Source organism: Schistocerca nitens, chromosome 7 (assembly GCF_023898315.1).
Source record: "Schistocerca nitens isolate TAMUIC-IGC-003100 chromosome 7, iqSchNite1.1, whole genome shotgun sequence".
NCBI lineage: Eukaryota > Metazoa > Arthropoda > Insecta > Orthoptera > Acrididae > Schistocerca > Schistocerca nitens.
The window spans coordinates 183,076,158-183,148,246 of record NC_064620.1 but is presented as its reverse complement, the minus strand read 5'-3'; positions in this window follow the sequence as shown (position 1 = coordinate 183,148,246).

Here is a 72,089-nt window from a genome sequence, read left to right as displayed (position 1 = left end):
CATAAGGGTTTCATACAATATGTATTTAAGGGAGAATTAGAATTTCGGTGTACGTAATCTCATATAATGCTTAAACCCATGTCAATTACTTTATTTATCCTTCCATTCCTTATTCTGAGTACATTTTCCTAAAGCTAGCAAGCTGATAACAGGCAATTATGTCAGTAACACTGACTTCTGAGGACGACGTCTTTTTCCATAGTGTTGGTTCGAAACCTCCTGAATGTGATAGAAGTAGTATACCCTACCAAATGCAGAGGAAACCGTGTCACAGACAACATATCACAGCCACAAAACTCTATAAGTTATTCCGTGAAGTTCCATCAAAAGTCTACCACGATATATTGTGTTCAAATACAGGACGCACCCACTCGTTTGTCTGTAAGAAGTTGATGTATCAGTGCACTTCATACTCAAATAAAGTGATAATATAACTAGGCCACCACTTAAAACATTTCTAGTGTCAGAAACTACTTCCGAAAGTAGATTCCACGATACGATTCATTCCCCTAAGAGAACTCTTCTAAGTGCAGTCGGAAGCCTGTCTTCCGAGGTCTCTTCCAGTATTCCGGAACAGGCTGCGTGTGTGTGGCAGCATCTGAGGCTGACAACGATCAGCTTGGTGTCCCATATCTCTCATCCTCTACAGGATGATTCCGTGAGGGATGCTTGAGAAGGGTAAATGTATCAGTTAGAGGTATGGGACCCTGGTTCGAAAACGGCCGAATCTTAAGTTATAACCGAGGACGGTGGCATACACGTTGTCGCTAAGATTGTGGGGTAGTCAACTTTCAGAGGTGATAGTATGGACCAAAACAAGAAAAACATGTGTAGTAACCGTGGGCTCCAAAGCGCGTACCTTAACTGCTGTGACCACTTGTTCATCTTCGCTACTGTGAAACACATTTCTTCTACTGAACAAATACTCATAGTTCTTAAGGTATACATTTTAGAGCCCATTTAGGAAACATTTTGTTCCATATTGCCACCTCTGATAGTTGGCTACTCAACAATCCTAGCAACAACAATAGCGGTACTTGTATCCCACTGCCAGAGCTATCAGAGCGATTTTCTCTTATAGCATCAGACTCGGGCATTTCTGGGCCAGGATTCCTTACCGCAAACTGATACAGTTACCCTGTCCCATCGTCCCTTAAAGTTCGTAACACCAACACGGAATCACCCAATATAAACAGCGTGTTTCCGGAGGATCGATAAAGAGTTCAGGAGGTGGTAGTATGGACTCATTCAAGTAAATCCTTCCATATAACATGTGTTATTGCTTACAGACATACAGCTGTAATTAAGTAATACGAGGAAATATTCGCACAACGTGCTAAGTTCGAATCAGCTCTTCATAAATACCACCACCATCTATAATGAACTTTCGATTTTCTTTGACAACTGCGAGTGTAACTCCTCAGAGGTCGTTCTGGTGTTCTTTTCTGAGGACAGTGCTATTATTTAAGCTGATCAATTAATCCCTACCTATACTTTCTTTATACTTTCTTTACACTTTCTTTATTTTTTTGTCCGCAGCTCGTGGTCGTGCGGTAGCGTTCTCGCTTCCCACGCCCGGGTTTCCGGGTTCGATTCCCGGCGGGGTCAGGGATTTTCTCTGCCTCGTGATGACTGGGTGATGTGTGATGTCCTTAGGTTAGTGAGGTTTAAGTAGTTCTAAGTTCTAGGGGACTGATGACCATAGATGTTAAGTCCCATTGTGCTCAGAGCCATTTTTTTCCATTTACTTTGCCTTTCACTCAAACCAACAAGCAAATATGTAAAGGTGTAAGAACCGAGGACACTGGTGGCCAAGGATCGTGATCATATCTGCCGACCTTTCTTTCAGAGAATGTTAGGTGATGTGTCACCTGACGACTGGAATATGTAGGGGTCCCAGAAATTCTGGAAGAACACATCTATCCCTCTTACAGAAATGCTGGAAGCTCAAGAAATTCTAGACAACGGGACCCTCTGGCACGATGCGGTAACACGACAGGCCTAATCAACTCATTGTCTGCCAAATATGTATTACACATTTCCTCGAAAGCGTTCTTCGAAATATGCCTCATAAAGACATTACAACCTTATAATATCTAGTTCATTTACACGTTCAAATAAAATATGAGTACCGGGGACTGCAGCAGTCTCTCTCAGTTTAGTGAAAACAGGGTAAATAGTCTAGAATCCTGTACCTTGCAGCTTCAATATACTCTTCCTTATTCGCTACAACCAAAAGCACCGTCTGTACCACAAAACTGTACAGAAATACCATAACGGCATAGTCACCAATAGCATAAACGCTCTGCATGAGTAAACATTGCAGTACAATTGGCCAACCAATCGGGATCACTGTCACAGTTGGGACATTCAAGTATTTAAATTCGAACACAAGTTCACAAATTCAATTTCGAAACAAAAATGACGACCAGTAAGAAGAAGTAAGAAATTAATTAATCACTAGCAATTGGCGCACGGACACGCGAAACAAAATATTAACACTATAACTGCTTACACTAAACTTGGTGCTGTCCTGCAATAATACTGCCTCCAACTTTCTTTTCTTCTGGCCTCTCTGTGGCAGGTCCCGCGGCTGTAGACAGCTAGGCTGGACAGATCGGAAACATGCCTGGCATGGCATTTGAATCAAGTCGTTTTTTTGAAAGTGGAGCAGCCATGATTCTTCCGTCTGTAACAAATACTTCCCACATAATTTCACTAGCTTCGTAATGATTGTCACACCTGAAAAATGATCAGTGGAGAACGTTAATCGTAATGTATTCAAGCCACGTAATCCGGTAAACAGTAATACACCTTAATCTGAAACATACATTACTAAATTACAGTAAGAACAAAATCTGGCGCTGAATAAATAATAACAGCGGAATTCTCAATTGGAATTCAGTGGAGCAATTTCTGTCTCATTACTCAAATCTGGCCTTTAGGAAACCTGAACACATGAACCTCGTTTAGTGCTGTACAGATTCCATAATTTTTTGGTACGAAATACTTCATATCCGTAATGAAGATGAAAATGTATAATCGTATTTCGTGTTGTGATAAACTCAAACAAATACAACTTAGTACAACACAATATGATTTCTTTTTTGAATAACAGTCTCGTAATGATCACATAGCACAACAAGTTTTGCTTCCCAACACGTTGTTGCTACAACACAAGACAGTTGTTGACTTGTTCGACCTTTCCATCAATATGGTGCTGACTGCTCGGCGTTACACAAAACGTTTCTATCGGGGCTTATGTACAAATTAATTCTTCCATAGAACACCGTAGTCTAGGTGAAGCGCTTTTGATTCGTAATCAATATGTTGTGAATCCGAGGTTCGATCTCATCCACATCTTAAATTCTGAATAAAAACCATAGGTAACGGCAGCGGCCGATTTGCAGCACAAGAATTCACCCTCATTCTGCCAGTGGCCTTATCAAAGAAGGCAGAGGACTGGAAATTGTTTCAGGGACTCTCTTGATCTCGGGTTGAGTTACTGCCCCTAAAATCACCAACAGAATGAGGATGCAGAAGGCACTGGAATCCTCTGCATTACAGAAACAGGACATTTGATCTGTAATTGAATGTGTTATCATGATCTCCACTGTCAAAAGATTCCGATCTAGTCATTCAGTCGAATCTCCCGGCGAGGACTGACAGTGGGGAGGTGATCATGAGAAGAAGACTGACAGGCAACGAACAAGTAACAGTCTACGAGAAGCGGCATGCAGTGTCAGAAGTTTGAAATTTGCACCAAAACTAGAAAACCTGAAAATGGAATAGTAAATGATTAATGTGGAGACAGTGGGATCAGTGAAGTGAAGTCGAAAGACGAAAGGAAGAATAACTACAGCAGCTGAAAACTCTATGAACAGTAGAGTAGGGCTGAGAATGAGTTAATGTGAACAGTTCAGTAATAGGATAACTCAGCGGTAGAAAATATATTTCAGATCTTAATAGCGGATATTATGTTCAAGAACCACAAGAGGATACTTGAAAGACCAGGAGGCACGAGAAGATTCTATTTGGATGATAAGACAGGAATTTAGAAATCAGATATCGCGTTGTACGGCGTACATAGAAATAGAAATAAACTCGATTCGCAGTTTAATACTGATGAAAAGTGGACTCAAGTTTAACAGAATCGTCCTAAAGAATCAGTGTGGAAAGAATGGGGATTCTGAAGTACTGAGGAACGATGAGATGCATTTGATGTTCGCTAAAGATGTGGATACTGCAATAATGAAAGTTAGATTGCGCGGTTCAGATGACGACGAGTGGAAATATGCAAAAAGGACAGTAACAGATGTTGGAGAGACAATTTCATGTACAAGGAAGGTAACGGTAGAGAAAGCATGGGTAACAGAAAAGATTTTCAGTTCATCGGCGATACAAAAATGAACTAAAATATTCAGAGAAAGATATAAACAAAGAAATATAAGTCACATAAAATGAAACAAACAGCAAGTGCAGGGAAGCCAAGGCAAAATGGTTGTAGGAACCATCTGAAGTAATAGGAGAAAAGGTTGACTTGCCATAAGAAAACTCAAATCAATCTTTTGTGAAATTAAAAGCATGGTGATAACTAAAAGTGCAAGGATCATTTCGCTATTAAAGCAGAGGAGAGAGCGGATAGGTGTAATTGTCTAATGAGGCGATAGAAGAAGAAACTGATATCTAAATGGAAGAAATAGCGGTGCAGTACTAGAGTCGGAATTTAAGTGAGCTAAGGAAGACCCGAGATCAAACAAGACATAAGGGATGGATAACATTACACCGGAATTTCTAAAATCATATGGCAAAGTGGCAACCAAACAGTTATTTAAGTGAGTGTGTAAAATCTATGAGACTAGCACCAACGAAGTTCTGCAAGAGTATCATTCACACAATTCTGAAGATTGCACGAACGGAAAAGTGCAAGATCTATCGCAGTTGCTGGCAAGATTAAAATATAGAAGAATGGAAAAGCAATTTGGGGATTTGTTACATGATGATCAGTTTGGGTTCAGGGAAGGTAGAGTCACCACAAGGATTCTGCGTTTGGTAATGAAAGCAAAACTGAAGAAAAATCAAAATAAAAATCATAGTTTTCGTCGATCTAGGAAAAGCTTTCGGTATTGTAAATGATGTAAGATTTTCAAAATTAGGAAAAAGAGCAAGAAAAAGTTTCAAGGAAAGAGGGGTTATATTTATACGTACAAGAATCAAAAGGGATCAGTAGACTGAAATTCCAAGGAAGAAGCGCTGCGATTAATTCTGGCAACCACGTGCGTAGCTAATTACCTGTTCTTTTTCCTAAGTGACATACCCGAATAACCTCTTCACTTTCTGACGAACGCTTCATTTTACTTTTCGAAGCCCTGCACTGGAAATACCTCGTTAAATTCAAATTTCACGGTCGGCCATTTTCTGGGATACATTTAGAAAAGAAACGTAATTTCCACAGATACTACCTTTGTTATTCCTTATTTTCATAATCGCAATTAATTCTCATTTTGTGAAGCTTCAGTAGTACTTATCATTTAAAACGAAGATGATATTTGTCGTAAATCGTGTTATAACGCCGTTAGGTGCTATTAAATCCTTTATCGTAGGTAACAATTTTGATTGTTACTAACGGTCATCAGACACAACAAGTTTTTCATTTGTACTGCCTTTGTGGATACATAAAAAAGGCGCCACCTCCATTCTCTGTAACGTCATAAATACTAACTGGACTACTGGTTTCACTATATAGGTGTAAACATTGTTCAAAAGATCTGATGGGATAAAAATGTAATTGTAGGTTGCATCCTACCTATGAAAACCTATAGCCGGTTGGAGCATAATCAGTTCCCGGAAAGTAAACAGAATACTGTTGTTGTTGAGACTATTATTTATTGGCAGTCGGACAAACAACTAGATTACCTTCATAGGGGAGATTTGAAACATTTCTATAGACCTGTTACGTTGCCATTAAGTCGCTGACACAACGGATAATTATTTCGCAGCAGAGCTGTCATTGATCCGATACACAAGGGTGAGAATTAATACTCGATGACGTCGGCTGTAAACAGTGTTAAGGGGCAAGTTAGTTGATTTGACAAATTGTGCAGTAAAGTTTCAACGCAGTATCAAAATAAATAATAAAACAATTACGAAAAACTTAAATTGGAACTATAACTTAAATAATATTGCGGGAAAACTGAATCAAAGACATCGAATTTTTGGCAGAACACTTAGTAGATGCATCAGACCTACTGCAGTAAAGAGACTGTCTACCCTACGCTTGTCCCTCGTCTTCCGGAGCATAGGTGAGCGGTATGGGATCCGCATCCGATAGGAACGATGGACATGGAAAAATTCCAAAGGACGGCAGATTTCAATCTCAAGTAACTACAGGGGAACGCTTTGGCAGCCGGCGGCACTGCGCCTGTTAGCAACGGATTAACGCCAGTAACTGTTTCTGGAGACCTTTGAGAAAGGGCGATGGCGTTCTGCGCCAAGAGCCTTGCCGCAGTGGTAACACTGGTTCCCGTCAGATCACCCATGTTAAGCGCTGTCGGGCTGGCCTATCACTTGGATGGGTGACCATCCGGTCTGCTGAGCGCTGTTGCCAAGCGAGGTGCACTCAGCCCTTGTGAGGCAAACTGAGGAGCTACTTGATTGAGAAGAAGCGGCTCCAATCTCGGAAAATGACATACGGCCGGGAGAGCGGTGTGGTGACCACATACCCCTCCATATCCGCATCCAGTGACGCCTGTGGTATGAGGATGACGCGGCGGCCGGTCAGTACCTTTGGGCCTTCATGGCCTGTTCGTGAGGAGTTTGGTTAAGTTTAGATAGCCTTCTGCTTACAAAGTGTTACACCGCCGTGCACCCAAGACTCACTTCTCCCTTTTTGCGATAAGCCGAATAACTTTCGACACCCAGAAAAAGTATCAAACTCCCAAACTAAACTACGAAGTAAATTTAACAGAGCTCGAAAGAAATCGTTAAGTGATATATGACACTCCTTTTAGAATTGTTGAAGATTAATTTTAGCGCACCAAAGGTTTGAAGATTTTGAAAAATTACTTATAGAATATGTAATTAAGTGGCTCTGAGCACTATGGGACTTAGCTTCTAAGGTCATCAGTCCCCTATAACTTAGAACTACGTAAATCTAACTATCCTAAGGACATCACGCACATCCGTGCCCGAGGCAGGATTCGAACCTGCGACCGTAGCGATCGCGCGGTTCCAAACTGTAGCGCCTAGAACCGCTCGGCCATCCAGGCCGGCGATGTATTTAAAGCCTATAGCTTGTTCTACGTCGTTCGCTCAGAGGTCACCCAAGAAAGTGGCAAATGTCAGCATCACCACGGCCCACTTTAAGCGCTAAGACGCCCACCGACGGCTACGCCGATCTCTAGTATACAAAACGCCTTTCACTCACTTGCTAGAAGACCATTCCGGCAGCTGGTACATTTGGTCTCTATGAAATGACAACAGATTCTGAATTTCATTTATGACTTTTTGCTGCAGATGTGACACAATCGTTTTTAGTAGAGCAATATCCGGAACTCTCCTAACGTGTCTTTGTTAAAGCATCTGGTAGTGGACTCCCATTATGATTTCAGACTGAGAGCTACATTCACATAGTTTCAAAACAGGCGGTCTCCTTATGTTTAACAACTAATATTTACAATATAGGTTCTGATTAGTATATTTACCAACGGAGGGTGGGGAGGGGTACCAATTTACTAGGGGCGTTCAATGCGTAAAGCATCATTTTTTCTGCAGCCAGGTTTGTTTTAGTCAGAATTCCAATACATCTTACTATTCTCCACCCGTTTTTGCTAAAAACCTTATTTTTCAACCTGCTCTCCCTTCAACGCGACGGCCTTCGACACTTTAGTGGTTGGGTCTGTATGCTCGCGTGGTACCACTCCAGTAATCGATGTCTGAGCCAACGTCTTAAACGTCTTACTGCATCAATAAACTCCCCATTATCCACGTACTGCTTCCCTTGGAAGACAGCCTTCTTTGCTCCAAACACATGGAAATATGATAGCTCGATGTTCGAGCTGTGGAGTGGACATGGGAGAACAGTCGTTTGAAGTTTTGTGAGATCCTCTCGGGATCGCATAACTCTGTGAGGCGTTTCACGGAGAAGGAGAAGTTCGTTTGCATTTTTGTGGTGACAGACACGCTGAAGTAGTGTTTTAAATTTTCTGATAGTGTGTACGGCCCACCTGCACTTGAGAGATCGGACACGTTTGCGTGTCCTTGTAGCGCTGATGGCAGACGCCTAGCCCAACGACTCACCTTACTTTTGTTCACTACCAGATCTCTGTAGACATTCAGCAAGCACCTATGGATATCTGTGATGCTCTATTCTCTGGTTTTCCACCAAAAAACTCAACGACATCTTGCGAGGTGCCGGGGCTAGTAGTGTATTTATCACTAAATTCTACTAGAATCCACATGTGTAAATCATGCTCTAAGCCCCCCCTATTCTAACTCCGACTTTTGCTGTTGCACAAGGATAAAACAAATACGCGAACTGACTCTAATCAACCCTGCTAGTGGAGTAGAAGAGAGTTTGGCACCTGCAATAATTTAATTTGATAAATAAGTTAAATAAACAAAGGTTTCATTAGCATAGTGAGGAATGATAGGGTTGCTCTATTGATTAACAGAAAGAAAGTTCTGTCCAAAATAACAATATGATTTATTAAGATTAAACGCAGAATAGTAAAAGAGACACAGGAAATATAAAACATCAAATTGGCTAAAATTGGAGATTCATACAAACACAGTAAAGGTGAAGTTGTCCCTAACTTAGATCGTGAGGTTTAAGACGAAGTGGTATGTGGAGCCAATTCCTTTCCACTCAAATCTCAAGAGAGACACACAGCTAACCCAATAGTAATTGCTGCTACTCGAAACTGAACAAAGTTAGAAAAGGATGAACAGGCGCGCTCTGCTGAGCTCTGATTATCACCTAGGAAAATCCCTATCTGCCGGTGCTGCGGACGTACATTACCAACAGTCTTCTTATCTCCCAGAACACGATCTGGCGTACCGCAGGCGAGGGCTGGTTGCTCCGACGTCCTCGACCGAAAGGCGACTGCCGACTACTCAGAGCACCCGTACAGGCCGAACACCGAACATTCCCGCCCCCACGACAGTGGCCGTGGTTACGTTCCAATCAGCAACTCGAAAACCGGCGGAAATTCCACTCCATTGCCGGAGCACTACCATTCCACCAATGGAGATTCTTGGCGCCAATTTCTGTGCTGATTTTGCAGAAAGTGCGGGAATTTTCCCGCCACAACTGCGTGGGTACACAAGTCATTCCCACGCCTCGCTGGTAGCCCGCCAGAAAGTGTTTTCGCAAAGTTTCTCTGAAGTAACGGAACCTCTAGCCCAGCCGCTACTTCACACCCCAGCGGGCGTGTCTCTTGACAATGTCGGCGTCTGAAAAGCATTCACTCGACTGCCTCACACACGTCGGCTTAACTCTCTCCAGTTCCACAGAGCCCGCCTGTCACCGGCCCACCCGGGTGACGAGAGACGCTGCGTGGGAAGTACGCGTGTTAAGGAAAAGCAACCCTCCACCGCATGCAACTAGAGAGGAGAATCGTAAGATAGAAATATGAGAGGGGGCTCATGCCACCTCTCAATCTTTCTATTTGGAACGCTCTTCCGTTACAGACGCCGTTTTCAATACTACCTAAAGTGCTGCCATCTATCGGAAATTCATAGAACTGTAGATGATGAAGAGGGAATGTTCCACGGTATCCCACAACACATTCCAAATTTTTTCAGCCGAAACTGGTTGAGAAAAAATGTGTTGCATTACTTATTGAATGCCGATTGAAAATTCTAAGTTATCTTTATATGTTTGAAGCATGTCTAATATCCTGAACATTAACAGTGCGCCATATCAGGTTCCAAAGCAACAATGTTGAACGTGGCGTCTATGGCATTTACAATCTTTTAACAATAAAACCTTCGTAGTACTTACCTTGTACATAATTAAACATCGATTCACTTGATATGACAACGAATTTTCTGCTTTCATAAAGTCATCAGTTTTTACTGCGAGCAGAGTATCTTATTGTGTAAGTAAGAGGTAATTATTTCCAGCCATAATGCCTACGTTTGTGAACCGTGACTGTGTGGGATAATTATTTATTTCAAGTTTCTGCTACCAGTCACTTTTTATTTTATGCTTAATTTAACGTAATGCAACGCGTTTCGAACATGTTCTGTTCATCTTCAGGCGTTTATACACACATACATACATAGAGAAATTTTACTTAAAAATAAACAGTCTTAAACTAGATTAATCTAGAACACTTTGTCCATTGTTTTTTACTGTAGCTGCTTGTGTGGCATTTGGAGGGAAGGAGGGAGGCAGTGTATGGCTAGAAGCAGTGAAGCAGCAAGATTGTGAAATTGTAAGTGATCAACTGTCATATAACAGCCTTACACACTATTTTCGTAACACATAACTGATGCAAATCTATCTGCATCCTATACAGGCTGTGATATACATAGTCAATCACTAAGAAGAAAACCAGCGGAAGACATCACTGTTTTCGATTTCTAGCCATACACTGCCCTCCTCCTTCCCCACAAATGCCACACCAGCAGCTACAGTAAAACACAATGGACAAAGTCATCTAGATGAATCTAGTTAAAGACCGTTTAATTTAAAGTAACATTTATCTGTGTATGTATGTGTGTATAAACGCCTGAAGATGAACAGAACAGGTTCAAAACGCGTTGCATTATGTTAAATTAAGCATAAAATAAAAAGTGACAGGTAGATGAAACTTGAAATAAATAATTAAGAGGGATATTAGCCTAGAACAGGTTCTGTCGTAAGCTACAGAGGAGAGAGCAATAGAGTTTAGGTGTGGATCCGAGGACAATGTTTAGAAGTTTGAAGAAGAGAAGAGAGAATCATAGTGTGTCAGCATTACAGAGTGATACATTTCCGTTTTATTGTAATAGTTTTACTTGCAAGTATTAACGGCTCCTTTGCAGTACATGGCTTCCATTTTCGTCTGGGACATATTGAATTTAATGAAAAATAGTGTCAATTCATCCTGTCGTGACCTAGGTATTAAGAGAGAAAACTGATCAGCACGTGCCTCTAATCAATCTAAGCGAAATACACAGCTATAAAACTCTATGGTAACTTGTTCAAGGAAATAAAATGTCTGACGGGAGAAGCATTTTAAAATGTAAACCAAAGTTGTTCCCGTTAACAACTGCTAGAGGAACTGATGAATAGAAATATGCAGTGCGTTTCAAACCTGTGAATGGGCATCACGAATCCATACATATTTCTTTCATCTGCAATCTTTCGTTGAATTAATATGTTCCACATCATAGCGTCTACTGTGAATAGGGACTACGGACATGGAATAAAGTAACTAATGGATTACTTTGGGATGATCAAAGCTGTGAAGCCGGTCGGAAGGTAGAAACCAATCGCTTTTAATTGATGTGCAACGTTACAGCAAATAAACCCCTGTTAAACACCAAATATTTCTAATCTCTTCTCGAAGTGTACCTTCTCGGGTTACGATATCCATATCATGGGTAGTGGAGTACAATGACTGTAAAATCGGAGAGAACATTTGTGTGACAAATATTGCATTACGGTTGGTGTTTACTGTTTACGAGGAGATGATGAAATTTAGTAAACTGGTGAGGGTTTCATGTTTCGGAGGGTAAGTGGCTGCAGCAAGCGAAGTAGAGTTTGTGGCGTACTCTGGCGCAAGCAGCAGTTCGTGTTTACACAGCAGTATCAGTTCTAAGTGGCGCAGATGGGAGCACCTCCTACACACGTTCCATGCTCCACGCTGTTGATAGACGACTTGTTGACCCTACCTCACGACCGCAATACCGGCCCGCTGTCTACCGACGATGTTATTCTCAGGTAGTGTTTATAAGGTAAACCAGAACATGGAAAAATTTCGAAAGTTGTTCAGAGACACACTTTGTTATTTAGAGGGAGAACCGAGCAAGGTGGTGCAGTGATTAGCACACTGGACCCGCATTCGGGAACACGACGGTTCAAACACGCGCCTGGCCATCCTGATTTAGGTTTTCCGCGATTTCCCTAAATCACTCGAGGTATGAGCCGCGCGTGGCTCGTGTTCCCGCCATCATGTATTTTACACTCTGTTTTTAACGTACTTCCACCTCACTACGTTAATTTAAATTACTACTGTCACTGAGTTGCCGCTTTTCCTGACCGTGATCGGCGCTAGCAGCGCGCATCGATATATCCCCTCTCGTAGTATCTTTGCTCGACTGCTATTACTTCCAGGTCGTTGTCTGTCGTAGGCGAGTTCGGGTTTCGAGTTCGGGTCTGCAGTCAGCTGGAATGCGTGTGGAGCGCGGTCCGAACCTGCCTGTCGGGGAGTGGCAATGAGGCACTAGTGCAGTCGGGTTGGAGCTGTGAGGTCTGCGTCGACATGGCTCGCCCGGACATTGCCTCCACGCGGGGCCACGGTCTTGGTGGATCGTCGGTCGGTCGTCCTACTGGACGACGCGTTTTGGCTCACCGATCGTTCCTGAGTCAGCTGTGTGTGTGTGTGTGTGTGTGTGTGCAGCGACTCCCGATTTGTCTTCTTGCGTGTTTAGTTACTGTTGGGTGTCGTTCAAGTCTTCGTGCAAGTGTTTGTCAGGTTGTGAGTGTAGTAGGCGCTATTTCCACTGACAACTATTTTAGATGTTGACGGCATTCTGCGGGCAGTGGGTCGGTTGCTGCGGACCAGGGAAGTTATCTCCACGCTATGCAGACAGCTGGGTCCGCTGGCGGTCCCTGCGCAGTGTCGGCGCGTGTGTGGAGCTGTCTAATCGCTACGAGCTTCGTGGTTCACTGACCCAGGACGTCGAAGTTGAATAGTGGTTTCAGCTACCCAAGCCACCTCCGTTCATGTTGTGTGGTTCGTTTCGGTGTTTCGCTGTTGGGGAAGTTTTCTTGTGAGCAACACCGATTGTTTCTATTGCTGAAATTTAGGCGCCATGCGGTGCAGTTTACTCTAGTGTTTGACTGCAGTTCAAGTGCATAAGGCCGGACGTTGTGGCCGAATGGTTCTAGGCGCTTCAGTCTCGAACCGCTCCACCGCTACGGTCGCAGGTTCGAATCCTGCCTCGGGCATGGATGTGTGTGATGTCCTTAGGTTACTTAGGTGTAATTAGTTCTAAGTTCTAGGGGACTGATGACCTCAGATATTAAGTCCCATAGTGCTCAGAGCCATTTGAACCAAGTGCACCAGTGGAATTTTCTGCCGTTAGTGTTTTGGTTACCTGCCCTGGCCACTAACATAATTTCAGGCGACGTCCTTTCCTCACCTGTTGTCGCTGTCCAACATGGTGTGTAGTTTGGGCAGCTAATATATATTCCATTGCGGATAATCACGTTCGTAACTCTTTGTGTTTGAGTTCGCATGTACCGATTGGTGGCAAGCAAGTCGTTTTGTCGGTCGGTCCGTGACTGTCCCCTGGTTGGGTTCCGACGGATCAAGTGTATCTGGGCTCACCACCTGTCTCACCTATGTGAACGAGGGCAGACCGACATTCCTGGAGGCTTCTGAGTGCCGTTTCCTTTCTTGTCCTTCTCACTGGTGTTTAATTGTCTGTTTATAATTTATCATAGCCAATGACTTAGAAGATTCTTGCCTTAACTGGATTTTAAGTATTTTGAATTTTGGAAAATCAGTTGTGGGCCTTCAGTCACTTAAATCCTTATTTTTAAAAAAATGCGGCCTTTGAAAGGTTATGGTAATTAATTTTAAAATATTGAATATTTTATTGTGGGCCTTTAGCCGTTTGTACTGCATCTTGTTTATGTTTGTCTATTCACACTTGCCTTGAGTCTCTCATCCTCGCTGTATATTATTTGCAATTTTAACTGAATGTTTATACTACTTGAGATTTATCTTGTTGTTTTAAGATTTCTGGTTTGGAGGCCTTCGGCCGTGAAATAATTGCCTTCTTGAAACTCGTAGTTCTAAAGGTTCGGCTATGTGCCGTTTTGGTTTAAAGGTGTTACTAATTACAATAAACTACAATTTTAAGTGACCTGACCGACACCTTATTTGGCCTTTTCCCCAATCCTAATCACCTGTTCTGCTCAGCTGGTTTAGTGGGCGTTTGAAGGTAAATGCCGTGATGGTTCCTGTGAAAGGCATGGCCGCCTTCCTTCGCAATCATTCCCTTATCCTGTGTGACCGTTGACCTCGCTGTTTGGATCCCTCTCCCGAGTCAACCAACCAATCAGAGTGGGAGACCGAAGGTTGACTACAGTAAGAAAATGCAATTGAATTTAAGTTGCAATAGTTATGTGAAGATGAGGTGTCTTACATTGTGTGGACCACATTTCACAACTGTATCAAACCAGTCCTCGGACAGGCGACAATAACAACAGTCTGAATATGGTTATTTAACCGAGTCCTATAGTTAAGTATGAATAAATAAAAAGCAACGTGGACTGAGGAGTATTGGGAGAAGAAACTGTTATCATGAATTGGATGGTCGTACGGAGCTTCTCCTCTAAATGAGAGACAGAAATTTCTTAGCGTACACTGTTACAGAGGGAATGTACCATAACTAGATGTGCTACGTTTTAGATGTTCACTCGGTTCACAAACGATCGTCACAGACGGCCGCATCGTATTGACACCTTAATTGTTCAGAGCAATGTATTCCTCTGTTATATTATTTTTACGTTATCATTGCCTCGTTGAATACAGGAAGAATTTTTCACTATTCAGAGAAGTATTGGCTGTTAGGAAACTTTCCGACAAGCAAAAATATTTACAAAGTATCTGAGAGGTAGTTGAAGAGGTGGGAATATGTGGTTATACGTCACTCCTGGATACCTCAATCAGTCAGAGAACAACCAGGAAATGACAATATACTGCGTTCGTGTTCTGTAGTAACACGAAGTTTTAATCATTCAAGAATTTTTCGAACAGCGCACACACCGCTGCAGAGTGAAAGGTTGAACTTGGCTACAGCCCACTAGGCTATGAACAAGCTCTTCCTCTTCGCAATATTCTATCTTATCGAACGATGTGGAGAAGAACTTCTCAGAAGTTTGGAAAATATACTGAAGATTTTGTCTCCTCCTTGATGCCTATTTTGCAAATTTTCACTGATTTCAGGAGTGCATGGACAACACTTTCCAAGATACTACTCCAGACGGGTGTAAAATAAATGTTCGAAAAGGAAATGAAGATTTGACCCTGTCTGACTACCCCCTTAGGAGCTCTTAATCCTAAGAGTGTTTATGGAAAAAGTTCAAGGGAATCATAAAATGCGTTTTAGAAAGGTACGTCACGAATAAAACTGTGAGGGACGGGAAAAACCCACCGTGGTTCAACAAAACAGTTAGGAAATTACTGCGAAAGCAAAGAGAGCTTCACTGCTGTAAGAGGTCCATGATTAAAGAATTTGTTGTTAGCGCACTCGAGCAGATGTAATTTCGATGGATTGCTCACGTGCTGCCTGCGATATGTAAGATATAAGAGAATCTGAGACCAAAGAGCAGTGTTGACTGCAGTAGGAACTGTGTAGCAGTAGCAGTAAGTTGTTGCTAGCGAGCTGTCTGGTGTATCGTGTTGGCTGGGCCGGTCGTGGTGCAGCGATGGCGGAGCCTGAGCGTTGTAGTATAAGGTAAAAGCAGCCTCGCGCATATGTAGTATTGTTATATCAAGTCCCAAGTAAATGTTTAAAAATAATCTCTTAATAATAATCTTTCTCATAAAAAGTTACTTTTGACGATCATTCATTTCAGTTTAAAGAATTTACTTATTTCTCCAATCCTTGGTCATCCCGATTATTGAAAAGAAAAATCAGTTGTTTCCTTTTTTAAATGACAAATCTATCGGCCAGCATTGCACAGGGCTGTGCCAGAAAAAAATTATTGTAAGAGCAGATATATATGCGTTATCCGGCAACGTAATTGAGGTAAGAATTTTCAATATTTTCAGAATGATCTAACAGGGCCATGACGCAGCACTGCTAACGTCCAAAATATACCAGTTTAAATTCAAAGTCAGTTATTGAAAGGTTATAAGTGAGTCACATTTTTTATTATTGAAGGATTAGTCACATTTTATTATTGATAGGTTACGCAATTTATTTGTTGAGAGGTTACACTGAATGTGAATGATATAACTAATTATATTTTTTATTGTTGAGAGGTTTAGGAATTTTTCTGTTTTTGAGGTTACACAAAATGTGAATGTTATTTATATTATTTTATTTTGTGGGGAGGTTACATTTGTCGACAATCGGCCAGGATCGTAGTTTTGTGAATTTCTGAGAGGTAGTCAGTTATATATCTGCTCTTATTTACTTAATATTAAATGTAGTTTGCATCTGGCGCAACGCATTTACTAATTTGTCACTCTTTCTTTCACAGATCATCGGCAATTTATTGCTCTTTGTTGTAATTGTGTTTGTTCCATTTTTGCTTTGTCTTTGTTACATTTTGTGCTTAACTTTGATTTGTGAAAATGCCGCGAAAAACTGCTAACAGTACATCGCGATGTGCAATGAGTGAAAAAGCCGACTCGAATAATTTGACAGATAATACTAGCGACATTAAGTGTAATAGTGATAATCCTCTAATTACAGGTAATCAGTGTCTGCCGATCACTAGTATTGAGTTAAATCCTAATGATGGGCAAACAAATTCAATTATGTCCACAGTAAATTTAGCAATTGATGACGCGGCACGTTCCGATACAATGAACGCTGCCCAGTTTGACACGCCTGATTTGCAAAATTTGCATAGTGAACAGATAAATTTTTCTCATGAAGATGAACAATGTAGTCAAAATACGTCAGATTTATTTGATTCCGAGGTAGTGACCCACAGTGCACATCCAATTAGCAAACCTTTTCGTGAATCAGACAATGACCAAATCGTTTCACAAAACGTGACAAATGCGGATACACCATCACACAGTACAGAGAATAGAGTCGGTAATTTTGGCTTGGATCAAGTTGTAGCATTATTGCTACAATTTAATGAAAAACAAGACAACAATTTCACACAACTTAATGAACAGAACAAACAACTTAGTGAACAGATTACAGCCGTTGCCGTGCAATGTCATGATACTAAAGAACAATTACGTGAGGAAATTAAGGCTTGTGCTAGGAACAATAGTGAAGAAATTAGATCTGTTGCACAAGAATTAAGTAATACACATGCAGCCACAACGAAATTACTTAGAGATGAAATTAGTGCAGTCGCTAAACAATGTTCTGAAAACGCAACACAGTTACGCTACGAGTTTAAATTAATGTCATCAGAACTTTCACGCACACTGGATGCGAAAATAGACACGAAATTTGAAAAACTAAACAGCCAAATTGACGAACGTTTTAATCACCACCCACAAAACAGTGAAACGCGTTACCGTAAATTTATACAGGAACAGAATAAAGTAAAGGAACAAGTCATGGAAACAATTACTGCATAGAGACAAGAAGATAAGCGAAAGTTGTTTACGAAAGCAAAAACATACGTAGACAACAACATTGCTACAGTATCAGACGAAATCAAACAGTTGAACAGCGAACTGCATGATGAAATCTCCGATCTTAAAACAAAAACAGACACACACACATTAGACTTTCAGACAATGACCAACAGGCTTGAAAAGTTGGAACTAATACAGGATCCCGATGCCATCAAAGCAGACGTTAAAAAATTGAACAAAACCACACGTAAAATACAAAAACAAATTAATGCTTGTGATACTAAAAACGAAGATCAGGTAAAAGCACTGACTGAAAAATATGATGAATTGGCCAGTCGTATTGATGTTATCGAAAATAATAATGACACCAAATCAGACGATACGTCACCAGTTTCGTTTAATCAAAATTTACAGCAGACGATCAGTGAGATAGGTTTGTCCAATAATACATTACGTAGAAATTTGTCATCTTTACAGCAAGAAGTGACAGACATGAAAAATGTTTCAGCCTCTAACACGGCACAGCTTACGCCACATTCCGAACATTTCTCACAATTACACAGCCAGTATAGCTTAGGTAATTTACAGAGAGTACCTGACTTAGATTCCGAACAGTCACAGACAAACGGATTATCATACAATCCTGAACCTGCTCAGACATACAGAGACGATAATTTTGATTATAAGCACTTTCTATCCGTGAGAAAATTTAAGGTATTTAAGAATGACAGAACACAGATTCACTCTTTCGACTGGATACGACAATTTGCTTTTGTATTTTCACCAGCTTGGCCTGTAATTCAGAAACTAGAATTGGACTGGATACAACAATTTGCTTTTGAATTTTCACCGGCATTGCCTGTAACGCAGAAACTAAAATATATTTGCAGCACGTAAGAAACCTCAGGGGATTCATTACACTTCGATGAATATGTGCCGTAACGTGCACAGGGCCCCGAGCCGTAGTACTGCTATATTATCTTTAGTTTTCTGCACTGCTGCCTTCTCTTCTACTATCCCTTATATCTATCAAAACTACTCTTCAACTATCGATCTATCTAGGATTAGAAACGTGTAAAGAAAACCCGATATGACAAGTTTTACCGAAAGTAACAGCTTTCATTAGACACTCCCGAAATGACTAGAAATACCAGCATAATTTTAATAACAGGCAAAATTTTAATTATCAGTATCGTCACAATTATCAGAAACAGGAAACACATTTTGGTAACAATAGAGATTTTTCCCCACAACAGCAACAAAACCAGCCGGTTAGCATACCTAACCAACAATGTAATGTACACGGTCAACCAAGCTTTAATCTTTCGCCGCCTACACGTATAGCGTCGGCCACACCAATTAGTAACGCACAGCTACAAGTAAATCACTACTTACAGAAGACACGTCATTTCAACTCGTATCGCATCGCACCGTATAGCAACGATTATTATGACAGACGTAAAAGTAATGAGCACAATTTTCAGCGTACATTTAATAACAGTAGGTCTTACCAGCAGCAAAATCATCTGCAACAACCGGTTTACCATGAATCAGCCAGACAGTAGGTATCATCCCGAACCTAATGCGTCAGGACGAAATAACAGAACAGTACAAATAGTCGAAATGCCACCGCATCCTCCCCCAAATAACAGCGCGTCAGAAAGAATTTGACTAGATAAAGTACAGGTTGTATCTTGCAGCAACGCAAGCAATACTTTTGACAGACAGACTCTTGTTCACGAAAATGTTATTACTTTTGACGACATCCGAGACACTCTGTTGCAGGAAAAACCAGATGTTCAAAAAACCATTTCCCACCCTGTCATTGAAGTAAAGATTGGATCATCCAAATTTTCAGCAGTAATCGATTCTGGATCACCTATGTCAGTCATAAATGAAGAAACCTTCAACGAATGTAATAAAGGGAATATTTATCCTACGTTACCATTGGGCAAAACTAAAGTAAAAGGAGCAGTATCTGGTAAAGGAGTAGATGTAAAATTACAGACACACTTATCGTTTTGTATTGCAGGTCATACGTTCCACTCAAATTTTTATTGACAACAGACCTTATTTTAGGTACGAGTTTTTTGGTACAATACGACGCAATTATTGACTTTCAGAATTCCTATTTAATGTTAAAGGATGAAAATGTACAACTGGCATTAGAATTTCAGCACTCTTTATCTGCAGAAGAACAAACAATTAATCGGACAGAGGTCATTTCTGCATCACGTAACATAGACTGTCATTCCACATTGTTCACAGATATGTATGTTCACAACTACAATACACCAGACAAAGCCGACTTTGACGTTATGCAAATGATTTCTGATAAAGTTAAACAGAGCTGTGCAAATACAGATGACGAACGTACTCAACTACACAGTATTATTTTACAGGAAGCTCCAGTTTTTGATAACGTCCCTGGTACTATGTCCGGTTTTATGTATGAATTTCAAGTTAAACAGCACGACACGTTTAAAGCCAAACATTATCCCATTCCGTATAGTCACAAAGAACAAGTTAAGAAAGAATTGCAAGCTATGCTTGACCAAGGAATTATAGAATCGGCAGTTAGTCCGTACATAAGCCCGCTCCATATTGTAAAGAAAAAGGATGGCTTACTTCGCCTCGTACTTGATTCGCGTCACATCAACGACATTATTATAAATGAGACAGATCGCCCACAGACACTAGAAGAACTTCTACAGAAATTTCATGGTACTGCTATTTCTTCCACGTTAGATTTGAAATCGGGATTTTGGGTAATTCAGCTCCATCCGAACTGCAGAAAGTACACAGCATTTCTCTGTTTTGGTGACTGTTATCAATTTTGTAAATTACCGTTCGGTTTAACAATTTCTTCAGCAGCATTTATTCGCGGTTTGAATACTATACTTCCGACATAACTAAAGGACAGAATCACAACGTATGTAGACGACATTCGTATTGCAGAAGCTAACTGGTCTGAACATAATCTGATTCTGGAACAACTGTTGCAAACATTTCGTGCACAGAGACTCACAGTTAATCTTAGCAAATCACACTTTGGCAAAACTCCTATAAAATTTCTTGTACATGTAATTTCAGCAGAAGGCATTGCGCCTGACCCGGAAAAACTTCAAGCTTTACGTGACATAACTGTACCTGCGACGAAGAAACAACTACGCAGCTTTTTGGGTTTAATTAACTTTTTTCGTAAATTTATTCATTACTCTGCTTTAGACACCCCTAGATTATGCCAATTGACGGGTAAAAATGCTATTTGGTCCTGGGATAGCCAAGGACAGTCTGAATTTGCTAATCTGAAACATGCTTTGTTGAATGCACCACTTTTATCACACCCAGATCCAACTAGAAATTTTTCCATTGCCACCGACAGTTCTAACACCGCTTTAGGCGAACACATTTTTCATGAAATTCAAGAAGACGGTAATACAGTAATTAAAAACATCGCCTTTGCAAGTCGCATTCTGTCACCTGCTGAACGCAATTATTCTGACACAGAACTTGAAACATTATGTGTTGTATGTGCATTTACGAGATTTAGGCATTTTCTTTATGGAAGACATACTACCGTTTACACATACCATAGAGCTATCCAGTTTTTACTTTCAGCAAAATTTATACATGACAGATTAAGTAGATGGAAACTTTATTTACAGGAATTTAATTTGAAAATTATTCACATTCCTGGTACACAAAATGTTGTAGCAGACGCTCTATCCCGTTCTCTGAGCAATAATCAGCAAAACATCGGATCCAACTTCTGCCAAGCAAACTCTAGCGTCATGTATATTCAACAAGTTGCATTCGAAAATTTCATTTCGTCATCATTACGAGACATAGCACAAGAGCAGAGCAAAGACAACGTATGGAAAGAAATTAAACACCTTTGGCAAGATAGAAATAACGTTACTATTAGAAACCATTATACTGTACGCAAGAACATTCTGTTTCGCCGCTCTCACCCTGACAGCAACAACTGGTTATTATGTATTCCTGACGAGCTTGTTAACAAATTAATTTGGTATACTCATTTAAGTTATGCACATTATGGAGCCAGAAAATGTTTTCTTATACTGAGACAGAACTGTTATTTTGCGAACATGGAGAAACGTATTCGACGAGTTTTAGCGTCATGTAAAATCTGCCAGAAAGCTAAGTCAGACACGACTTCACATATTCCTCCGTTACATCCCATTGTACCCGTTAAATTGAGACATATGGCCGCTGTAGACTTTTTTGGTCCGATTCCCAGAACTAATAGAGGATTTTGCTACATCTTTGTCGCTGTTGAACTCACTTCAAAATTTGTAACCTTCACTCCGTTACGCAAAGCTACTGTTAAATCTATTTCGAATGCATTTGTAAAACATTTTTTTATTCATGTAGGGCATGTATTGAAAGTAATTTCCGACAATGGACCACAGTTTCGATCTGCTATATGGATACGTATGTTACGAGCAAGAAACATTTCTCCGATCTATATATCCAGGTATCACGCTTCTTCGAACCCTTGTGAATGACTAATGAAAGAAATTGGTAAACTATGTAGAATATATTGCCATAAGAACCATATTGATTGGGACACACACATACTCTCATTCCAGGATGTAATTAACTCAATACCAAATGAATCTACTATGCTATCTCCGACTGTTATACTGAAAAATGTTGAACCACCCAACAAAATTAAAGAACTAGTATCTTTTCCTACATCTCGTCGACTACACCACCATGAAATAATTGACATTGCGCTGAACAACATCAAACGTGCCGCAGAGCGCCGGAGGAGACAGCAAAAACAGGTTTGTACATGCCGTGACTTTCACATAGGACAGAAGATATTAGTATGTACACAGTATTTATCCAACAGAGGAAAGAGTAGATGCAGTAAATTTGAGCTTCTATACGCAGGTCCATGATCAGCCCAGAAGGCGCCAATCGGAACAAATGAGCGACATGGCAAATGAGTACATAAGGTTTGTAGAGAGGAGAATGAATTGATTAGTTTAAATTTGTGGCGTATGAATTTTGAATAATATGTTAGTAAAAATAATGATAAAGATATTTCTATGTGATTGATTGAAGTGATGTTTTAATTGTTTTCTTTACTTGTGCAATTAGGATTTAGTTTGATTCAAACGTAAAGATAAAAGGTTTCCTTGTGAACAAGTGAAATGCTTTTTTTGTGTCAATTGAATGGAATCGCTCCTGAGATAAGCAAGATCGTTGCTGAAATTGCAAAAACTCAGGGGAATATCCGATCTGTGGGTATTATGGGTCTGGCAAACCCAGGTCCCCAGCTGCTAGTAGCCTTATTTCCGATTTTCTGTTTTCAGTGCTACTATCTATCTATTACTATTCTATATCTGTCAGTGTAAATGAGGATCTCTTACTATAGTATGCGTGCTGTATGAATATTTTAAGATAGGAGAACTCTGAGAAAGGAATGAGTAAATCTGGAATCGTGAAAACAGGATGCGATAATACGATTGTTTAACCATTGGCTTCCCAATATGCGATGATATGTTAATATTGATGATATATGTTTTTTTTGTTCTTTATAGCTGAGTACGTAAAGTGCTGTCTGTGGATTTCGTAAGTATATTGATTCCCTTCAACGTGAAAGAAGAATTGTGGTTTGTGTAATTTACGTGGTTCTAAAATATTATTGTGGTAGTCAAATATGAGAAGGTTTTTTTTTTCAGCAAATGGAGAATGGAACGGAAATATGGATCCTTTTTGTAATCTTGATTGATGTTGAGCCAAAGCCTGAAAAATTATTCTGCGTTAATACTTGTCCTAGAAAAGCGACGTTTATGTGTTTTGCTGATGCTGTGAGCATTGCAGCTTATTGTTTTCGCTGGTGCGGGATGCACTGCAGCCTATAGGATTTGTACTGAGGAAATTTCCCTCTTGAAGGTAGAGGATGATTAAATAATTTTGATTATGGGAACGAAGGAAAGCTTGGTTTAAGGTAATAAGAATGAAGCAAAACATTTGTCATTTAAACCACAGGAGGATTCGGAGCTTTTGTGTCTGTTGTAAGTTCAATATGTTAAGATGATTCTATTTTACAGAATAGAGGTGACCACAATTTTGCCATTCATGAGAAATGAATCCAGAATAACCACCACAGGCGAAATAACTGATTTGAAGGCGAAAGGTAACGTAAAGAAGGAACGAAATCGAAGCAAAATGGGTAAGAAAATGTAATATAACCTGTATAATTAAAATATTTTACCTTCTCAGAGCCATCTGTGTGATTAATTCTTGTCATAACATAATTTTAGATGAAATTTTCTTACTGTTTTATGTGTGAATCTATGAGTATGATAAATGTATAATTGCGAGTCTCTTTTCAGGTGTGCGAACTGGTATAAATGTTTTTGCGTGTAAATAACCATTGTTCTTTTTACTGTGTATGTTTAAGGAAAGTTTCTCCATTTATCATGTGACAAGACGTATGCCGCGAGCGTCAAGAAGAGGGCGAATTAAAACATTGCTGTAGTGGTGTAAACACTTTGTTGAAGTAGCATTGAAGTGGCTTGTGGGATTAATTAGTAGTGGATAGAAGTAGAATTTTGAGTAATGCATGTTTATGGGTAGTTAGTTTGTAGAATAGACAACAGGTGTGCATGTGTGTGTGTAAATAACATGTGAACCCCATGCTCTCCTAACCTATACTTGCGCAAGGCATAACCCTATTCATTTTAGTGAATTAATAAGTGGCATTTGATTTATTAAAACACAAGTGAACCACATTAGTGATGTGGATTTAAATATTGTATTGTCAGTTCATTTAATTTTTATTTTTACATTGTCAAGTCATTTCACTTTTATTTTTTTTACATTGTCATTTAACTTTTATTTTATATTGTCGATTCATATAACTTTGTTCTTAAAAATTGTGAAAGACAATACTAAGTGGTATTATGTATGACATTGTGTAATCACATAAGGATGATGAAAAATTTCTGTGAATGCAGTTGAGAACGTGAAAGCGAACCGGCAAAACTCTTAAGAGACAGCGGGAGCAGCCAGGTAGTTGTAAACTGGCGGGTTTCCCAGCGGGACACGCTGTCAGCCAGGCCACTTTGGGAGCGCGGCCGACAACAAAAGAAGGATGGGACGCCGCAAACACTTTCCCTTTACCTGCAGCTAATGGGCGGCCGCCCCGCGCGACCCTAGCTGAAGGGAATGACCTGAGATGGGCGAGCGGTCCACCGCGCGGAAATCCATCTCCTGGCAACGCACCTCACGCACGCGACCGTGACGAGACGGCCGCGGTGTAACAACACAAAGGGCGTGGAGCCTTTTGACAGGTACTGTCCAAAGAAACTTGCAGACGTCAACGACGCCTATCGACATTTCCTGACGGATGCCTACTGTCAAGCGACAGTAATTCATGGTTAGATGTTCTCTGGTCGCTAAGGGTGACACGAAGAAGAGCCATTGAAGTGTCATCCTTGCCCAGGAATATCAACCTGGCATGTCAATCGAGGATACTGCACGAATTTGACAATACAAACATGGAACAAAATCGAGATGTTCGTGACACAAGAGAAACTTCATGAGAGGGCAGAGACGGCGGGATCGCACGCAACAGATGGACAAAAATCCCTACTGACAGCTGCGGCGACGAACCCCCTCCCCCTCCCCTTATATTGTGCCACGGAACAGTGGAACTAGTGAGTGTATAAGTGAACAGTGATTATACGGTTCTTAGTTCAATGCATATACGTGTGTTTCTGTCACAGAAACTTTGACTCGTGTGTTTTGCAGGGACTCGATTTATTGGTGTTTATTAAACTCTGACTCTTGTATTTTGCAGGTGTTCTATATTTTTTTAAACTTTGACTATTGTATTTTGCAGGTGTTTTATTTATTGGTGTTTTGTTTTAGATGTTGACTATTGTACTGTTTTATTGATCAATGTTTGTTCTTGTGTTAGGTATTAGATTTGTGATATTTTGTTTCATAAATTCATTACTGTGGCACTGCTTCCTTTATCAGTCAGATTGCTATTCATTCTCATTGGGCTGTGATCGATTAGCCTTTGCATGGGGCATATTTATTGTGAGGAACCCCTTAAGGGTAACAATCACACAATTATTGTAGTTTCAGTATAATGACACAGTGCTCATTGTTTGCTAACTAACTGAAATATTGTAGAGTGATTAAATTAGTGCCACATAGTTAGGTTAATTCTACAGATTATTAGTTTTATAAGATATAGAATTTTTTTGCGATAACCACTTTGTAAAACATGTTTTTTCTCTTATATTTTTTTTTGCTTTTGCGAATTGTGCATTGTAAAGTTCTGCTTTATAAGACTGATGTTATTTCATGTTCTTTTTTTAATTGCTGTGGCACCTTTGCTATTTTCATAAATTTTGCCTGTTAATAAACAGTCATAAATTTGCCTGTGATCAGTTGGCTCTTGCAAGGAGCAAATACTGGTGAACTCCATAAGGGTAACAACCAGAAATTGTTTTCATATTAATGACACAGGAACCATTGTTTTTACTTGCTGACCGATTTAGGTCTACATGATCTTTTAAATAGGTGTCACAGATTGTGTGTTTTTATTTTTCTCTCTTTGAAATTGGTAGATTGTAAAGATGTTTGAAATTATTGTGTTTTAGCAAGTAGCTGGTGACCTTTTGCCTTTTTCTTTACACTTTTGGTTTAAGTAGGGTGTGAGAAGCCTGCTTGGGAATGTCCTAGCATGGCCAGAAAATTCCCTGCACAGTCTTTTCCCGGAGCGTTGGGGTTATGAAAGGTCTCTGTTGGATTCCTTTCATGTTTAATTTCTCAAATTTGTTGTCTTTTATGGAATAAATTCCTCTTCTAAATTTACTGTGGCGTTTCTGACTATCTGGGAGGAGGCTGAGTAGTGGAACGTGTTACTTTTACATGTAAACAAGAACGATCTCTCACACTACTACACTTTAAAGCACAGTTTATATTTAATTCTTATATGTAATTCATGTCACACAGTCTCATACGGAACCTACATCCGCTTTCTTTTATATACTGTGTATGATAAGATACTGTCATCCCCCTTCCCTTCTGTGTGAGAGGATGAATGATCAAATGTGTTTGTAGCTGCATGCTTGAGGGTAGCAGACAAGGCTGTCTGCTAGAGAACAGTAGGACCAACGTTGAAACAGGTAGCTACGGTTCCTAAAAGCAGAGAGGTTTCCATTCTTAGTATGGTCCGGTCCGTCCCCTGTCATGTTGGTATAGGAAGCTGCCCCTCTGGCGCCTTCCGTTTGTCTTTGTGAGCGACTCTCAGGAGCACGCTGGGTAGTTCAGTGGGAGTCTGGCAGTTGGAGAGTTGCAGCCGAGCAGTAGGCAGTTGGAGTCCAGTGGTAGCGCAGGGCAGTCCAGCAGTTGCAGTCTGGCGGTGCGAGCGTCTGAAGTGGTAAGATCTCCGGCTAAGCGCGTGTCTGTTAAGTCCATAGGACAATGGATTTGTTAAGTTCAGCTTAACTGAGAATTTAATCATTTTATTTCGGGTTAGCTTTAAAATAGCTAAGGTTATCTTTAATTGCAGCGGAGTGTAATTCTCGTGTCCAGTTCAGATTAATTTGCGGTAGTTGCTTTGTTACTACTTTGTGAGTAAAGTGGAACCACGTGTTGGTCAGTAACTCTAAGTAAGATCAATCTTAAAGGCAAATGCTTGTGTGATTATAACGTATCGTCTTGAAAAGATTTTGAATATACCAACTTTTCTTTATGTTCAACCCACGTGGCGTGTACTTTGTGAGACCAGTACCACGTGCTTATATAACTGTTTGACCCATCAGGTTAGTAGTAAGACGTTAGTAACCAGTTCGAGGTTTTTGTTTTGTAATTTGCTTTTTGATCTAATTTATTTTTATTATCTAAATTATTGCGGAGTTATACGCTTTCTGTAAACCAAGTTGACCACGTGAAGGGTAATTACAAGACGGACAGGATTGTGCTACGAAAGTAAATTCCTTAACTAAAAATTTGAATCTGTTTGTAGTGATTAACTTTCTCTTGCATGCGTTTCAATGTTCCTTGTGTGTTGTTTTATGAATGCAGTGTTGTACCCAGTCTCCCAATCTTGGCTCCATATTTTATGTGTTCCGTAATATTCCAATCTCACAGTCTCACAATCGTAAATAAGGCACCAGCTCAGTTATAACTCACGTATAATATGCTGAAATTTCAATGAACAATCTTTAAAATAAATTTGCAAATATAAACTGATTTCTTTCTTTTTATTTAAATTCTCCTTTTATATAGATATATTACCGGTTGTTGTATGAGTGTAAAAGATTATAATCAATGTTAGTCTGATTGGTAAGGTGGTAAAGCTAGACTAGTTACCTGCTGAAACAGTGGCCCAGTAAACTCACGGTTAACCTCCCAAGACAGCTCACAGTTTTAAACCGCTTTCATGGTCTAATTAGCACCCGATTTCAGCATACCAAATTCAAGTCACAATCTTACGCTATTCAGCAAAGCAAATTAGAGTTACAATCTTTCACATGGCGACCCTGTTCTGTGATTCCGCTAGACTCTGGAATCTCTGAGACGTTAGATTGCAAGCGTTGAATAATCTTAATTTTTTTCCCTACAGCGCTCAAACAACTTTTGCGTTGTTTCCGAGCAGACGTTCAAAAGATTAACGGCGTTGTTGATCGGCGTTGCGTTGTTTGTCTTGTTTTGTTTTCTATATTTGTGTGTTTTATATGTGTGTGTGTGTTTTTTTTTCTCTCGCTTGTAAATTCCACTGTTTCGATCTAAGATAAAAATTTGTTTTGCGTGTAAAAAAAGTGCGTACTAGGTTGAGTATCTTTCGTGTGACTGTCGTAATTTTTGGGGGACACATTTATTGTGATTGGTGTGTTGCGTACTGGGTGTAAACTGCACTAATGCTGACACGTAACCAAGCTAAAAGTAAGGGGTCCGACAACTTAAGCACCATGGACCAAGGGGATAATTTGATTTCCAATATTAACGCGTCGGGCGGTTCCGAAAATGCAATGGGGAATACTTCAGACGAAATGCAAAACAGCACGAACGGGCTCACATCAGAGCCAGAAATTAATTCGCCTCCAACTAACCAAATTGATTTGGCGGAATTCATGAAAGCCTTATTGCAACAAAATAAAGAATTGTTCCGAGAACAAAAAGAATCATCCGAGAAATCGATCCGAGAGCTAGGCGAACAAATAGACAAAAAATTAATCCAGCAGACAAATAAAGTTGACAAGTCGATGCAGAGAGTGTCCGATGATATCTCACAAAGAATAAACAATCTGGCAAGTGAAATAAAAAGTGACATTATGAAAGAATTAGGCCGTACATTTGAACAAATCGACGACCGTCTGCAAGCCCTAGAACAGAGCAAGCGGTGTGGCGCGGCCGAATCTAAAGAAAGCGAAGAACGGCTACTTAGGAATTTCCAAGAGCTGAGAGAACAATGCCAAAGAGATCGTCAGCAGGTACTCTCGAGGGTCCAAGAGGCTGAAACGCATTGTCCCACGGCCGTTAGCAACACAATAGCGGACAACAGTTTAGCGATCCACGCGTTGGAACAGCAGGTCGAACAATTGAAACAGACTGGGGCGGAGGACAAGAGACAAATAGATGAGAAGATCGCGGCATTAGCGGACATTGTAGGCACGATGAAGCTGACGGAAAGCGAGAACAATATCACACAGGTAGCGGCCGCAGAGACCGAAGAAGTGCGTTCGCTTCTTAAATTCCAGAAGGGACAGTTTGAAGTAAACAGACAGCACAAAGCTGTAACAGGCGATTTACAAGAACGCGTGGCGCATCTGGAAAACCGCATGGCGTGTGATTCCGAACTCGCCAATAGCAATAAAAATGGCCGTACGAACAGTGCAGAGAGGGACTCCGGCCACGAGGGAGATTGTGACGACAGGGAAGAATGTAATTTAAGGGGCAGACATGAGACAAATAGAAACATTCAAGGGCCTCGCCAGGAGGAAATGCGGGGATTTGATTTCAAACATTTCCTTACGGTAAGAAAATTTGAGATATTCCGTAATTCTCAAAAAGGCATACATCCACGAGCATGGCTCGAGCAATTTGAGTTCTGTCTTCCTCCCGACTGGGCAAGTTCACATAAAATAGAGTATATGTGTGGCTATTTGGAAGGCGAACCGGCGAGTCGTATGAGGTCGGCAGCGCGTCACTGCAACTCCACTCAGGAGTTTCGACAAGCCTTTCTCTCCGCCTATTGGTCGGAAGCGGCACAAGATAGGGTCAAACATGGCATAATTATGCTGCCAAATTTGAACCAGTCTGGTTTCGGCAGCCCTGCACGCCTATTCGACCACATGCTGCAGGCAAATCAATTTTTATACGACCCATACGGACCTGCGGAACTAATTAGGATATGCATCACCAAATTGCCGATGCACTTGCGGCACGTCATTCTTGCGGGACGATGCAAAGAGGACGTGGAAACGTTTAAAACGCTTCTCCAAGAGATGGAATACAATACAGCAGAATGTCCGCCTAATCAGGCACGAAGTTATTACGGGGCACAGCAGCGCGATCGCAGTCGTGGCCGTATTACTAATCAACGGCGTGACTGGTCGTCGCGACGCGAACGAAACAATAATCGGGACAGGCCGTATAGAAACTGGGGTAACAGTCGCGAACACAGATGGAGCAACAGAAATGATAGAGGATGGGGACAAGATCGTGAACGCAACAGGTACGGCAACCAGCATCGTTACTACGATGAACACGGTGGGAGTAGAATTGTAGGCGGAGCCCCACATGATGTCGAAATTCGGCCGGCCAATCCTAGACATAATCCAGTAAATGGAAATAAACGAAACCGGCAATGACAAATGATCAGCCCAGAAGGCGCCAATCGGAACAAATGAGCGACATGGCAAATGAGTACATAAGGTTTGTAGAGAGGAGAATGAATTGATTAGTTTAAATTTGTGGCGTATGAATTTTGAATAATATGTTAGTAAAAATAATGATAAAGATATTTCTATGTGATTGATTGAAGTGATGTTTTAATTGTTTTCTTTACTTGTGCAATTAGGATTTAGTTTGATTCAAACGTAAAGATAAAAGGTTTCCTTGTGAACAAGTGAAATGCTTTTTTTGTGTCAATTGAATGGAATCGCTCCTGAGATAAGCAAGATCGTTGCTGAAATTGCAAAAACTCAGGGGAATATCCGATCTGTGGGTATTATGGGTCTGGCAAACCCAGGTCCCCAGCTGCTAGTAGCCTTATTTCCGATTTTCTGTTTTCAGTGCTACTATCTATCTATTACTATGCTATATCTGTCAGTGTAAATGAGGATCTCTTACTATAGTATGCTTGCTGTATGAATATTTTAAGATAGGAGAACTCTGAGAAAGGAATGAGTAAATCTGGAATCGTGAAAACAGGATGCGATAATACGATTGTTTAACCATTGGCTTCCCAATATGCGATGATATGTTAATATTGATGATTTATGTTTTTTTTGTTCTTTATAGCTGAGTACGTAAAGTGCTGTCTGTGGATTTCGTATGTATATTGATTCCCTTCAACGTGAAAGAAGAATTGTGGTTTGTGTAATTTACGTGGTTCTAAAATATTATTGTGGTAGTCAAATATGAGAAGGTTTTTTTTTCAGCAAATGGAGAATGGAACGGAAATATGGATCCTTTTTGTAATCTTGATTGATGTTGAGCCAAAGCCTGAAAAATTATTCTGCGTTAATACTTGTCCTAGAAAAGCGACGTTTATGTGTTTTGCTGATGCTGTGAGCATTGCAGCTTATTGTTTTCGCTGGTGCGGGATGCACTGCAGCCTATAGGATTTGTACTGAGGAAATTTCCCTCTTGAAGGTAGAGGATGATTAAATAATTTTGATTATGGGAACGAAGGAAAGCTTGGTTTAAGGTAATAAGAATGAAGCAAAACATTTGTCATTTAAACCACAGGAGGATTCGGAGCTTTTGTGTCTGTTGTAAGTTCAATATGTTAAGATGATTCTATTTTACAGAATAGAGGTGACCACAATTTTGCCATTCATGAGAAATGAATCCAGAATAACCACCACAGGCGAAATAACTGATTTGAAGGCGAAAGGTAACGTAAAGAAGGAACGAAATCGAAGCAAAATGGGTAAGAAAATGTAATATAACCTGTATAATTAAAATATTTTACCTTCTCAGAGCCATCTGTGTGATTAATTCTTGTCATAACATAATTTTAGATGAAATTTTCTTACTGTTTTATGTGTGAATCTATGAGTATGATAAATGTATAATTGCGAGTCTCTTTTCAGGTGTGCGAACTGGTATAAATGTTTTTGCGTGTAAATAACCATTGTTCTTTTTACTGTGTATGTTTAAGGAAAGTTTCTCCATTTATCATGTGACAAGACGTATGCCGCGAGCGTCAAGAAGAGGGCGAATTAAAACATTGCTGTAGTGGTGTAAACACTTTGTTGAAGTAGCATTGAAGTGGCTTGTGGGATTAATTAGTAGTGGATAGAAGTAGAATTTTGAGTAATGCATGTTTATGGGTAGTTAGTTTGTAGAATAGACAACAGGTGTGCATGTGTGTGTGTAAATAACATGTGAACCCCATGCTCTCCTAACCTATACTTGCGCAAGGCATAACCCTATTCATTTTAGTGAATTAATAAGTGGCATTTGATTTATTAAAACACAAGTGAACCACATTAGTGATGTGGATTTAAATATTGTATTGTCAGTTCATTTAATTTTTATTTTTACATTGTCAAGTCATTTCACTTTTATTTTTTTTACATTGTCATTTAACTTTTATTTTATATTGTCGATTCATATAACTTTGTTCTTAAAAATTGTGAAAGACAATACTAAGTGGTATTATGTATGACATTGTGTAATCACATAAGGATGATGAAAAATTTCTGTGAATGCAGTTGAGAACGTGAAAGCGAACCGGCAAAACTCTTAAGAGACAGCGGGAGCAGCCAGGTAGTTGTAAACTGGCGGGTTTCCCAGCGGGACACGCTGTCAGCCAGGCCACTTTGGGAGCGCGGCCGACAACAAAAGAAGGATGGGACGCCGCAAACACTTTCCCTTTACCTGCAGCTAATGGGCGGCCGCCCCGCGCGACCCTAGCTGAAGGGAATGACCTGAGATGGGCGAGCGGTCCACCGCGCGGAAATCCGTCTCCTGGCAACGCACCTCACGCACGCGACCGTGACGAGACGGTCGCGGTGTAACAACACAAAGGGCGTGGAGCCTTTTGACAGGTACTGTCCAAAGAAACTTGCAGACGTCAACGACGCCTATCGACATTTCCTGACGGATGCCTACTGTCAAGCGACAGTAATTCATGGTTAGATGTTCTCTGGTCGCTAAGGGTGACACAAAGAAGAGCCATTGAAGTGTCATCCTTGCCCAGGAATATCAACCTGGCATGTCAATCGAGGATACTGCACGAATTTGACAATACAAACATGGAACAAAATCGAGATGTTCGTGACACAAGAGAAACTTCATGAGAGGGCAGAGACGGCGGGATCGCACGCAACAGATGGACAAAAATCCCTACTGACAGCTGCGGCGACGAACCCCCTCCCCCTCCCCTTATATTGTGCCACGGAACAGTGGAACTAGTGAGTGTATAAGTGAACAGTGATTATACGGTTCTTAGTTCAATGCATATACGTGTGTTTCTGTCACAGAAACTTTGACTCGTGTGTTTTGCAGGGACTCGATTTATTGGTGTTTATTAAACTCTGACTCTTGTATTTTGCAGGTGTTCTATATTTTTTTAAACTTTGACTATTGTATTTTGCAGGTGTTTTATTTATTGGTGTTTTGTTTTAGATGTTGACTATTGTACTGTTTTATTGATCAATGTTTGTTCTTGTGTTAGGTATTAGATTTGTGATATTTTGTTTCATAAATTCATTACTGTGGCACTGCTTCCTTTATCAGTCAGATTGCTATTCATTCTCATTGGGCTGTGATCGATTAGCCTTTGCATGGGGCATATTTATTGTGAGGAACCCCTTAAGGGTAACAATCACACAATTATTGTAGTTTCAGTATAATGACACAGTGCTCATTGTTTGCTAACTAACTGAAATATTGTAGAGTGATTAAATTAGTGCCACATAGTTAGGTTAATTCTACAGATTATTAGTTTTATAAGATATAGAATTTTTTTTGCGATAACCACTTTGTAAAACATGTTTTTTCTCTTATATTTTTTTTTGCTTTTGCGAATTGTGCATTGTAAAGTTCTGCTTTATAAGACTGATGTTATTTCATGTTCTTTTTTTAATTGCTGTGGCACCTTTGCTATTTTCATAAATTTTGCCTGTTAATAAACAGTCATAAATTTGCCTGTGATCAGTTGGCTCTTGCAAGGAGCAAATACTGGTGAACTCCATAAGGGTAACAACCAGAAATTGTTTTCATATTAATGACACAGGAACCATTGTTTTTACTTGCTGACCGATTTAGGTCTACATGATCTTTTAAATAGGTGTCACAGATTGTGTGTTTTTATTTTTCTCTCTTTGAAATTGGTAGATTGTAAAGATGTTTGAAATTATTGTGTTTTAGCAAGTAGCTGGTGACCTTTTGCCTTTTTCTTTACACTTTTGGTTTAAGTAGGGTGTGAGAAGCCTGCTTGGGAATGTCCTAGCATGGCCAGAAAATTCCCTGCACAGTCTTTTCCCGGAGCGTTGGGGTTATGAAAGGTCTCTGTTGGATTCCTTTCATGTTTAATTTCTCAAATTTGTTGTCTTTTATGGAATAAATTCCTCTTCTAAATTTACTGTGGCGTTTCTGACTATCTGGGAGGAGGCTGAGTAGTGGAACGTGTTACTTTTACATGTAAACAAGAACGATCTCTCACACTACTACACTTTAAAGCACAGTTTATATTTAATTCTTATATGTAATTCATGTCACACAGTCTCATACGGAACCTACATCCGCTTTCTTTTATATACTGTGTATGATAAGATACTGTCATCCCCCTTCCCTTCTGTGTGAGAGGATGAATGATCAAATGTGTTTGTAGCTGCATGCTTGAGGGTAGCAGACAAGGCTGTCTGCTAGAGAACAGTAGGACCAACGTTGAAACAGGTAGCTACGGTTCCTAAAAGCAGAGAGGTTTCCATTCTTAGTATGGTCCGGTCCGTCCCCTGTCATGTTGGTATAGGAAGCTGCCCCTCTGGCGCCTTCCGTTTGTCTTTGTGAGCGACTCTCAGGAGCACGCTGGGTAGTTCAGTGGGAGTCTGGCAGTTGGAGAGTTGCAGCCGAGCAGTAGGCAGTTGGAGTCCAGTGGTAGCGCAGGGCAGTCCAGCAGTTGCAGTCTGGCGGTGCGAGCGTCTGAAGTGGTAAGATCTCCGGCTAAGCGCGTGTCTGTTAAGTCCATAGGACAATGGATTTGTTAAGTTCAGCTTAACTGAGAATTTAATCATTTTATTTCGGGTTAGCTTTAAAATAGCTAAGGTTATCTTTAATTGCAGCGGAGTGTAATTCTCGTGTCCAGTTCAGATTAATTTGCGGTAGTTGCTTTGTTACTACTTTGTGAGTAAAGTGGAACCACGTGTTGGTCAGTAACTCTAAGTAAGATCAATCTTAAAGGCAAATGCTTGTGTGATTATAACGTATCGTCTTGAAAAGATTTTGAATATACCAACTTTTCTTTATGTTCAACCCACGTGGCGTGTACTTTGTGAGACCAGTACCACGTGCTTATATAACTGTTTGACCCATCAGGTTAGTAGTAAGACGTTAGTAACCAGTTCGAGGTTTTTGTTTTGTAATTTGCTTTTTGATCTAATTTATTTTTATTATCTAAATTATTGCGGAGTTATACGCTTTCTGTAAACCAAGTTGACCACGTGAAGGGTAATTACAAGACGGACAGGATTGTGCTACGAAAGTAAATTCCTTAACTAAAAATTTGAATCTGTTTGTAGTGATTAACTTTCTCTTGCATGCGTTTCAATGTTCCTTGTGTGTTGTTTTATGAATGCAGTGTTGTACCCAGTCTCCCAATCTTGGCTCCATATTTTATGTGTTCCGTAATATTCCAATCTCACAGTCTCACAATCGTAAATAAGGCACCAGCTCAGTTATAACTCACGTATAATATGCTGAAATTTCAATGAACAATCTTTAAAATAAATTTGCAAATATAAACTGATTTCTTTCTTTTTATTTAAATTCTCCTTTTATATAGATATATTACCGGTTGTTGTATGAGTGTAAAAGATTATAATCAATGTTAGTCTGATTGGTAAGGTGGTAAAGCTAGACTAGTTACCTGCTGAAACAGTGGCCCAGTAAACTCACGGTTAACCTCCCAAGACAGCTCACAGTTTTAAACCGCTTTCATGGTCTAATTAGCACCCGATTTCAGCATACCAAATTCAAGTCACAATCTTACGCTATTCAGCAAAGCAAATTAGAGTTACAATCTTTCACATGGCGACCCTGTTCTGTGATTCCGCTAGACTCTGGAATCTCTGAGACGTTAGATTGCAAGCGTTGAATAATCTTAATTTTTTTCCCTACAGCGCTCAAACAACTTTTGCGTTGTTTCCGAGCAGACGTTCAAAAGATTAACGGCGTTGTTGATCGGCGTTGCGTTGTTTGTCTTGTTTTGTTTTCTATATTTGTGTGTTTTATATGTGTGTGTGTGTTTTTTTTCTCTCGCTTGTAAATTCCACTGTTTCGATCAAAGATAAAAATTTGTTTTGCGTGTAAAAAAAGTGCGTACTAGGTTGAGTATCTTTCGTGTGACTGTCGTAATTTTTGGGGGACACATTTATTGTGATTAGTGTGTTGCGTACTGGGTGTAAACTGCACTAATGCTGACACGTAACCAAGCTAAAAGTAAGGGGTCCGACAACTTAAGCACCATGGACCAAGGGGATAATTTGATTTCCAATATTAACGCGTCGGGCGGTTCCGAAAATGCAATGGGGAATACTTCAGACGAAATGCAAAACAGCACGAACGGGCTCACATCAGAGCCAGAAATTAATTCGCCTCCAACTAACCAAATTGATTTGGCGGAATTCATGAAAGCCTTATTGCAACAAAATAAAGAATTGTTCCGAGAACAAAAAGAATCATCCGAGAAATCGATCCGAGAGCTAGGCGAACAAATAGACAAAAAATTAATCCAGCAGACAAATAAAGTTGACAAGTCGATGCAGAGAGTGTCCGATGATATCTATGCTGTATGCTTAATTATATCACTTGAAACAAGTTTTTATTTAAAGGGTATATGGTTCAATGCAATACGGTGTAAAAGAAATTAATTAAACAAACCACAATGGTTTACTATGGAATGGAAATTTCACCATTGGAATGAACGAAAGAAAATGCAATATCTTGTCATGAAGAGTAAATGGATCAGAATTAACAAGCATTAACCAGAATATACTATACACATCGTATGATAGCAGTCTTGACTAATTATTTTTCTTTCAGAATATGAGGCGATTGAAACTCGATACTATGAATAGTTGTATGAAGTAAATGGTAATGTGAATGTGAATAATGAAGTGTCTATTTTTTGCAGATGATAATAAGTGATGATGAATAGTTATATGAAGAATATGCTAATATGAATAATGAAGTTTTTCTTTGCAGGTGATTATAGTGATGAAGTTATGGTAATATGAACAATGAAGTTTTTCTTTGCTGATGATGATAATGATGACGTTTATATATTTACTGTTAGTTAAGAAATGCTATGTAGTTATTTAAGTATTTGTTGCAGTTCCTTTTGACAGCATGTCTTATGTCGCATAGTATAATGACTGAATGTTTAGGAAAGGACAGCTAGAGTACATACATATTAAGTACACGTTTCATTACCTGTTAAATCGAAGTTTACTACTTTTCAGCATAATATACATTTTTTCTTTCAGCTCAATAATCCATTTTGTATTTTTTCCAGAAGATGCTTTCCATGATATTAATATGCTATAAGCTGTTAGTTATTAAACCTGTTCTGGTACTTGCATTTTCTTTACCCAGTTGTGTATCATTCATGAATGTGATCACATATACTACTTGTTTCATAACCTTGCTGTGGGTGACTAATGACGAATGACGTTATTAATCCTTATTTCCAGCAATAAGTCAAAAGCAAATATTTTCATGCCCCAGCAATTAATTATCGATCCCAACGCAATGCATTGCTAGCAAAAAAAAAAAAAAAATGTTACCAGTCCCAACTATTACCAGTATACAACCAAATAATGCTACCAGTTTAAAATATATTTCTAGTTCTAAATATAATACAAATTTCTCTGTTGTATTGAATCCATTATATCTATGTATTATTGGACTACAGACCTTGAGTAATAGTTACAGTGTGTTACATTTTAAATATGTCCTATGTCACTTGAATGATGAGTTCTGAGCAATACTGAATGATGACTTATGGATTAATGCTATTCCAATAATTAACTCTTGTTTTGAATGATGACTTGTGAATAATACTGAATAATGTTTTGTAGAACTATATGAATACTTTGTAAATGGCCAATGAGTGCCAATAATTACCACAATCAGATGAGTTATGAATAGTGTTTTGTAATATTCAATACTTGTTACATGTTTAGTGACTGGCCAATGAATGCCAATGATTACTATAATTAGATGAATTATGTATAAATGCTATGCCCATAATTAACACATTTTGAATGATGACTTCTGAATAATGCATAAAACAATGCTTCGTAACTGGCCAATGAGTGCCAATAATTACTATATTGAGATGACTTATGAATAATGTTCTGTAATACTCCATACATACTACTTAAATGCTGTGTAAATAGCCAATGAATGCCATTAATTATTCAAATCAGTTGATCCACTATTGTAATTCTATGATGACTAGCATAAGACGTAAATTCCTTCACCTTCTGACCTAATTACCAGAAATTACTGCACTATCCGTTTGTCCTGTCCATCCTCATGATCATGGAGCACTATATTTGGTTTTTGCACTAATTCTACGTTGATGTGAGAGTATGGATTCTACAAAAATGTGGTGTTGACATACCAAGCTGTCCACCACCTTGAACGATGGAGATGTCATTATGGTCCTACTGTTTGGTGTTCCTAATGTACTACCAAAATGATAACATACAATATTAATACAACATTTCAGTGCCTTGGTTACACTGATAAATACTTCAGGGAAGAGAAATTCAGATTGTCTCACTTGGTGTTGTGCTTCTGTAGAAAGATATGGACTTTCAGTGCAGCTACGTGAAACCTACTGTGCTACAACCATGATGCAATCCTTCCCATTCCATTCCTAGTTCTTGTAAATATGCTAAAGACTTTTACAGTGTGTGTGCACTTCATTTCATTTCTTAATATGATCAGTTGTCCTAAATATGCTAAAGACTTTTACAGTGCGTGTGCACTTTATTTCATTTGTTAATATGATCAGTTGTCCTAAGTATGCTAAAGACATATACAGTGCGTGTGCACTTTATGTCATTTGTTAATATGTTTTGTACTCATTGCGTATACATTTTGTACTCAGTGCAGGTGCACTCTATTTCATTTCATGTTCTGCACTTATATACAACTTTATACTCTGTGACTGTAGACTTAGTTCATTAATTAGAGTATAGAAAAATTTGTTGCTCATGCCAAGTCCAATTGACTCATATCGCTGTCAAATTTTTGCCCTCCAGTGGAGGGTTATGTAAGAGGTCCATGATTAAAGAATTTGTTGCTAGCGCACTCGAGCAGATGTAATTTCGGTGGATTGCTCACGCGCTGCCTGCGATATGTAAGATATAAGAGAATCTGAGACCAAAGAGCAGTGTTGACTGCAGTAGGAACTGTGTAGCAGTAGCAGTAAGTTGTTGCTAGCGAGCTGTCTGGTGTATCGTGTTGGCTGGGCCGGTCATGGTGCAGCGATGGCGGAGCCTGAGCATCACTGTATAAGGCAAAAGCAGCCTCGCGCATATGTAGTATTGTTATCTCAAGTCCCAAGTAAATGTTTAAAAAAAATCTCTTAATAATAATCTTTCTCATAGAAAGTAACTTTTGACGATCATTCATTTCAATTTAAAGAACTTACTAATTTCTCCAATCCTTGGTCATTGCCAGTATAGGCAATCATTCATTACGCTGTTTTGTTAATAAAGACAATCCATCACCTTTCTTGCAGTAAGCGTTAACAACTATTTACAAGGTGTACGTGACAATGCCAGTCTTCTTTAAATATTCATATATACGATGTACAACCTATCAAATGATAGCAAATTCCGGTTTTAAATCACGTCAAAGTATGTAGGTGAATGCCTGTAAGATACGAAATTGTAACCACCTTACAAGTTTGTATGGTATGGCTGACAGGAGACTTAATGTTTGCAGGACGATAAAGGCAGCAATATTTGAGATACGACTCCTCAAAAATCTCTTGAAGAGCACGACTAACAGGAGTAAAGAGTCCGCATTTAAAGAAAAATAGTAGATAGTTATAATAAATGGTACGAAAAAGTGTCAATTTAAGTCGCCTTATGTGAATCAAAAAATGTGCAGCTGCTGTAATTGGCTGCCCGCCTCCTTAAATGAGTGGTCAGCGCCGTTGGCTTCCATGCGGAGGACTCGGGTTCGATTACTGGTACTCCTATTTTTCATTTGTGGCTTGACTGGAACGGATCATTAGCCTGATGATGCCAGTTGAGCTGTTACTTGATCAGGTAGTAAAGCCTCCAGGTAAAAAAAAATACAAACGGAGAGCGACCGAGAGAACTGTGTGCGCCTCCGTAACGCGTCTAGTGATGCCGTTGGCGGACGGTGACATGGCGAATAATCGGTACTGATGGGCCCGCCACAACCTGTGGACGGAGTTTAGGCGTTACGTATGATCGTCCAAAAAAGTGTGTTTGTTGCAGCACATAACGCAGTAAACAGGACATATACATGAAAAAACAGTGCTGCACCCAAAGACGAAGAAGAATTTAATTGACGACAACGCAAGTGTAGGTAATTCGTGGGGGGTGTGACGCAGGTTGTCGTTTTCTATCGTTTCACCTCCTGTTTTTTACATCTACATCTACATCTACATCTACATGGTCACTCTGCAATTCACACTTAAGTGTCTGGCAGAGGGTTCATGAAACCATTTTCATACTACTTCTCTACCATTCCACTCCCGAATAGCGCGTGGGAAAAAGGAAAACCTAAATCTTTCCGTTCGAGCTCTGATTTCTCTTATTTTATTATGATTATCATTTCTCCCTACGTAGGTGGGTGTTAACAAAATATTTTCACATTCGGAGGAGAAAGTGGGTGGTTGAAATTTCGTAAGCAGATCTCGCCGCAAAAAAAGCCGCCTTTGTTTCAGTGACTTCCACTCCAACTCGCGTATAGTATCAGTGACATTCTCCCCTCTATTGCGCGGTAACACAAAACGAGCTGCCCTTCTTTGCACTTTTTCGATGTCCTCCGTCAATCCTACCTGGTAAGGATTCCACAAGGATTCCACACCGCGCTGCAATATTCCAGCAGAGGACGGAGAAGCGTAATGTAGGCTGTCTCTTTAGTGGAATTGTCGCATCGTCTAAGTGTTCTGCCAACAAAGCGCAGTCTTCCCCACAATATTATCTGTGTGGTGTTTCCAATTTAAGTTGCATGTAATTGTAATTCCTAGGTATTTAGTCGATTTGACAGCCCTTAGAGCCGGTATGAGTGGCCGAGAGGTTCTAGGCGCTTCGGTATGGATCGCCGCGACCGCTACGGTCGCATTTTCGAATCCTGCATCGGGCATGGATGTGTGTGATGTCCTTAGGTTAGTTAGGTTTAAGTAGTTCTAAGTTTTAGGGGACTGATGACCTCAGAAGTTAAGTCCCATAGTGCTATGAGCCATTTGAACAGCCCTTAGATTTGTGCGATTTATCGTATACCAAAAATTTATCCGACTTCTTTTAGTACCCATGTGAATGACATGCACGTTTCTTTGTTTAGTGCCAATTGCCACTTTTAGCACCATGAAGAAATTCTCTCTAAATCATTTTGTAATTGGAATTGAACGTCTGATGATTTTGTCAGACTGTAAATTACAGCGTCATCTGCCAACAATCTAAGGGGGCTGCTCAGATTATCACCTAGATCATTTATGTAAATCAGGAACAGCAGAGAGCCTATGACAATTGCTTGCGTAACGCCAGATATCACTTCTGTTCTACTCGATGATTTACCGTCCATCACTACGAACTGTGACCTCTCTGAGAGGAGATCACGAATCCAGTCACACAACTAAGACGATACTCCATATGCACGCAATTGTATCAATATTCGCTTGTGAGGAACGGTATCAAAAACCTTCTGGAAATATAGGAATATGGATTCCATCTTGTCGACAGCACTCGTTACTTCATGGGAATAATGAGCTAACTGTGTTCCACAAGAACGATGTTTTATGAATCTGTGTTGGTTATGTATCAAGGTGATTCATACTGTTAGAGTGCAGTATATGCTCCAAAATCCTACTGCAAATTGAGGTCAGTGATATGGGTCTGTAATTCAGTGGGTTATTCCAATTTCCTTTCTTGAATATTGGAGTGACCTGTGCTACTTTCCAGTCTTTAGGAAAAGACCTTCCATCAAGTGAGCGGTTATATATGATTGCTAAGAAAGGCCCTATTGTGTCTGCATACTCTGAATGGAACCTGATTGGAATACCATCTGGACCGCAAGACTTGTCTTTCTTAAGTGATTTGAGTTGTCTCGCAACACGTCAAGATATCAACTTTTATGTCACTGATGCTAACAGCTGTTCTGGTTTCGAATTCTGGAATTTTCACTTCGTCTTCTTTCGTGAAGGAATTACGGAAAACTGTACTTAGTAACTCCGCCTTAGTGGTACCATGATTGGTAACATTTCCATCGGCATCGTGCAGTGACGGTATTGACTAATTTTTGCTACTGATGTACTTTAAACACAACCAGAATCTCGTTGGGTTTGCTACCTTATTTTGAGACAATGTATCATTGTGGAAACTATTAAAATCATTCGCACTGACGTCCACACTAAATTTCAAGCTTCCGTGAAACTTAGGGAGTCTTGGGGATTTTGCGTTCTTCTGAATTTGGCATGCTTTTTTCGTTGCTTCTGCAACAGTGTTCTGACGTGTTTTGTGTACCATGGTGAATTAACTTACGCGATATGAATCTATCTATTGCTGTCGATACTGTATCTTTGAATTCGAGCCATATGTGGTCTACACATGCCGACAACCGCACAAAAACAAACACTTAACATCACTGAAATGATTTTTCTGGGTAATATTGCAGGATATAGCTTTCAAATCCAAAAACGCAAGGAAATTGTAGCCAAGAAAAATAAATCTAATAGCAGACTCTCTACAGAAATGCAGACAAAGCAGGCTGCAACGTGTCTTACAAATTTCAAATTGTATTCCCAACTGAAAAATATTAATTGGTTACCCATATGAGGGATTCAAGGAGACCAAAACAGCCCACTAGGTCTATTAAAGGCCTATCAAGTGAAAGGATGATAATAATAGTAACTACGACGTTACTTACGTCGAAATTCTAAGGAAGCAAGTAACGCTATCAACCCTGGTAATGGCAAGTAGTGCAATCTGTTTTGTAGGCATAATTCTCCATCGCACAAGGGGGCTTCTTCCTCAGTGAGACAGACATGTATCTTTTTTTGTAAAACAACCTTATGAACAGCCAAAAATAGCCGTTATTTCTGTGCAGTGGGATGTATTCGGACGTCTTCTGTTTAGAGGCTCCTCGCTACAGGGAAGTCTTCTCCTAGCCCATTGCTTTTTCTTCCATTTATCTATACGTTTCCCAGCTCGTCACGTTTACACATTAATATTACAATTTCTCAGATTATCAGGCACTTTAAGAGATGTTCGGAACCCTGCAATTACATTCCGTTCAACTATCTCGCAATTCAGCTCTTCAGTCTCCGACGTAAGTGTGTACGACTATTTTACCATCTCTTCACCAATTCATCCGACATGATGCTTGCCAAGGACTGTCATTCACACCGTGGAGTAATTCAGAATTGAGTTTACAGTAGCAGTCACGAACTTCGTTATGGCAGTCAGCTGGACTTGGAAACATGACTGAATAACAGAAATATAAAAACCCTAAGCGAAGTCTGTTACTTTGAGTCAGGGCAGTAACAAGAGCTGCGAAACGAAGATGAAGCCAACGCCACATCAAATAAGGAAGCCCAGCGCGACAAATGTCTTTGCCCCCGTTCTGGTTCAGGAATCGAAGAAGATAACGTCGCCCGCTTTCTGCCACCAGGGTGAAGCCAATCTCACGGTCAGAACAGCGCGCGAGAAAAGAAGCCTTGCGGTGACCACTTTATTGCGTTCAGAAGTACACGTTAGAAGGGCGAGTGACCTGTGACAGGTTCCACATGGCACGGAGCATTGACTTCAAACACTAAGATACAAAGCAGAGCACTGACGCAAAGTTTTACTTAAAACGTTCCGTAAATCAGGCAGTGCGGTAGCGGAAACGTAACTGCAGCGACGTAGAAGAGAAAGTGTTGCCGTTAGGACTTATTCAAAGGCAAACTTGTCACCCTTTCGAGATACTCGATTTACTGTGCTATTCTACAGATCTTCATGAACATATTTTCTCGAAAAGCCATTGCTTAGGGCGTGATGGAGCGTAGTTACTAAAATGATTACCCACGATCCACCCTAGTTGTTTCGCATATTAATCGAAGTCTCCACCAGTTGAGCCGAGTGTTAATGTGTTTGCCTACCGTGTAGTGCGTCCGCGTTCGTTTTCCGACCAGGTTGGAGATTTTCTCCGATAGCGGACTTAGTGTTATACTATCCTCATCATCATTTCATCATCGCCGACGTGCAAGTCGCCTAATATAGCGTCAGCTGAAATGAGACTTGCGCCCGGCTGCCGAACGTCCCCGAATGATGCTTCCCGGCCATCAATGTCACCCAATCATTTCATTTCATTACGCGAAGTAAAAACCGGCCGAAGAACAATGTAGAGGGGGCGTCCCAGCACCCATCAACTGGGCATCTTCTCATGGCGTGAATCCGCAACGGCATCTTCCTGACTGGAGGCTTTCACTTCTGTTCTGTCTGTGCCTTGTTGGGGCACGGCAGAATCAGTATTTTCTTCCCATGGGACTGATCAATTGGCTCAGAAAACTGTGCAGTATGGCAAAATTGAATGGAAATTATTAAAAAAAAGTTAAGAGAATGATGCATTTCTAACTAAGACATGGGGTTATTCGTACTCAATATTCCTACTGTAAGTAGGCTGTTTAGGTTTTTTTATTAGTAACGCCACCTCTGTATGAAAATCACCGGCTGTGCCGTGTGCAGTCTGTGGCTGCTTTGCATTGTTGTAATACTCAACCATTGTAGTGTTAGGCAGCTGGCTGTGAACAGCTCGTAGCGTTGCGCAGTGGTGGATGTGGGGAGAGAGATGGCGGAGTTTTGTAATTTGTCATGATATCAAGGTAAATACATTGTTTGTTCTCTATTAATATCTTTCATTTGCTAACTATCCCTATCAGTAGTTAGTGCCTTCCATAGTTTGAATCTTTTATTTAGCTGGCAGTAGTGGCGCTCGCTGTATTGCAGTAGCTTGAGCAGCGAAGATTTTTGTGAGGTAAGTGATTTGTGAAAGGTATAGTTTAATGTTAGTCAGGGCCATTCTCTTGTAGAGAATTTTGAAAGTCAGATTGCGTTGCGCTAACAAAACATTGTGTGTTGAAAGTCAGATTGCGTTGCGCTAACAAAACATTGTGTGTTGAAAGTCAGATTGCGTTGCGCTAAAAATATATTGTGTGTCAGGTTAAGGACAGTCGTGTAAAATTGTTAAAAAGGGGACGTTTCATATGGCGACCCTGCCAGGATTCGAACCTGGAATCTTCTGATTTTTTCCTTGTAGTTTGTGTAATTAGTGTAGATTTTGTTTATTGCTAGCGCGTAATTATAGAGAGAATTTCCTTTGTAGTTGTAGTTTTTCATTGTTGTACAGTAAAACAGTTGTGGCATGCATGTAGATTTGCAGCAAGTATTTCGCAGCTGCGCTTGCAATTAACTAGATATTATTTTCAGTGCTATGTTAATGTGTTTTCTTATTTTTGCTCTTCAAATTGTGTTTTTCTGTGTTGTCGTGTGAAATACTGTGACAATAATGGCGTGTGAAAAACGTAACACTAGGCTCCAAAGCAAACTGAGAAATAATAGTGACGACGAGCGTAGCTTGGCAGCACCACTGTGTAATGAATTAACAGATGTTCAAAGTAATAATTTGGTAGCTGTGCATAGGGAAATGGAGCGGGCTGCAAACAATGGCGTAGACAGTGAAACAATCAGTGAGCAGGGAAGCATTATCGATCGGTCGGTCGGCAACAGCTCGCCTCAGGAATCCGAAATGACAGGACACGATCTCGCAAATACAGTAGATTCAGGTTTTGGATCCTCACCGTTTTCTCAAATAAGTCAAGACACATTTTCTGCTTGTCAAAATGTGAATGTTGCCGGTGCAAATTCACTGCCGAAAACCACTGAGGAACATGTTTCAGACACCAATGCATTGTTATTACAATTAATACAACAAATGGGACAAACACAGCAAAAGCTTCAAAAATTAGACACAATTGAGCAAAATCAGAAACAAATGGAACAAAATCAGAGTCAAACACAGCAACAGTTAGACGCAATGGAACAAAATCTTCAAAAGTTAGACTCATTGGAGCAAACTCTTGAACAAACACGTGAGGATTTAACTACTGAGTTACATAACATTGAATCGAAATGTCAAAAAGTCTGTAATGACGTAAAAACACAAATTTGTGAGCATTTCCAACCTATTTTTTCGCGTCATGAAAATGCACTACAGAATCACGAAGCAGCCATAAAAGAACTGCAAACTACTGTTCATGAAAATCATGAGACCTTGCAAGCTAAATTTGACTCAGTTGCATCTACCGATTCGGTTATGCAACTTGCAAAAACTCAGGAAAACTTAAAGGACACAGTAGATTCGATTTCAACACAAATGGACACTCTGAAACTTGGTTCAGAAAAATACACTGAGGAAATAAGTACACTATCGGAGAAAGTAGCCGAACTTTCGGATCAGTTCACTAATTTATCTACGAAGGTAGATGATAATCTGAACGACACAAAACCGGTAGTCTTTAATGACACAGAAGAGTGCGAACAAATTAGGAATCTGAAACAAAATCTGAATCAACACAAAAGAGAAATCCGCAAAGTACAAGATCAGCTGACACAGGTAATACAAGAATTACGTATTTCAGAGGACACTCGCGCCCCAATACGGGAAGAGGGACATAGAAATACGGAACAACCACAAAATAATAACACAGGACACTTCGGAAACTATGAAAGAAATTGGCAAGACACACCGAATTTTGAGATGGAACCGCCGACACGACGTAACAATGACCGATATGCGACTCGCCGACATGATGACTTTGACTATAAGCTGTTCATTACTACACGTAAATTCAAAACGTTTAAGAATTCTGCCAACGACATTCATCCACAAGCGTGGCTTCATCAATTCTCTCATTGTTTTCCCCCCAACTGGTCATTAGAACACAGATTAGAATTTATGTGTGGCTATTTAGAGAATGAACCAGCTGTAAGAATGCGTTCGGTCATTCACGATTGTCATAGTGAAGGAGAATTTTACCATGCCTTCCTCTCAGCATATTGGTCTCAAGCCACACAAGACCGAGTAAAACATGGCATCATAATGATGGAACATTTCGAACAATCTGAATTCTCCAGTCTTGTGAAATATTTTGAAGACATGTTGCACAAGAATCAGTACCTGTCAAACCCATACAGCCCCTCAGAACTCATCCGCATTTGCTTAATCAAACTGCCTGAACATTTGCGACACATTATTTTGGCAGGACGTTGCAAAGACGACATTGAAGCATTTCAAGGACTCTTACAAGAACTGGAAATTGACACTGACAATCGCGGAACGCAGGAGCACAACAATTACAGATCACATCCGTCGCAATTCCGCGATGAAAGAAATAATAACTGGACGCGACAAGGCTATTCTCACAACACAAATCGTGACCGAAACAGACACCACCCGTATAACAACCGTTGGCAGAGTAGTAATAATTACAGGGAAAGATCACCTCTCCGCGATAATGACTATCACAGAGACAATCAGAGAAACAGACAATATGGGAACCAAAACAATTATTATTACGAGGGACAGAATAACTTTAGACGCAACGGTCCAGCGCGCAGTTACGATTCAGGGAGAAATTCTCCACCACTTAACCGACAAGAAAGAAACCACAGAAACTACCGACATGACGACAGACGATGTGATCGTAACGACAGACCTGAATTGCATCAGAACTGGCGGGATTTAAGCAGGGCAGGGCCGTCTCGTCACGGTGAATTTGTAGAAGTTAGGTCTCCAAACCCCAATAACGACGCGCGCCAACAAAGAGACAATAGGCAGTGACTCATACAGCTGGCAGCCACGAAACGCACGTGTGACACTAACGACGCAGCTGCCGTAGCAAGTAATTACGTAAAAATGGAAGACATTAGGGACATCTTACTCCAAGAACACGACGTAAAACATAACAACATTGCATATCCTGTGATTCACATTACAGTAAATGACGTAAAATTTACGGCAGTACTTGACTCTGGCAGTCCCATTTCAGTAATTAGTGAAACAGCTTTTAGAAAATGCAACATATCGAACGATTGCCCCACACTTCCGTTACGTAAGATTAAATTACAAGGTGCAATCTTTGGAAAAAGTGTAGATGTACGCCAACAAACCTACTTAGAATTCTTTTGTCAAAGCCACAGCTTCTCTATGAACTTTCTTATTGTTCCATTATTGTCGACGGAAATTATACTGGGAGTAGACTTTTTGAATAAATACAAAGCAATCTTAAGCTTTCACGATGCTGAAATAAGTTTAGAAAAAGAAGGTAAGTCAGTAGCCTTGAATTTTGAAGATTGGCTCTCAAACCATGACGAAGAAATTAATCGGCTTTACCTCCTGTTAGACAACAGTTCGGAATTTTCGACGGAACTTGACAATAACAATCACTCTGCAAGTACTGACAGGGGTGATATCGACGGCGCATTTGATACTAATGAGTTAATTCAGAATAAAATTCAAACAATTGAGAATTGTAATGACAATGATAGGCAAGACCTTTTTGAGATTTTACAAGCACATTCCACAGTTTTTACTCATAAAACAGGAACAATCAAGGGATTTCAATACCAATTTCGTGTTCGTGAGCATACTAAATTTTGTGTTAGACCATACGTAATTCCGGCGCATTATAGGGACCGTGTTAGAACAGAAATACAATCTATGCTTGACGAGGGCATTATTGAGCCTGCAGTAAGCTCATACAACAATCCATTACATGTTGTTGAGAAGAAAAATGGATCAATCAGGCTTGTCTTAGATTCGAGACAAATTAATACTATCATTATTCCTGAAACAGACAGGCCGCAAACGCTGGAAGAACTTCTTCAAAATTTCAATGGTGTAAATGTGTTGTCTTCCATTGATCTCAGATCCAGCTTTTATCAGATCGAACTTCATCCAGAATGTAGAAAATACACAGCTTTCCTTTGTTTCGGCGTTTGTTATCAGTTTCGGAAACTTCCTTTTGGTTTGAACATTTCTTCAGCAGCATTCATTCGCGGGCTAAATTCCATATTACCTGAGTTCTTAAAACGTCACATCACCTTATATGTGGACGATATTCTAATAGCAGAAGCTTCATGGGAACAACATAATCGCATCCTCAACAGTTTGTTACGTATTTTTGCAGAATCTGGAATTACAGTTAACTTGGAAAAGTCTGAATTCGGTAGGTCAAAGGTGAGGTTTTTGGGACATATTATTTCTTCTGAAGGCATTCAGCCGGATCCTGAAAAGTTAGAAGCAATCAGAGCCATTCCAATTCCAGCCACAAAAAGACAAGTCCGCAGTTTTCTAGGTCTCGTAAATTTTTACCGTCGTTTTCTGAATATGCAAATCCTTGTTACACCAAAACTTTGTTCTCTCACTGGAAAAAATACTATTTGGAACTGGGACGAACAAGCACAGTTGGAATTCAATTCTTTGAAAGAATCGCTACTTAACGCGCCAATTCTAGCTCATCCAGATCTGTCACAAGATTTCTGCCTTAGCACGGATTCTTCTAAAGTCGGTCTTGGTGCCCATTTATTTCAAGAAGCCACAGAAAATGACACTACTGTTCAGAAAACCATTGCTTTTGCTAGCCGAGTGCTAACAAAATCTGAAAAAAATTATTCCGTTACTGAATTAGAAGCTTTAGCTATCGTTTGGGCATTTAACAAATTCCGTTTCTTTCTTTCTGGTAAGCACGTAAAAGTATACAGTGATCATCGTGCATTACAATTTCTTATGTCTTCAAAATTAAATCATGACAGGTTAAAACGTTGGGCATTGTTTCTGCAAAAATTCCACTTCACAATAGTCTACATTCCCGGCAAGGAGAACATTGTTGCGGACGCACTGTCACGCGCACCGGCTGGGCTTGAGAAAAGTAACACAGAAGGCAACCTCGAGAAAAATTTCAGTATTCTTTACATTCAGAAAGTCGCCTTTGAAAACTTCATCACCACATCTTTAAAGGACATTGCTCATGAACAAGATAAAGATCCGATTTGGAAAGACATCAAAAGCAAATGGCATGAAAAGACACACACACAGATTCGGCATTATTATCTGGTTAGAAACAACATACTGTTCAAACGCTGCACTGTTGATGACAAGCTATGGGTACTTTGCATTCCTGACGATTTTGTTAATAAGCTCATTTGGTACATTCATTTCAGCTACGCACATTTTGGTCCACGAAAATGTTATCATATTCTTCGAACGACTTGTTATTTTAACAATATGGAAAAGAGAATTCGAAGAGTCTTGTCTATTTGTAAACTTTGTCAAAAGGCGAAACCATCTACTGTCTCACATCGTGCTCCGTTGTTTCCTATTATTCCTTCTAAATTAAAAGAATTTGCTGCAGTTGATCTATTGGGACCCCTTGTCAGAACATCGAATGGATTTTCGTACGTTCTAGTCGCTGTTGAACTTACTTCCAAATTTGTTTCTTTCACTCCGTTACGTAAAGCCACTGGACGATCTGTATCCAACGCCTTTGTTAAAAATTTCTTACGTGAAGTTGGCCACGTTGCTAAAGTCATTTCAGATAACGGACCGCAATTCAGATCTGCTGTTTGGTCTCGCATGCTTCGCAACCATAAAATCAAACCTGTTTTTATTTCATTGTACTCACCACATTGTAACCCCTCCGAACGGATTATGAAAGAAATCAATAAGCTTTGCAGACTTTATTGTCACAGAAAGCATCAGCATTGGGACAGATATTTACACTTATTTCAAAACGTGCTGAATGAAATGCCTCATGACTCCACTGCTTTACCACCTACTCTTGTACTGAAGAATGAAAAACCACCGAACAGAATCAGAGAGCTTGTACCTTTCCCGAATACACGTAAACTTCGACACAAAGACATAATTGATTTGGCTCTTAAAAATATAAAATCTGCAGCAGATAAAAGGAGAAAACTACACGGTGAAACAAATGCAAAGAAATTGTATATTGGTCAGAAAGTTCTCATTAAAGCTCATTCATTGTCACATAAGAAGAAACACTTGAGTCACAAATTCTTTCTAGTTTACAATGGACCTTACAGAATCCGACGTATACCACATGATAATTGCGTTGAAGTTGAAACTCTGCGTACTAGGAAGAGTAAAGGTTTACACCACATTTCACACGTAAAACCGTTTATTGAAAGATAATCTGCTTTTTTTTAATGCAACATTTTGGTTTACTTGCAAATACATTATGGATTCAAGGTGGTTTCTGAGAGATACCAGATGATACAGTGGTTAGTTTATGTGACAGCTACACGATGTTATCACGACGCTACTAATGAGTGACAGTTTACAATGTTGCTTTTGAGGTGTTTCTATTTTATATTTGCACAGTTTTCTGAATTCTTTTGGAAAGAAAAACATGGTTTATTAGTAACTTTTGTGGTATAGCTACAATGAGACAGCCTTTTTCGTGGCACAACAATACGTTACAGGACAGTACTTTCCTCATCACGGCAATAAGCGTAATAACTAAGATATCTATACGCAAAGCATTTCACTTTTGTGTATCATGAGGTAAGTACAGTGACTTTTGCAGAACTTAGCTTTCAGAGGACGATAACTACGACACTTCCACAGAATTATCTTACAGCAAGACGCACATTTAGCGCTACAGGACACGTATTTGAGTGATTAATTTTGTACTTAAAACATTTATTTTTAAAGATTTTTAAATTGCAAAGAAAGTTTTCCGAGATATATTTCATTCCATTGCTGTAATCTGTAACACCTGAGGGTATAATTACATTAATCCTCAGGGGGGTACACGCTGACTTTGTGTACCATGTGTGTGGCAACCACAAGGAACCCTAGCTAATATGGTATTTGCTTATACAACTTTAAACATCGGTACCATATTTCTCTAACACAAATTACACAGCTATCTGATCATTTAACTGAGAGATAAACATTTTTTTTTTACTGCATCAGTGACACATGTTTACGTAATTACACAGGTGGATAACTTCACACTTACGAAATTGTATTTTGTCTGTACTTCGTGAAATTTTCATATTTTTTTCGGAACCATTGTGATACTATGAGAGCTTTGAATGATGTATTTGGTATGGGATCATGATTTTTTGAAGTACGTTTGAGGTAGATAACACTTTTGAAATGAGCAGAGAATTACTTTTAGGTTTTAAAATATTCAGGAAGCTACGACGATTTTGAGATTTGGCTGAGGTTTTATGATGTTATGATGACGATGTGTATTACGCTGTTGCGGTATGTTTATGATAAAGAAGCTGATGTTATATGAAGAATTTGATTATGCTATGCATTTGTTAAGATGAAATGTTGAAGAAGTGTCGATGAATATGTGTATGTGTAATAAGGTAAGGAGTAATGAGTAGCGGTTAGGAACTTTGCCTTGTGAAGACGTATGTTGGAAACCGAGAATCGTACTTTTAGAATTATGAAATGTGTGTAAATGCGTGAATGTATCACAATGCCGACGAAAATTTTTTGGACACTGTTATATTCATAGGATTTTGTTTTTACAGATTTGCAACGCAAATTCTTGACCTGTGAAATATTGTTATATGAGACTGCCATTTTAGCGCAAACTGCTGTCGTTAATATTTCCGTACGAAAGTTAAGTGACCACCTGCACGTAATGCGTCGCGGGCACCCACCTGGGCGACGGCCGCCCGAACAAAAAAAAAAGCCATCAGCCTTCCAGCGGCACAGGTAGAAGAAAAAGCCATTAGGGGAAGCCATTATAATCGCTATTGACGTTCCTTTGTAGAAAGCATCGCAAAAACGACACGGTCGAACTTGAAAACGATGAGAAACATTTCACGGCTATTGTCGTGCTAATTGAGAGAAATGCCATATGGCTAGTGAATGACGTTTCACGCCTTGCTTTGCCCATTTTGTTTAATATCTAGTTTCTAGCTGCACTGCAGCACTGGTTAAAATAAAATTTTATAGATGTACTAATTTAAATATTTTCTGTCTACAGATCTATTAAATAATAATTTTGTAATCCACATTCTTCGAAAAAGGAGCTCTTGGAATGGAAAGAACAATAAGAAGGGACTAATACCAGGAACTGCATACATAATTTTCTTTTCAACTACTGAGCAATTTTTTGTAGAATTAGTTTTTGTGGTGCACCACTTTAATTACTTAGACATTAAGATGTGATTATACATTTCACTTATCTGCATTGTTATCTTTAGTCTACTATTTTTTCTGCTTGAGCTATGTCATGTTTAGGTATAAGTTGCTGCTGTTTGCCAGGCATAGTGTTATTGAATTTGACTTTGTATTATTCTGTTAAGCCAGTTTTACTAATTATTTCTTGTTATTGTTTGCTGCACATTGCCTTATATTAGTTGTAATATTGCAATTGCTTCGCTAATTTCTAAAATGCTGCTTCGCAAATCTGCGTTTTTTTATTGCTGTTTATATTAATTGTTTTATGTGATGCTGCATTGCCTCGTCCCTTAGTTTAGCATCTGAGCTCAGTAGATTTAAGTTAGCTTAAGAGAGGGTAGACTATATAAGAAACTAACTATGATGAATTGGAAGAAATGCATTGAGAAGCCACAAGAAACAGATAGGGCCAAAATGAGTATTGTACAATGAGAAATAATTATTTTGAAAGAAATATGGTTAGAATACAGAAAAGAGGTACAGATAGGACCATTTGGGAATAATGATGAACGAAGGGAGATCTCCAAGAACAAAAAAGGTTTTGTTCACAAAATACTGCAGTACCAAAAGTTACACTGAAAACGAACCCTGTCCTTTCCATTGTGTTATCCCACTATGTGTTTGTGTACCCTTGTGTATTTGTTTTCTTCCTGTCTTTGTGTAGTTTCATAGAATTTTTTCTTCTTCTAATACTAAGCTACATGAACTATGATGAGGAATACTGTTATCCTCAAATATAATTTGCATTGATAATATGTTATTTACTTTGTAAACATGTTTAAACAGTATTTGTTCTGTTTTGTTTTAATGCTCATGTGTAAAGTTGATGTTTCAAAAGCTATTCTGATCTTTTATGTATGTATTCATGTCATAATTCCTGTAACACTGATGTATATGTTTATTTCTATTCTTTTGTAAAGCCCCTATTATCGCAACTGTTATTTGTATTGTTATGTTCTTGAATGATGTGTTTTGTACCTTTGTTATTGTGTTCTTATGTTATAAAATTGTCATTGACACCAGGTCATCAAATTAAGTAACTTGTAAGTTACATTTCACTGCACACGTTTTATTGGTCATAGTATATGGACAATATGTGAGAAGTAGGGACTGTTAGTGTTTGTATGTGTGTTAATAATTCAGCAAGGGACTGGATGACGGCATTGCTGGTTCTAAGGACAATTCCAAAAACTTTGTGAGTGCACAAGTGGTGGTTATGGACTTGCTATATTATCCGCAAGACTCTTCAATGGTGATTGTGCACCTGCACAGTCACAACGGATGGCTGCTGGCCATCTCTACAAGGACTACAGTGGGTCTGCATCTTTGATGATCCATCAATACCATTATTTCTACAAGGACTGGAGTGGGTCTGCGCCTCTGGTGGCCCACCAATACCGTAATCTCTACCAGGACTACAGTGGGTCTGCTCTGTGATGACCTACCAAACGATATTCTTCAAAACTTCGATTGACTCCGCTGTGGGTTTGCTCTGTTGTGGCCCATTACCTGTCAGCATGTCAAGAGTCAGCACGGTCTTTCTGTTGGAAGGACAACACTACTTCTTCAAGACTGTATGAAATTCCACTACTTCCATGTGCATTTTCTTTTACTGCTCAGACTTTGAGAAAAACACTGCAATGTGATGAATGATCAGGACTGTCTTTATGGACTGTGAGAAAATTTTAGCTTTTGACCAACATTGTATCAATAAGTGTGTGCATTTGATTTCTTAGTTATTATTATTATTATTAGCGAATGTCCCCATGGGAGAACGATAAGCAGGTGATTAACATTTCTTAATGTTCTTCTTATTTTCCCAGTATTTCTTCATTGCCTCCCCAAAGGCCTTCTTCCTTTCTTCGGTCCACTTTGGTCGGAAAGGTTTAGATTCCGTCTCTGGAGTAAACTTCCACTTGTCGATTTTTCTTCTGAATGTATCCCGGTCTGATGTGTTTGTTATGTCAATTTTTGCCTTTTTCAAATCCTTCTTAACTTCAGTTACCCAGGGTATTGTTGCCTTAAGTGATGTCATATAGTCCAATAGACGTTTAGTTAACCTGTTTCCAGGTAATCTGTCTATATGTCCATAAAACTTCATCCGCCTCTTCCTGATATCTGCCTCGATGTTTGATATTTTTTCGGTTGTCTCGGTAGTCTGCAGCCTGTATCCATCTTGTGTGTATCGTGGTCCTAGGATTTTTCTAATAATTTTTCTCTCTACTTTCTTAATTTCGTGTAAATCTAATTTTCTATTCAGGGAGAGTGTTTCACTTGCATATGTGACTGTTGGTTTGATGACTGTGTTGTAGTGTCTGATTTTAGTGCCTTTTGATAGACATTTCTTGTTATATATATTTTGAATAAGTCCGAATGCTTTCTTGATTTTCTGTAATCGGTTTTTTTGTGCTATTTTCTCAAGTCCTGTTGGTTCAATAACTTCACCGAGATACTTAAAGTGCTTGACTCTAGTTATTTCACCATACTTTGTTTTTAGTTTCGAAATATCTAATTTTGAGCAGATGAATTCTGTCTTCTCAAAGGAGATTTGCAGGCCAACCTTCTCAGCACATTCTTTAAGTGTCTCAATTTGTTTTACTGCTGTTTCTTCACTGTCAGTTATAATTGCCAAGTCATCTGCAAACGCTAAATAAGGGATGTTCAATTTTCCTTTACCTCTTCCTAGTTCAATTGGCTTCCACAAGCTTTGTTTCCTTAGTGTTACTTCCCACTCTTTCATAACTTTGTCCAAAACTATATTGAATAATAGTGGTGAGATCCCATCTCCTTGTCTTACTCCTGTTTTAATTGAGAATGGTTCCGAAATTTCCCCTCTGAATTTAATTTTTGATTTGGTTTCTGTTAGTGTTTGTTCAATTAGTTTTCGGGTTTTAGTGTCTAGGCCTCGTTCTTCGAGAATGTGACATAGAGACTGTCTGTCTATGGAATCGTATGCCTTTTTGAAATCAACGAATGTGCAGATTATTGGTTTTGACCTGATTGCTTTAATCTTTAAAATAGTTTTAAGGTTGAATATCTGTTCCGGGCATGATCTATTAGGACGAAAGCCTGCTTGGTAATCTGAAATTGTATGTTCTAGTTGTTCTTGTGCCCTCTTTAGGAGACATGCAGATAGAATTTTGTAGGTAACTGGTAAAAGTGAAATGCCTCTGTAGTTGTTTACGTCTGATCTCTCTCCCTTTTTGTGCAATGGGTGAATTAGTGCACACTTCCACTCCTCTGGGATATTTTCTGTCTGCCAAATTTCTTGGATGATGCTAGTGATCTCTTTTAACGAATTTGGACCAAGGTTTTTCAGTAGTTCAGCTACAATTCCATCTTCTCCCGATGATTTATTATTTTTGAGTTTTCTAATGTGACTATAAATTTCTTCTTGAGATGGTGGTAGTGAAGTCTCATTCGTGTGTTCTGGTTGTAATCTGGGGAATCTTGTACTTGGTTGTGGGCAATTTAGGAGTTGTGAGAAATATTTAGCTAGTTCTTGGCAATTTTCTTTGTTAGTTAGTGCCAATTTTCCATTCTGTTTCCGGAAGCAGAGATTTTGTGGAGTGTATCCTTTGATTTGATTTGCGAATATTTTATAAAAATCTTGAGTGTTGTGGTTCTTAAAGTTTTCTTCAATTGTGTTTAGCTGTTCATTAAGGTATTTTCTTTTAGTTTGTCTAAGTATTTTAGCTGTTTGTTTTCTCACTTTGAAAAATGTTTGTTGTGTGGTTTCTGATTTGTCACAATTGTAATTTAAAAAGGCTTGTTGTCTCTCTTCTAATGCGTTATCACAATTCGAATTCCACCATGGATGCTTGGATATTTTCTTTAACGGAATCAAATCTCTTGCTTTCTGTATAATTTTCGTTCGGAAATCTTTCCAGTTGTTTGTTGGTTGTTTATCCCATGCTTCTGTAATTTCTGATTCCTTGATATTTTTCAAGTCAAATTTGGGAATTAGTGGTGATTTCCTTTGGCGTTTCCTTTTTGGAGTGAATTTAATTTTAACTCTGGTAAGGTAGTGGTCAGAATCTATATTTGCCCCTCTGCGGACTTGAACGTCGTGTATTTCTTTCTGGAAGTCATAGGAGATCGCAACATGGTCTATTTGAAATTCACCAAGCTGAAGGTTTGGTGATCTCCATGTTTTTTGTTTCTTGGGGTCTTTTCGAAGTGATGTTGTCACGATTTTTAGGTTGTTTTGCTGACATAACTCGATGAGTCTCATGCCGTTCTTGTTTGTGAATTTGTGTGCAGGGTAATTACCGACTGTTTTTTTATATTTCCTCTCTTTGCCAATTTGCGCGTTGAAATCCCCTAGAAGAATTTTTACATCCTCCTCTGGAATTTTGGACATTTCAGTTTCGAGTTTTTCCCAAAATTTTTCTGTCTTCTCCGGTTCTTTTTTGTTGGCAATGTTGGTAGGTGCATGAACATTAATAAATGTATATATTTTGTTGGTGTGCTTGATTCGCATGGTCATTAGTCTGTTACTGATTTGATTTATGTCTATAACAGAGTCAAGGGTGTCCTTATTTACAATAAAAGCCATGCCAAATATTGCAGCTCCTTTGCCAATTTTCTTGTCTGTTTTACTTTTAAAGATACGGTAATTGTTGTAGTCTATTGTTTCTGAATCAGTGAATCTGGTCTCTTGGAGAGCAAGGATTTGAATTTTCTGTTTGTTGAGTTCTGTTGTAAGATTATGAAGTTTGCCTGTCTGAATTAGTGTCTGAATGTTAAAAGTGCCAATAAATGTATGGGACTTTCGTGGACGTTTACTAGAGAACTCCGACTTTCTCTGTCGTACGAGCCCAAGCTCCCCAGAATCCGATAGCTTGGTTGTCGCCACAGGGCGAGTGGATTGGCCACCTGGGGTAATATTAATTTTACTTGTACGAATCATACTGCTTGTAATTAAGTTCCAGCTAATGCTGGGTAGTTAGAACCAGGGATTGTTAGTTCCTGGAGCTTGGTGTTCAGCCGCACCTCACATGGTGAACAGACGCTGGCCAGAGTACCGGTGGTTGCCACACAGACGTGTCTGGGCTTTTCAATATGCTTTATCTTGTTGATAATGCTTGCCTCTTCCGCCAGTTCTGCCGTACCGATGATCTTCATCTCCGTCTTCACTACCGTTGAGGTCTTCGCCGTATCCCTGGCAAGGGACCCTCACAAGGTACTATCACCCGGGCCAGGTGAACCAAGGTTTTTTTACGAGGTGTTACTCCTCCCCCTCCTCCTTTTACAACCGGGCTTGGGACCGGCTTAGGCGGAGTTTTCTTAGTTATTGTAATTATGAAAAAATTTTTTCAAATCTGTATTGGGCACTGCCCAACCCAATTTGTAAAATTTTTTGTGGGGAGCATGGGGGCTATGTAAGTAGGCTGTTTAGGTTTTTTTATTAGTAACGCCACCTCTGTATGAAAATCACCGGCTGTGCCGTGTGCAGTCTGTGGCTGCTTTGCATTGTTGTAATACTCAACCATTGTAGTGTTAGGCAGCTGGCTGTGAACAGCTCGTAGCGTTGCGCAGTTGGAGGTGAGCCGCCAGCAGTGGTGGATGTGGGGAGGGAGATGGCGGAGTTTTGTAATTTGTCATGATATCAAGGTAAATACATTGTTTGTTCTCTATTAATATCTTTCATTTGCTAACTATCCCTATCAGTAGTTAGTGCCTTCCATAGTTTGAATCTTTTATTTAGCTGGCAGTAGTGGCGCTCGCTGTATTGCAGTAGCTTGAGCAGCGAAGATTTTTGTGAGGTAAGTGATTTGTGAAAGGTATAGTTTAATGTTAGTCAGGGCCATTCTCTTGTAGAGAATTTTGAAAGTCAGATTGCGTTGCGCTAACAAAACATTGTGTGTTGAAAGTCAGATTGCGTTGCGCTAACAAAACATTGTGTGTTGAAAGTCAGATTGCGTTGTGCTAAAAAAATATTGTGTGTCAGGTTAAGGACAGTCGTGTAAAATTGTTAAAAAGGGGACGTTTCACTACCATTGCACCGCCTCTATCCGCCAGGGTGTCAAATTTGTAAGTACGCGTTTTATTGTCTAACACATTCTTAACTAACATACGCAGAGACTTCTCACAAAATGTAAGATTATTGACATTGTAAACCATAACATCTTAGGCTAGAAATGTTAAGTACATCAGATATAAGTGTTTAATATTTCAGCTACGGTGCTCATTTTCACGGTTTTCATCCTTATTTGCTTGCTTACTTCACCGTTTGATTAAAACAGAATAACGCCAGTAAATTTTCGCGTTGTTTGGTTTGCAGACGTAATTCACTCAGCCAACCTCTGGTACGTGCCGCCGGAAGAGTTGGCAATTGCTCGCATTGTCACGTAATCTGTTAATGATACCCTCAGACACCTCCCAACGCATTCGGTCCCCCACACCTTCAATGCCTATTCACCATGCAGTTAGCTCTCCAAATCTTGAGTGTAAAAACATCCATATGTTATATTATTTGCCCTATACAAAAATTATAATTTGTATTTCTCAGTCTTCGAATAATTTTAAGCTAACAAGCTTCTACATTTTACTAGATCCTATAGTAAACCATTTGCCTGTTGTGATTATGTTGTATATGTAATACTTCTGTTTACGATGCAAAGACAGCTGACTAAGCAAAGACATCGTGACATGCTGCAGACCAATACGCTGTTATCATTAATAATATTAAATAGGAACGCCTTCTAATGCTCTACAGAATTGTATTTATTTGGTGGCGGACCGATATTCGGCTCTTTGGCCATCTTCAGGAGACATCTCAACGTCGTACGCACAGATAAATGATATGCTACCTACGCAGCTATTATTTCTTTAGAAGATACAAAACTGACGTAGATTTTTTTATTTAGGAAAATAGTAATTTTTCTTTGTCACATAGAAATAAGGGCATCAATTGAAGAGTGGAAAAAGAATCGATTTGGAAATACATTTACCAACTGGTGAAATATAGAGGAACCGATAACCAGCGCAAGTTGCAGATTTTTCCTTTTATTCGTTCGATGAATAGTTTCGGGCCAAGACATATTTTCAAACCATCATAACAAAGTCGTCAATGGCATTTCGGAAAACGTCAAAAATGGGCAGTGAACATTTTTGACATCTTTGGAAATGCCATTTTCCACTTCGTTATGTTGGTTTGACAGTGGGTCTCGGTTCGAAAGTAGTTGTCGAATGATAAAAAGGGAAAATTAGCCATTTGGACTGGTTTTTAATTCCACTGATTAACAGACGTTGCTGAGCAAACCTACTACAGCAAGCTGGAAGCTCGTATATTGATGAAAAATAGTTGAATTTACAATCTGAGTCAAGTACTTGCAACTAAAACTAATTTTAACAAAGGGAAAGAAGGAAACTGCGGTTGATCGCTTACTATTAAGCTGGCATTCCGTCTCATCTCTTTGTTGATTTCCAATATTTTCAGTATGGTCATCTTTCTGCTTTTCTTAACAGAACATAAACTTTCACTATGTATATAGTATGAATGATTTTTTGTTGAAAGATGATCGGCAAAAGAGTTTCATGGCCGCATTGGAGCACTTTGGTCAATCACTTTTTGGTAAATGGAAAGGAGCGTATGACATTGTTGGCCGGGTGGCCCCATGGGTGGGAGTTCGGCCGCCGCATTGCTAGTTCTCTTCAGTTGACGCCACTTCAGCTACTTGCGGGTCAATGATGATGAAGCACACAGCACCCAGTCCCCTGCCGGGAATCGAACCCGGGCCCCCTGCAGTGATGGGCGGAGACGATATCGCTACGCGACGTAGGTGGACTCACTTGGTGGTCATCTCCTTTGATGTATGTATGTTTCGTTCCTTCCGAATGGTTCTATATGTTCTCACTCATTCTGATCCTTTCCATCTTTCCTCATATACCCTTAACACTGTGTGTCATTTATGTATTTTTGATTTCTTGTTCTTCAATTGCTTGAGATTTTTTTGTTTTTTTTTTGTGTAGATCATTCAGACTTCTAGTTCCTCCATGTACTCTCTAGTTTTCTTGATGCTGCCTAGTTACTGTAGATAGACTGACGAAAAAAAACAGTACATTCTTTTAGAGGTTTCTAATTTACCGTTGAAACAGAGCATAAGGAGCACGTGAAGTGACTGAAATGATAACATTTACAGATCAATAACTCAAGCGATTCTGAGATACCTGGTATCGACCCATGCTGATAAACCCATATTAGTACAGGATGTAGAATCCGCAGGAGGCAATACAGGCGCAGATTATGGCATACAGTTGGTAGTAAAGACAGCAAATACTATCCTAGGATTCGTTATGCCACACCTTCTCGACTTGTTCACGTTGTTCTGTGACAGTTGAATGACGAGTCATATGAATCCGTTCTCGTCGCATCATAACCTATACGTGCTCGGTTGGAGACAACGCCAGAGACCGTGTCGGTCAGGGAAGTTGCTGCGCGTCATGCAGAATGCGTTGCGTTCCAGAGCAGTGTGTGGGTGAGCATTATCCTATTGGAACAACAAACCACCTTCCTGTTGCCAGAGCGACAGAAGAACAGGTTTAACAACATTCTACACGTATCGAGCGCTGTTTAGCTACCCCATCAGAAACCACAAAGGTGAACGAGAGTTGTTGCTTATCGCACACATAGCATAAGGCCTGGGATGGGTCAGTGTGTCTTGGACGAATCCACTCTATGAGACAGCGCTCACCAGATCTACGCCGTTTGAGCAAACGATCATCACTTACGTGCAAGCAGAATCTACTTTCATTGCTGACGACCACGGTGTGTCACTCCATCTTCCAAGTGATCCTCTGATGGCAGCAGTCGAGCCAGGCACGGCGTTGCTTTGGTGTGAGAGGAAGAGGTGTGCGTGCCCGTAGTCTATAACGATATGTTTACGTAATGTGTATACATAAACATACAGCTATAAATGTCCCCGTTCGTAGTCGCTAATTATAACAATATGTTTACTTTTGTGCTGTAACATATAGCTATAATCAGCGGTGAAAATATATTTCCGAACGCCGACCGTGTGCTGCTGTTTCTTGTCTGGTCGTCTGATCAGTAGGAAGGTGCATTGCAGAGAAGAGTAAATGCCTATTCAAAATATAATTATTTTTTGCATAGCTCAACATGAATTTCCTAAGGGACCGTAGTTTATCATGCATTTACCAGTGGAGTATGGTGCGGAGAAAATATTTCGCCGCATGCTACTTCCGTCCGATTTCGACGAAAGAATTCGTGACTGTGAACTCTCTATTTGGAAGAAACATAAAGCAAATTAAATAACTTCATGAGGGAGTGAGACATAGATTCTGTACTAAATGAATAGTCCATACACCAGTCGCATTTAATTCTGAATTTATGGCAATTAATAGATGAACTTACACTGCAATGAAGGATTTAACATCGATGCCGTTTTGACTGGCACTTCTCTTCCCGTAATGAAAATAATTCCTTTGACGTTTTCACATACACGTCGCACAATAAATCTACTGCTATTCAGTATTGCACTTTTAGTATTGCACTTTTACTTTACACTAAAATAATATTATTTTTAATAATAATAACACGGCGGCAAGACATGTGCGTCCGACACAAGTTACAAGATACAAGAGGAAAAATGAGTATGTGTTCATCGAGATTATCTAGTACATCAAAAAAATGTGTGAAATTGTTCATCTTCTGTCCGTATTTTCGCGCCGCGGTTTTCAAAGTCAGTAACTCACTGCATCTATGACGGCGCTTCGACAATAAACGTCACAGGTCGTTCACCTTTTACATCCTCACAACATTTTTTGCTAACAGTAGCTGTTGCTGAGCGACTGCTCGATTAGTGAATGATTTAAAATAATAAGGCAATCACATAATGTTACAAGTCCCACTAGTAATAACCGCTTCGCAACACTTCGTGTTGACAGGTCTGGGCTCACAAGCCCTTTTATGTGATGTGGTAGCTCTACGATCTGTCACTGCTATCCTTACAATGTGACGATCATGACGGAAGTCTGTGTTGTGTGGACGTCCAGAACGTCGTCTATGGGTGTGAGAATGTTTACATGACCACTGATACCAGAATCATTCCACAACCGAAGCAGCATTTTCAACTTCTGTGGTAGTTCTCCAAAAAGTCAATTCCATCACTAGGAGGGCCAAATTTGACCCCTTTCAAACTCGCTCAGTTAGTTGTTGGCAGCACCAGTGCGTCTTCGTGGCACTTTGGTAGTTATGCCACTACGCTATCCGTTAGCGGACGACACTGAAACTATTATCAGTACATGTACTACCCCGCTGGTGGCTTATGCCGTCATTTGAGAGAAAGCGACATCGTCTTTTCAGGTACAGTATTTTTTTAGGACTGTATGTTAGGATATGTTTTCTGTTTAATATAAATAAATTCTTGCAGTTAAGAAACTGGGTCATTCGAAGACGAGCGCAATAGCCCGAAATCGGTAATGGCGGAAGGGCACCACACCCTGCCTATCTAACCCATGTTAATTTAGTCAAGTATTTGATCCATTTCTGAAAAAAACTTTTTTGATGCAGGATCTTAATATTTTTAGTGTATGTTACATGATGCCAATAGAGTGAACTGTACTAAAATCGACTTTACCGATTTTACAGTTTTAAGAAATACTTTGTAAATTCATTAACAAGAAATATTAAGTTTTTTCTGCAGAAAATATTTTTTTGAACTTCCTAATGGGGTAATATTAATGAATGTAGTTGAGTTGGCTTTTAATGTTATGCAGAGTCTCTGAAAATTTTATTCATTTATCTATGATAGTTTCTGATATAATGGTGCATATGTACAGAAAATTTTAGTTTGTGGAAAACTGACTTAAGGGACAACACTTTTGAAATTTGTTACTTACAGTTAATTAAAACTGTCCTGCCGCGTATGATGGCCCTTCTTTGGTCTCTAGCAGGTCTTCCAGCTTCTTTTTCACCTTCCTGGATGTTTGTCTTGCTTTCTTGGCCATATTGTATGCAGACCAGTCTGCATCGGCTATCCTCATTTAATCGCAATGTTGCAGCCCAGTGATCATATTTTCACCAGGATTATTTCCCAGCTTTTTCAGTACCCAACGCTTTCCCTTATTACCACAATTGAATGTAATAACAGCATCATGAACTCCTAGTTTCATTGTATGCATGCCTACAAATACAGTTTTAGTAAGGCGGTTCAAAATTATGGTGTTGAAGCATTCATTTAGGTTCTGCGTCTGCCCATCCTTAGAAGGTCAGGATGAGCCAAGTCTCTGCTTTTAATTTCTGTAGTAACAGCAGCAGGAAGAGAATGCTGATGAGAATAAGATTCCTCAGTTGCCTCAGCCCTATTGTATTTGCACAACGAATTTTCTCTTGTTGGACACAATCCATGACGTAGCTTATCATCAGTAGAGGACTTACGGAAGAATATGGGTCAAACACCTCTCTTCATTGCCTCCAGATTTTCTTTGTTTCTAATTGCCTGCCCACAGTATACCTGTCCGATGAACAATTTTCCATCTTCTAATTTTTTTCCTCTCATATCAACAGTTAGTTTTCTCAGCCTTGTTCCCAAACGTTTTTGAACATGGCCTACACATTCTATTTTGCTAATAATGGCATCTCCATGTGGCTTGGAGTTCACCACATTATTGTATGCCTTACTGTCACCATCGTCCAAATATTTGGTGTACCGTACACCCCTTGTTTCTACGGAGGGATGAAATATTTGTTGTACTCGATGAACTTCCATACCACCACTTGTTCCTCTAAAATTAGCCACACAGTTGTGTTCTTTATGTTCATTGACTTTACAACATTTGAAGTATTTAGACATTATCTCCACATCTAACACTTTACCGGTGTCTACACTCATGGCAGTCACTACTCTATTCAGAGAAGTATATCTTCTTTTCTGCCAACTTCCATCAAGTGCAACTGCAATATCCGAACATCCATCATTTTCTTCCACTGCCTCCCTAGCAGCCAGTTTCATGCTTTCCCCACTGACCTCACATACAGCTTTCTCTAATATTGCAGTCAGTTTTTCAAATTTATTTGATTGTTGATGTAAGGATGTAAGTTCATCACTGAGCAAAATGTTCTCCGTGCAGCCATGCCCTTGCCAATGGATCGTAAGGCATAAACGCATCTAGTATTGATTTCATAAGGGCCACATGCAAGTGGTTTTGAAGAACTCGTAAATGAAATCACAGCTGAGCATATCGTGCAAATTAAGTGCAATGCAAATGCGAGGCTTCTTCTCCCACTGGCACTCCACAAATTTTCACACTCTGTGCCTCACCACACTGTCTACATTGTACAAATTTTGAAACTACATCTGATCATATTCTCAAATTTATAATAATGTTACTGCACACCTCGTCACGTACAGTAAATTCGTTGTAACTCTCTTGAAATAGTGAGAGCTTCTTTGGTGATGCACTTGTTGAAGGATTACAATTACAAACATCGTTGCCAGGCGACCTAACCTCTTGTACAGAGAGCTTTCTAAACTTGTTTCCTCTAAATTGTAGTTTCTTGAAAATGCCTTTACGTTTCGTCATCTTCAATAAAGACAACAAAACACACGTGAACAAGCACTGCAAATGTAAGTATAACAACTACTCGCAATGAAACTTCTACAAAACTAACCACGTGTTTGAAAGCGTGTTGTTTATAGACAGCAAAATCAAAAGAATACCAATCGTTGCATCCCAAGGATAGCCAAAACACTTTGGAGGGAAAAAAGTCCCTAATGTGGAATGTATGGGATATAAAGATCTAAAATATATGGAGAAAAGTGGGTGACACAAAAGTGGGCGTGGCACATAAACACACGTGGTAGGAAAACGCTCTTGAAATGCTTGAAAAAAATTTTTTTCAGCAAAATCTTTTTCTGAGTACTTCATCTATCGAAATGTGATGAAAACCGAAAAACGATTTATTTCGACCTGAACCACGGTTTGGTGCCTTTAAAATGCGGATTTGTTAAAAGTATTTGTGGTTAGTTTCTATATTAGCCAACACACCTTATTGTACGTTTACTACAGAAAGAGCCAGCACAGATAATATAGAATTTCGGAATTATGTTGTGGTGGTACTATGTCACGAGACTCTTCCTTTGATACATTTATAGTCATATCATTGTGGTGGTGGATTCTTCCGAACTATTTCGTCTTAGTGAGTGTTAATTATTATACACAGAGAGTGTGAGAGGACGCTGCAAAAGTGTACAACTTTTTGGAGGCGGCGAAGTGTTGTCGGCGCCCACAATCAGAGCAGCATTCCTCGTTTGCGGCGCCCGCGGAATATTTCAGCGTCGCGTGGCGTGGTGTGGCGTGGCGTGGTGGCGCCCTAAGTGAGGTCGGCTCGGCGGCCGCAGAAAGGCGGGCCGTGAATCACGGCCACCATTTCGACTTGGTTACGGCGCGCGCTGCTTTATGTGCTGGAAGGGGCGCTGTTTGTCACGTGCTGGACACCCCTGACCCGGCCGCGGTGCCTCAGGCGCTACGGGGTCCCAGCAGCGGGGCGCCGCGTCGGGCTGCGTCGTTATGACTCTTGCCGCAGTACTCGTGTCACTTGGGAGATTTCCAAGGTCACGGGGAAGCACTGGGGAGGGCAGCAGCAGGAGGGGCGCCGACTGCTTCTCCTGACGACTACTGGCTTCAATTGCAGATGGCTGAAATGTAACAATAGCGATTTCTGCGAATGCTACTTTCCCGTCAGTATGATTTTTAGTTGTGATTTGTCACAGCTTAAAATCTCAGTTCACGAATTCACATCTTATATCAATCGACCTCTACCAACGTCACAATGCGGTTTCTACGACTCAAACGATTTCTGCAGCTTGTGAGGTTTCTACGACTTCTGCGATTAATGACTGTAAACGTTACGTAGTGACTCGTCGCAAGTAGCAACTACCAGGCACTGGCTAGTACGTCTGCTAGCTTGTATGTCTGTCCAGGTGAACTGAGCCAGAGTAAAGAAAGTAATACCAGTAAGTTCTCCCTTATAAAAGGTGAAAACTGATTATCTCTTCAGAGTCTCACTGAAGACACTGTGCAGTTCGAAACGGATGATAAATAAATGTGAAATAGATTGTCAGTGAATAATGATAATTCAGTTGGGCAGAGCACAGCAAGGAAATTGTTTCCTCATTTAGGAAGAATCGATTTGTCATTAGTGCCTCTCCACGTTGTGGAGGACCTTACGTCATTTGATGAAAATCGTCTGAACGCATTAATCCGTAATGGTCCAAGTTACTGCAAATGTGATGAAATGTTTTGTAAGTAGGCTGTTTGTTTTCTTATTGGCTACGTTACGTAAGTCTCTGTATGAAAAACACTGGCTGTGCTGTGTGTAGTCTGTGGCTAGTTTGCATTGTTGTCTGTCATTGTATTGTTGGGCAGCGGCAGCTGGTTGTGAACAGCGCGTAGCGTTGCGCAGTTGGAGGTGAGCTGCCAGCAGTGGTGGATATGGGGAGAGAGGTTGCGGAGTTTTGAAATTTGTAAGACTGGATGTCATGAACTGCTATATATATTATGACCATTAAGGTAAATACATTGTTTGTTCTCTATTAAAATCTTTCATTTGCTAACTATGCCTATCAGTAGTTAGTGCCTTCCGTAGTTTGAATCTTTTATTTAGCTGGCAGTAGTGGCGCTCGCTGTATTGCAGTAGTTCGAGTAACGAAGATTTTTGTGAGGTAAATGATTTGTGAAAGGTATAGGTTAATGTTAGTCAGGGCCATTCTTTTGTAGGGATTATTGAAAGTCAGATTGCGTTGCGCTAAAAAGTATTGCGTGTCAGTAATTGTTCAAAGGGGACGTTTCATATGTCGACCCTTAGCCGAGGATACCTCACTGGAATCTTCTGATTTTTTCTTGTAGTTTGTGTAATTAGTGTAGCTTTAGTTTATTGCTAGCGCGTAATTGTAGAGAGCATCTCCTTTGTAGTTGCAGTCTTTCATTGTACAGTAAAACAGTTGTGGCATGCATATAAATTTGCACCAAGTATTTCGCAGCTGCACTTGCAATTAACGAGATATCATTTTCAATGCTATATTAATGTGTTTTCTTTTTGTGGTCTTCAAATTGTGTTTTTCTGTGTTGTCATGTGAAATATTGTGACAATAATGGCGTGTGAGAAACCTAATACTAGGCTCCAAAGTAAACTGAGAAATGACAGTGAAGACAAAAGTAGTGTGTTAGCGCCACCGTGTAATGAATTAACTAATGTTGAAAGTAGTAATTTGGTAATTGTGCATAGGGAAATGGAGCGGGCGGCAAATAATGGTGTAGACAGTGAAACAGTTAGTGAACAGGGAAGCATTATCGATCGATCGGTCGGCAACAGCTCACCTCAGGAATCGGGAATGACAGGACACAATCTTGCAACTACTGCAGATTCAGGTTTTGGGTCATCACCGTTTTCTCAAATAAGTCAAGACACATTTTCTGCTTGTCAAAATGTGAATGTTGCCAGTGCAACTTCACTGCCGAAAAGCACTGAGGAACATGTTTCAGACACCAGTGCATTGTTATTACAGTTAATGCAACAAATGGGACAAAGGCTACAAACGTTAGACACAATGGAACAAAATCTTCAAAAGTTAGACACAATGGAACAAAATCTTCAAAAGTTAGGCACAATGGAACAAAATCTTCAAAAGTTAGACACATTGCTTGAACAAAATCAAACAAATTGGACAAAATCTTCAAAAGTTAGACACAATGGAACAAAATCTTCAAAAGTTAGACACCACACTTGAACAAACACGTGAAGATTTAACTACTGAGTTACATAAAATCGAATCGAAATGTCAAAAAGTCTGTAATGACGTAAAAACTCAAATTTGTGAGCAATTACAACCCATTTTTTGCGTCATGAAAATGCATTACAGAATCACGAAGCAGCCATAAAGGAATTGCAAACTATACTTCATGAAAATCACGACACCTTGCAAGCTAAAATTGACTCAGTTGCATCTACTGATTCGGTTACGCAACTTGCAAAAACTCAGGAAAACTGAAAGGACACAGTAGATACTCTGAAAATTGGTTCAGAAAGACACATGGGGGAAATTAGTTCATTATCAGAGAAAGTAGTTGAACATTCGGATCGGCTAAATAATTTATCTACGAAGGTAGATGATAATCTGAATGACACAAAACCGGTAGTCTTTAATGACACAGACGAGTGTGAACAAATTAGGAAATTCAAACAAATTCAGAATCAAATTAATACGCAACACCAAAGAGAAATCCGGGAAGTACAAGATCAGTTGACACAGGTAATACAGGAATTACATATTTTAGAGGACACTCGCGCTCCAATAGGGGAAGAGGGACATAGAAATACGGAACAGCCACAAAATAATAACACAGGGCACTTCGGAAATTATGAAAGAAATTGGCAAGGTACACCGAATTTTGAGATGGAACCGCCGAAACGACGTAACAATGACCGACATGCGACTCGCCGACATGATGATTTTGACTATAAGCTGTTCATTACTACACGTAAATTCAAAACATTTAAGAATTCTGGCAACGACATTCATCCACAAGCATGGCTCCATCAATTCTCTCATTGTATTCCTCCCAACTGGTCATTAGAGCACACATTAGAATTTATGTGTGGCTATTTAGAGAATGAACCAGCTGTAAGAATGCGAGCGGTCATTCACGATTGTCACAGTGAAGGAGAATTTTACCATGCCTTCCTCTCAGCTTATTGGTCTCAAGCTACACAAGACCAAGTAAAACATAGCATCATAATGATGAAACATTTCGAACAATCTGAATTTTCCAGTCTTGTGAAATATTTTGAAGACATGTTGCACAAGAATCAGTACCTGTCAAACCCATACAGCCCCTCAGAACTCATCCGAATTTGCTTAATGAAATTGCCTGAACATTTAAGAAATATTATTTTGGCAGGGCGTTGCAAAGACGACATTGAAGCTTTTCAGGGACTCTTACATGAATTAGAAATCGACACAGACAATCGCGGGATGCGAAAACAGGAAAACTGTGGTGTCACCGCCAGACACCACACTTGCTAGGTGGTAGCTTTAAATCGGCCGCGGTCCATTAGTACATGTCGGACCCGCGTGTCGCCACTGTCAGTGATCGTAGACCGAGCGCCACCACACGGCAGGTCTCGAGAGACGGACTAGCACTCGCCCCAGTTGTATGGACGACTTAGCTAGCGATGCACACTGACGAAGCCTCGCTCATTTGCAGAGCAGATAGTTAGAATAGCCTTCAGCTAAGTCAATGGCTACGACCTAGCAAGGCGCCATAGCAATTGATAGTTATCGTATGAAGCATGTCTCATCAAGAACGATGTATACAAATGATGGATTAAAGTTAAGTATTCCAGAAGCTACGTACTTTTCTTTATAGCATTCATTACGTATCCTGTTTCAGACCTCACGTTAGCCTGCGTGAGGCAACGTGTGCATTCGGCCTCCTCAACCAAGTAGTGTGCGTAGTGTTGGCTAACTGCTAACACTACATATTTTGGCGACGAGTCAAAAAAATGTCTTGTTCTTTATACTTGCTTACATTTCATTGTGTCATGGCTTCGCCACAATCTCCAGATGTACTGGCCGAATTTTATCGCTTGCAGAATCAGCAGACGCAGGCGTTATTGGATGCCCTTGGACAGCTCGTCCAGGGTCAGCGTGCAGTTCAAACCGATGCAGCAGCCGCCGCTTCACCACTACCGCAGCCACAATATGCTGTTGCTCCCCAGTTTCGTCCATACGATGCGGCACTGGAAACATGGACGGAGTGGCCACGCCAATTTGGATTTCATCTCGCCGCCTACAGAATTCAGGGTAATGAGCGGCAGCCTCACTTATTGTCGTGTGTAGGGGTGCAGACGTACCGTGTGATAGTAAAATTGTTTCCCCGATGCGACGTAGCAACTCTGTCCTACGAAGAAGTTTTGTCGGCAATAGATGCCTATTTCAAAGAAACAGTCAATGTCGTTGCAAAAAGGTATACGTTCTTTTGTACAAAACGTACGGCCAGTCAGACTAATAGGGAGTGGGTTGCAACATTGCAAGGCCTTACTAGGGATTGGGCTTTTGAGTGTGAATGTGGACTCCCTTATTCAGATACTATGGTGCGTGATGCAATTGCACAGAACGTTTGTGATGTTCGTATACGGGAACAGATTTTGAAACTAGTCAATCCCTCCCTTCAACAAGTGATAGACATATTGGATAGGCAAGACACACTTGACTTTGCTCAGGGATCATTTGATACTCCGCCAGCCGTGTGTCACATTAACCGGCCTGCCGGGCGCGCTGCACGGAACGATAAACAGCTCTCGTGCCCGTCCGCGCAGCTGCAGCCGCGCTCTCCACCAAGTGTGCTGCGCAAGCATGCAAATGCAGTAAAATCATGTCCGCGGTGTGCAACTAGACATTCGCGTGACAATTGCCCGTCACGCTAAGCAATTTGCTTTTACTGTAACAAGAAAGGACATGTTCAAAGTGTTTGCCAGAAGAAGCTCAGATCAGACAATCACACACATTCCAGGCCCTTTGCTTCGCGCCGGAATCGAACCAAGTATACTCAGGCTCGTGAACCTTCGCCCATGGACATTCATATAGTTAATTCCACTCCGTCCAGTGCCACTTTCTCTAA